The sequence below is a fragment of the Marmota monax genome, unplaced genomic scaffold (assembly GCF_021218885.2).
Source record: "Marmota monax isolate L192 unplaced genomic scaffold, Marmota_monax_Labrador192_F-V1.1 WCK01_AAM20220418_F8-fsc00122, whole genome shotgun sequence".
Taxonomy (NCBI): Eukaryota; Metazoa; Chordata; class Mammalia; order Rodentia; family Sciuridae; genus Marmota; species Marmota monax.
The window spans coordinates 520,541-592,629 of NW_026695223.1; the positions used below are offsets into that span (position 1 = coordinate 520,541).

Sequence of the window (72,089 nt, forward strand, 5' to 3'; positions counted from 1 at the left end):
CTTTGGGTCCCCCAGAGCTCAGCCTCATGAAGCCCAGCATCCTGTATTTGAAATCTGCTTCCACACCCTACTCTGTGACATAATTAGCCTGAGGCTGATGAAAACATATATTTCTTTCTCCTTCACAAGCAAGCAATTTCAAAGAGAAAGAGTGGGGGCCAAAATACAAATGTGATTTTTGGCAAAAAGATTGTGAAGTTGATTCATGGCATAGCCAAACTCTAAATATAATCTGTCAGGAAGCACAAGGCAATCTCTAACCCAAATAAACAACTGTGGTCATAAAAAAAAATAATTATCAACAAAGACCACCTTCCTTTTGTTCAAAACTTTCTAACTCATGTCTTTGATTCCCTTAGTAAAAATGGTAACCATCTCAGAAAATTCTATCAAATAAAATTGTTCCAGGGCAGAGATATTAGATTAAAAAAAAAAATGAAAAAGAAAAAAAAATAAAAGCACCAAATAAACTTCCCTAGTATTTAACCAGTTAGACCTTCTTTTGAAGTCAGACTCTCTGAGCCTTTTGAAATGAAGAAGTTTAAACTTTTATTGAACTCAGGGGCACTCAGCCACTGAGCCTCATCCCCAGCCCTATTTTGTATTTCATTTAGAGTCAGGGTCCCATTCAGTTGGTCAGCGCCTCACTGTTGCTGAGGTGGGCTTTGAACTTGCGATCCTCCTGCCTCGGCCTACTGAGCTGCTGGGATTATGGGCGTGCACTACCATGCCTGGCAAAAAAGAAGTTTAAACTTTTAAAAAGTAACCTAGTTGGGTGACACAGCCAAAACATTGTGCGTTCGGTTTGGTCATCCCCAGAGAGGGACTCCTCAGAGCCTCCAACCCAGCAATAAGTTCTGCGTGAATGGTCCAGCTGCCTCAGGCAACAGGTGGCAGTTGTCTGGGTTTTAATGGTGTCTTTATTGATTATTATCCTTGTGGGAAGAATCACTAATAAATAATAACCTGAAACAAGATGTACTACAGGATTTATGCAATGGTATATTCAAAAAGAAAAGGAAGGAATAAGAAAAAGATGAAAACCCAGTCAATGTCATGCCCTCTGTGCTTACTGGAGAACACAGCCTCCTTGGTGCCATGAAGCCCTGGAACCACAGTCCCATTCTGTGAGGCAAGCCAAACCCTAGTCATCCTCTCTGGAGGCACCATTAGGTCCCCCAGAGAGAGCTATGCTTCTGTCTCCTGTGGGCCCTCTTAGGGCAATCTTGTTGGAGAGCTCTGGAGCAGAACCCATTGGGGTGGGGACTTGTTGCTGCCCCTTAACAGAGCCTCCTTTCCTTCCACGTGGCACTCAGGGTCATTGGCTGGGGTGGGGTGTGGTAGGTGGGGGGCCATTCCTCTGCAAGGGCTGTTCACCTACTCTGGTCTTGGTGCTATTGCTCTTGGCCATATTTCTTCTTGTGTGTTGGCCTGTGTCACCTTACAACCCCGTAAACTAAAAGGTGGCAAAGGTCTAAACACAGGAACTTGGGCTCCTGACACTTGAATTTTGCATTCATAAAACACACACCACGAGCCCCACACCTCAGTGAGGCATGGGCGCTCACCCAGCCAGAGCAAGCCGCTCCTGTGGGCCACCCCAGTGTGTCTTCTCCAGCCTGGATTCTCTCTTTCCCTCCAGCACACATCAGGACGTTTAGCTACTTTATTTATGAGTGGATTTCCCCACTCTCCCACCAGGCAACACACCCTTTGGTGAGGAGTCCGTGAGTAGTGTTTCTTGTTCTGTCTACAATGCCCACCATGTATTCAGAACCCAATAGATATTTATTGTTAATTGAAGTTCACAAATTCTAGAACTCGCCGTTCCCCTCTGTTAAATCCACGAGAAGCTGAAATGGCCCAAGTTTGATTGTAGCTATATTCTTGGGGCATCTAGTAGATATTTTGGATCCCCGAACCTTAACTTTCTTGTCCCCTCTTTTCCCTGTACCTGGAGGCATCTGGAGCTCCCGTGGGCTGGTGTGGGTCTCAATTCGAGGAGGCTGCTTTGAAATGTCTGCAATGAGGTGGTGCTGGGGTAAAGCGTGAAGGACCTTGTGCCGCAGCTGCCACTGTGCATGGCCTTCACGCCCACACCCTGCTGGGCCCAGACAAGGCCTGCAGGAAGGAAGGCCCACACTGGCTAGCCTGCGGTGAGGGAGGACGCCCAGGTGAGAATCTCAACCCGAGTCCTCCTTTCGTGGAATACGGGGGATATGCTATGTGAAGTCACAATTTTTCCTCTCATATTTTGAAGTCACCAGCTTGGCACCCATCAGCAAATCCCTACTAGGCTGTGAATCCCTCTACGGAAATAAAGAAGAAACCTATAAGATGTGAGAGACTTTTCTTCTCTATCTCTTACAAAAGGCTTCTGTAGAAATGCAGGAGTTTATTATTTACAGTACCTAATCTTCCTAGATGGAAGGGAAAGGGTTTTTTTTTTTTTAAACTATTTTTTATTTCCTTTAAGAGTGTTTTTTAAAAAATAAAATCCTGGGTCCTTAGTGCTATTTCCTTGGTTTCTTACAGTTTTTTTTTTCTTTTCCTTTTAATATTCAGATATGTTTTCTTATCTCTAAGGGATGCTCCTGATGTCTCATCAGGAACATGTATCTATTATTGTTGCAGCAAAAGACCACCCCAGAAAGGTGGGGGGGCGTGCCTATAATCCCATGTTTTGGGAGGCTGAGGCAAGAGGATTGCAACAGCCTTAGCAACTTAGTGAGGCCCTAAGAAACTTAGCAAGACTGTCTCAAAATAAAAAAACACAAAGGGCTGGGGATGTGGCTCAGTGGTTAAGTGACCTGGTTAAGTGATTTTTTTCTATCATTAATGGGCCACTTCAAAAGTAAAGTATGCAGCAGTCTTCTGTGCTGACAAGCTTACAATAGAATCAAACTAATTTCACATATAATCTTGCTCAGTTTTGTGATTCAAAGTGATCATTTTATCCTGAAAAGAACACCCTAAAAGAGCTGGTGGTCATGAATTTGGAAAATGTGTATCTCCGAGGGGCGTATTGCCTGGTGGGAGAGTGGGGAATCTACTCATAAATAAAGTAGCTAAACGTCCTGATGTGTGCTGGAGGGAAAGAGAGAATCCAGGCTGGAGAAGACACACTGGGGTGGCCCACAGGAGCGGCTTGCTCTGGCTGGGTGAGCGCCCATGCCTCACTCAGGTGTGGGGCTCGTGGTGTTTGTTTTATGAATGCAAAGTTCAAGTGTCAGGAGCCCAAGTTCCTGTGTTTAGACCTTCTAATTTGCAGGGTTGTAATGGTGACACAGGCCAACACACAAGAAGAAAGATGGCCAAGAGCAATAGCACCAAGACCAGAGTAGGTGAACAGCCCTTGCAGAGGAATGGCCCCCCACCTACCACACCCCACCCCAGCCAATGACTCTGAGTGCCGAGTGGAAGGAATCCCCAGCACCCTCCCCCAAAACCAAACCAAAATAAACCCACCCCAAAACCTGGTGGCTTAAAAACCAGCAGTTTTCTTTGTTCACCGACTTGGCAGTTTGGACAGGGCTCAGCTCCTGCTGCTCTCGCTGGACGCACTCATGATGTTGTAGGGTCAGAGGAGGCAAGGCACCGAAGACAGCAGGAAACAGTTTTATTTGGCTGCAGCCAGGTTCAGAGGGCATGGCTTTTGCTGTAATCAATTAATCCCCTGAACCTGGAGTTCAGGGAGTTTCAGAGTTTTATACCCAGCATGTAAGGGGAGGAGCCCAGAAGTTCACACTCTGCAGAAGTTCACATTAAAGCAGCTTTTCCTTTCACTGTTCTGGGCAAGTTAACCCTTCAAGGACAGCACCTGAGAAGGGGAGAGCTTCTTCCCTCTCTTTCCTCCCCCTCCAGCTATTACCATGGAGCCCAACTGTTAACTTCTCTTATCTTAGAAATAAATGTAGACATCTCTGTGAAGCCCAGCTCAAGGCCCGAGGCCTTGTTTGCACATTTCTACAAACTACTACACTGGATACATGTTTGTGAAGAACTAGTAAGGGGCTGTCCAGCACCTGGAGTGCCAATTTCTTCCCGGCCAGTGGCCAAGTAAAACAAGGCAACACAAAAATAGGAAGTTTATCTACATTGAACTCTTTTGTAGAGACTCTTTTGCTGACAGTCCTAAAATCAGCCATGGTGAAGATTTCTGGAGAAGCCCAGGTAAGACTTTTCTGTGGAGAAAGGGGGCCCCACTCACATGGCAGTGACCTGGGGCTGTTGGCAGGGACACCTCCATTCTCCTGACTTATGACCCTAGATTTTTCATGCTGAGATCCAAGAGGCAAGCCCCAAGGAGGAAGCACTTGTCAAGCTTCTGCTTGTTTCACATTTGATGTCTCAGTTGTGGCCAAGCAAGTCCTTTGACTAAACTCAAGACTCAGTGTGGCGAAGGATTACACAAGGACGTGGGTGCTGGTAGGCAGGACTTACTGGGATCACTGTGTGGCATAAAGAGAGGCACATTATCTGGGCTTTTTATTTGCTTTCACTAAGCCATTACATTTGCTCATAACCTTGCTAATCACTCTATAAACAGGAGCAGGCCAATTCTACAGAGGATTTCTCTACCCGTGCCACCTAACATCTTTATCTGGAGTTGGCAAACTTTTTCTGTTAAGGGGCAGATAATAAAAATCTTGGGTTTCACAAACCACAGGCTCTACTCACTTGTTGTTCAAGAGCACTAGTAACCAGAGATAATATGTAAGTGAATGGGCAATAGCTGCATTCCAATAAAACTTTATTTATAAAACAGATTTGGCCTGTGGTCCTTAGCTTGCCAATTCTTTTTTTTTTTCTTTTGAGGGTGGGTACTGGGTATTGAACTCAGGGGCACTTGACCACTGAGTCACATCTCCAGCCCTATTCTGTATTTTATTTAGAGATAGGGTCTCACTGAGTTGCTTAGCACCTCACTTTTGCTGAGGCTGGCTTTGAACTCACAATCCTCCTGCCTCAGCCTCCTGAGCCACTGATTACAGGTATGTGCCACTGCGCCTCGCTAGTTTGTCAATTCTTGATTGTGATTTTCTAGATTGTCAAAAATATTGTATATTGTACTCAAGTATTGCGACTTCTCAAACTTGAAATTTAAATGCCATGAAACTTAAATGTCATTTTTGTGGATCCTGGGAAGAAACTGATCAGTGTATATTCATGTTTCATAACATTTTAAAATCTAATTGTTTAAAACCATAAACAAATCCATATAATCTTTTCTAAATATCTTTTTAAGAGTTTCAACAAAAGTTGTGTTCATAGAATAAAATGTAATGAGCTGGTTCAGTGAGTCAGAGGGACAATATAATACAGATGTGGAAAGCACAGACTCTGGAGCCAAGACTCTTTGGCTCTGCCACTGACTAGTTGTGTGACCATAGTAGACAAAGTTACCGAGGCTCTGAGTTTTTGTCTCCTCATTTGAAAATAGGATTGATGACAGCTCTACTTCATGAGGTTTTTATGGAGACCAAATGAGTTAGTCTACATAAAATACTTGAGAGTGTTGCCCAGATTATAGTAAATGTTATTAAAATGGTACAAGCATCAAAATGTCATAAAACTAACTTTAAAAGAAAATCAATAGACATATGATTGTTTACAGGTTCATGTATCAAGAACTTTTCATTGAAAAATCAACAAATTAACTTAGATCTGAGTACTTTCAAGTCTACTGAAATGCAACAAGCAAGCCACAGGGAGCCGTGGCATAGATTTGCCGCAGGGGACACACATAAACATATGGAACGTTATTAGATAGGAGGAGAATGTGCAGTGTCCAGTACACTTTCAGATTTGTTAGAAAAGATAAATTCTTTAAAAAATTTTTATTTTACTATGTAGTAGTAGCCTTAGAACTGGCATCCAGAGACTAGGAATTGTCTATGTATTATTTTCCATTGTATGACAAGATGCTTCTGCTATGAGTTGCCAGACACGTGACCCATTGTTCTGCCCTAACCACTTGTAAATAAGACCGTCCTTGCTGCTGCAGTGGCTGAATGCATAGAAGCTGCTAGGGTGGCCAGACAATGCTTGGTTTTGCTCTGCCATTTACAGCTGTGCTTTAGTATATGCCGCAGTGGCTCAAAGTGACCTACATTTGACCCCATGGTCAGCATTTCCTTCATGAACAGCATTTGTCTTCACCTCATTCATCTGAGTTTGCACTACCAGTAGTACTTATGAAGCTCTCTGCCCAGTGGCTGGGGACACTGACTACTCAGGTAGCCTAGTTCTAATAGGTCATCTTGGGTGGGATTTACTGAACCCAGCTGCTCCGACATTTTACGGTGTAAGAGTTCAGTAGCAGTTCAGGAAAACTACCATGAATATCTACCATGTGTCAGGTGCTATTCAAGTTGCTCAAAAAACATCTTCTGTAGCTATTTAAGTAAAAGCCTTAAGAGAAAACCCCCTGTGGCTGATTTGTGACCATCTGCTTAGCATCTGGGGAAGGAACTGGCTGAGTGACACCCACAAGGACAACAAAAACAGGAGGAAGTGGCCAGCTCACAGTGTGGAGAAAGGGGGACATTCCATTCCAGAGCACCTGGCACAAGGCTGCTGCTTCTGAGCCACAGGTGCAACCACTGCAAGGGTGTCCAGCCCCTCAGCAGACTCACAGCAGCACTCAGTCCCCTGGGGGGGCCTTCCTGCTGCTGCAGGATTGTCAGGCACACAACTTAGTGACTTCAAGAACCCACAATACTGTTAGGAGATGGGCTCATGACCTCTCCCAGGAATCTTTTGTCCCCCTTTGGAAATTCAGAGAAAGGACTTAGGTAGGGCTCAAGACTGAGGAATTCAGCTATGGAAATACTGCTACAACAACTGATGCACATTAGAGGAGAAAAAGGTTAAGATTCAGCCACTTCTGCTGCCACATATTGACGTCTTCCACATTCTCTCTCTCTAGGAAGCCATGCCTGATGATGTCCCCTTTATAGGCTTTCAGCTTTTTCTCTCCTTTGTTCTTGTACAGTGGTTCTTCTTCTTTAGTGTGCATCACAATCACCTGGAGAGCTTGTTCCAAAGGACTGTTGGGCCTAGCTCCAGAGTTTGATTCAGTAGCGTTTGCTGGGTTAAAAAATGTACATTTCTAGCAAGTTTCCAGGTTATGGTGATGCTGCTGGTTCACGACCAGTTTTGGAATAACCGATCTTACAGAAAGGAAAAATCAAAACCAAAAAAAAAAAAAAAAAAAAAAAAAAAAAAAAAAAAATATATATATATATATATATATATATATATATATATATATATATATATATATATATATATATGGCAGTCTGGTACACTGCTGTGTGAACATTCTGTGCTAGCTGTTCTCTAATCACAGAATTCCACTCTAGCTTGCTCCTTCCTTCAGACGTGTGCTTTTCATTCTCTTCAGTCTATGTAGAAAGGGGTTCTGTTCCCTTTAAAACACAAGTGAAGCGGGCTGGGGTTTTGGCTCAGTGGTAGAGCCTAGCACGTGCAAGATCCTGGATTTGATCCTCAGCACCACATGAAAATGAGTAAGTGTCCAACTATCACTAAAAAATATTTTTAAAAAACATAGTTAAGCATATTTAAACACCTTCTTTCTAGAACCCAATTAAAATGGGAATTTTTGAAACATTTTCTGTGATCATATCCTCGTAAAGACACATAGGCACCCTGTTTGTACGCTGGCCAACAACATGGATGTTCTAAGACAGCTTTTGCTGTATCTTTGGACTGGCACAGATTTTTTCTATCATTAATGGGCCACTTCAAAAATAAACTAAGCAGCAGTCTTCTGGTGCTGACAAGCTTACAATAGAATCAAATATTTCACATATAATCTTGCTGATTTCACATATAATCTTGCTCAGTTTGTGATTCAAAGTGATCATTTCATCCTAAAAAGAACACCCTAAAAGAGCTGGTGATCATGAATTTGGAAAATGTGTATCTCCAAAAAATGTGTAGGAACTTAAATGTGCAATTAATGTGTGGACGAGGCGGACTGTGACTGTTTTCTTCAAGTCCAATGACAAGTTTGATGTTGTCAGCTGTATCTAGTTCCCAGTTGGCCAAGAGGGTTGTTAAACATTTACAAATTACTGCAATGAGTGACTGGTGCAAAAAAAAAAAAAGTTCAATGACTAGGAATATTTTCTCCCACTTATTATTATTATTTTTTTTCTGGAAGTGGAATAAAATAATTTAGATTAAGAGTGGGATTTACTGAACCCAAGTCAATCAACCAACCCAACCTTGAGTCAATCAAGGTTCTGGTATAGTTGTAGAGAAGACTTGAAAAGGAAGGCAATAGTAACTGAGGGAGAAAAACACTGCTGACATTAGCTGTAGCACAATTCAAGTTTATTCCATTTGTTCTTGCAACACAAAACTGAAACACAGTATTATTTAGCATTCGGATGTACATGAACTAGGATACTTATGAGAAACCCAATTGTGTCAAAAGTATGACATTGTGGAAAAACGAACTCAAATATATCAAAATGCACAAAGCACTAGTCTTTCTCCATTACTGCTTAGAAAGATATGATTGTTTCTCCATTTACAAAATAGAATCAGGACAATTTAAATTTTTAAAATTTTGCATGCAAACACTGCAATTGCTTATTTATGTAGGAGGGCACTCTTACCAGCTTCTTCTATACACAATTGAGTATACAATATTGCATGGAAGAAAACAGCAGCTCAGTTGAAGTTTCAGGGAAAAAAAACCAAACAAACAGGTACATGTAGATTTAAAATCCATTATTTGGGGAAAGAAATCAGTGAATAAAGGGCCTACTCGTTTGCAGCTTCCACACACTGCACCTACCTACTACATTGCTGTGCCCAGCTGGGTTTAGAATGGTGAGCTGTGCAAAAAAGAACTACGTGGAGACTCAGGTGCTGTGTACAAACTCTAAGTCTATAAACACCAGTCTGCAGCTGCAGGGGGAATTTGTTAGTATCCTACTGTAAACAGGCAAACAACCTGTTTTTACTTGTTATAGTGCATACAAAATAACTGATTTAATACAAAACTACTGAACATGCAAGATTTTTTCTGAGATGTTAAATAGTACTTCAGTGGAGAACAAAACTTACTTAACCTTTTGCTAATGCACGTAGTACCAAAAAAACAGACATGGTTTTAGCTTTACTCAAAATATGAACATAAGTGTTGTGAATTTCTCTGCCAAGTGGTTCAGAAATACATTATAAATAACCTAGTTAAAAAAAAAAAGAAAGTGTAAACCATCTTGGTCAGTCTATTCTATTCTATGTTTATATGTTATTTTCTCAAGCAATTGCTTCATAATTATGGGGTTTACAAAATGGCTGAGAAAGAAGAGGGAAGGCGAGATAGCCTCTACTGCATTACAAGGAACATCAGGATAAACCGTACAAAGAAGCCCATAATGACTGCAGAAAGCAGACCAAATTTAGGAATGATGGGATGGTGCACTCTCTGCAACAGCCAACAACAATACAACACTTGCAAAGTAAAGGTGAAAATTGTGTGAAGGGCAAAATTCAAGCCTTAAAAATAGCATTACGCCAAGAGGTGAAACCACCCTTTGTATTATGCTGATAGTTATAGACTGACAGAGTGCCCTCCATTTCCAATCAGAATGTCCAACTTCTAATAGGCTGCATTAAGACAGCAGAATTTGCCAAATATAAAGTATTTTAAACCACCATTTTGTGATTGTTTTCTTGGACATAGGAAAATTACAGGGTTAGGCTAGTTGAAAGTGAAAAAGCCACAGGATAAAAAAAGGGTTCATGAACACACACACACACACATACACACACACACACACCAACCAACCAACCAGCAACTGATTAATAAAATTTGTTATTAGCCAGGAGCTGACTGTTCTTGATAATAGTTTAACCCTGCTGTAGAATGCTACATTGCCTTAAAAAAATCATTAGTTCTATATTATCCACAATCTGAATATAAGTCCCTAACCCACCCTCCCCCCTTTAAAAATTTGAGGTACATTCAATTATTGCATGACTCGGCTAAGGAAAGACCCTAATATTTTAGTAAGCCTATATGAATGGCAAGTCAAAGAAATCTCAATATTTTAAATGCAAGATATCAAATTTAAGGTTACATGTTTAATTTTACTGCTCATGAAATAAACATTTGGAGATGTGTCTTAAATTTTCTGCAATTCATAAGAATGCCATTTCAGGGCACTGTATTCTAAGAACACAGAATAGATTATTAAGTTGTTACACTTTATGCAATGCATGACTTACAAAAGAAAAGAAAGAAAAACACATTATGCAGGTGGGTTGGCATGTTCAGCAGAAGCCTGTCCACAACTCGGGGAACCTGGTAACAAGCATATCTCTGTAGGGATGGGGTTAAATTTGTCCAAATAGTAATCTAACCCCAGTGATAGCTTTGGTGCACTAAGTAATCAGCATCCAAGATGGGTCTGAGAGAGGCATTCCAAAGAATGTTCCTTGATTCTCTAAACATAACTGAGGTCAATTAATTCAAACAGCAAATGAAGAAAATCCATAGGTACTAAGAAAACCTTTCTCTCTTTATGTGATACTAACACGCTTATGGCTATGATTCTATTTTTAAACCCCCTTTTACTACCAGCAGGAGTTTGAAAGTGTTTCAATGTTACATAAATGTCTGACTCTACAGGAGAAAAAAAATACGCATACTGGAATGGTTTCTCCTTTAGATTTCTAAAATTTAAGATTTTATAAATAAAACTAGTCAGTTTTATCTAAAGAGACATGAAATCCTCATGAAAGGGGAGAGAAAATCCAAAGTTCAGTCATCCAGCAATTTAGGAGTGTGCCCCTCCTCACCTTAACTGAGCTTTCACATAAAGCTTAAAGTCACTGAGGGAAGATTTGGTTACCAACCACAGGCAGCGCTCTTAACTGTGCCGGGAAATCCCCAGGAGAGTGCATTCTTAAGGCAGAAGGCTGTAGCTAATTGCTTATCTCAGCACCCTAGGTTTACATCGCAGCAGCCACTACTGCTCACAGGTAGGGCTGCCAAATAAGAGTTGGCCTTTGTATAATCAGACCTTCAACACAATCTAATTAATGAATTAGCTAGGAAGCTGGAAAGGTCAAATGTTCCTGGTACATTGTGTCTTTGCTCTCCCTTGGGTATAAGCTGTGTATTTTATTAGAAATGGAAAAGAGGCTGGCTTGATCAGGAATCCTGGTAAAATCCTGATCCTGGCTTTTCCCCTCCTCCAAAACATTGTTTTTTTCTGGTAGTCTGATTTGTTATGAATTTCTCTCTCCCCTCACCCCTCTGAAAGTATTTAGCTGAAGAAGCTGGCAGATAGAGAGTGACAGACAGACAGGCAGCAGTGTGAGGCCACAGGAGAGTCATTCTTCCCAAGTTATCAGTCCGTCCATCCATCACTGGAGAAGAGCTCTGATTGCCTGGTTGTCAGTGGCTTCAAGGGCGGTCAGTCCATCTGGACCTTTCACTGTCTTATCAGCACCCTGGAAAAGAGAGGGAAGAGCCTTCAGCATTAAGTGAACCCATAACAGGGTAAAGAAAACACAAGAGTAGATTATGTGGCATAGGCTAATGTTTACACTGAGAATTTAAAAAATTCCCCTGCTGGAATTCACTGGATTACAGAAAAAGAAACAACAAAGAATTTGGTGAGGTTATGGATTAAATTGTAAAAATGCTATATTACTTTTTAGGCACCAGAAATAATAAGCTACAAACACAACTTGGCATTAACACAAGCAATGACTGGCTTTTGTTCATACTATTATTGCATATTTACCCCATTAAGCTTAAAAAATAATATCCCTCTGTGTGGTAGGAAACAAAAGAAAGACATTTTTGCTAAAGAAAGTACTCCTGTGATAAAATTATTTTTTTCTTCTCTGCAACATTTTTCTCTACAGTGGCTAAATGTTATGTATGTTAAGAACATATGTGATACTGATCATTTTACTTAGGAACACTTAGCAGTAAATGATTGGGATGTGGGCTGTAAGGAGGCTGCTCTCTAAACTAGGGAAATCTTCAGTGCAGACTCCCGACTGCTCTGAGTGCTTCACCTGCAGGTGCTGTCCCGTAGTGGCTCTACGTTCTTATCTGTCAGTCCTTTCTAGAATGAAAACTTCATGGGAACAGGAATCCTGTGTGACTCACCACTGCATCCCAGCACCTAGAAAAGTAAGTGCCTGGTCCATGGTAGGTAACACACTTGCTCCCAAGCTAGGTTTGAACCTTCTAGCTCCCAGAGACAATATCCTACCATCTGAGGGTTCTCTTCAAGGACCCCTGCCACAACCAATAGTTATTCACCAGGCTCAGCTCCGCCCAGCTCCCCTCGCCAATCTCTTGTTCTTCTGTCAGTTCCGAACCCTAAACATTTGTCTACATGTAATGTAAATGGTACCTTAGAGACCCACTCTAGTCAAACTTATCTGCCTCTTTTCCCATTAATTCATATGTGCTCCCATCCTACAGAATTTCTCACCAGTTCATGAACATTCCATGAGCCATGCCTTCATACACATGGGGCTCCATAAGGAATGTTTTATCCCATTTTCTCTGGCAAATCCATCCATCCAACCAAGAATCTGCTGAATGTTTGATGTGTACTTACTAAGTAAGGGACTAGAGAACCAAAGAAAACCCAGACAGAGTCTGTCAATCTGGCTGATGTGGGAGACTGACAAGTCAACATGGCACAGTGGGGTGAATACAGCAGCAGTATCATTCCCTGGGGGTGGTGGTGAAGTGGCTCATAAATCAGAAGAGGATGCTGTGGGAGGGCATGAGGGCTAAAGCCTTCCTGGATGAAGTAGTGCTTGGGCTGAGTCTTGGTGAGTAATAAGCTGATTAAGTATAAGAGGGAGACGAGGTGACAGATATCTGGGAAGTCTTAAATTATCACAAGGTCTTCCTCAATATCACTAAGTCTATATTTTCATTTTCTAATTGAAATTAATTGCTTCACGGAAGACATGAAACTCAGTCAAGTGGGAGAGAAATCAGTGAGAATTTCAATTCAATGTGGTAAGCTCCTGCAACAAAGGTTAAATAACAATAACTGGGACCACTGCATTAAAAAAAAATGATTTCTTACTCGTTTTGATGGCTGTTTTTTGTGACTAGCACTGGAAACTATAATTCTGCATTATTAAAGAGTTACATAATGTGGCAAGCCATCAGTTTATTTCCTTTCTTTTGATAATAGCACTCTGAGGATTCTTTTGTCCTCTGCAGTGTGACTCCTAGGATATAAATCAAGGAGCCATGTACTTTTCCCTTGTCCAGTGTTGAAGATTTGTATAAGTCAAACAGGATTTTCTCTTAATTTAGAATCTCAGGTGGAGAGACCAAAAGAAATTAGAGGTTATTTATCATTGTGGTGTCACCTGGATGACAAGCTGAAGAGTTCCTACTATTCAGAGCCCTGGTGTCACCCAGCTGCATTCTCTCTCAACCTGATCCTCCAGCTTTCCCTGTGATTTCATGACTAGTCAAAAATTCCTTTCCTACTTGTTGCAGTCAATTTCTGCTATTTGCAGCCAAAATATTTAGCTGATAAAATATTTAAAAAATTTTTAAAATCACCTTTCCTCCCAATTATAATATCCAATTATGAAATAAAACTCAGAATACACAGAAAAACAATATTCTTAATCCTGCAAGTCAGATGCAATTGATAATTCACATTTTAAATGAAATTAATAAAGTACTTAATATATTTAACAAAGTGGAATCAGTTCTAAAAAAAGACAATGAACTGGTTTTGTCAAATGGATAAGAGTATTACAAGAAAGTTTTTTTTTTTTGTACTTGATGCAGCTATATAGAACTTAAATATATTTGTTTATTTATCATTTCTCTGAAAAAACATTTTTAATTGTTTCAGTGATTACTGCCATAGCTTTAGGTGATATATTCATGCTGAGTTATTAGCTTTGGATTTTTCTCTCTGACTTCCTGCTATGTAGAAGAGGCTTCAGTTCACCACCATCATCTTCCTGGGACTCTTTTTTATGTCTGAAATGCCATTTTCTTTCTTCGTATTATTCTATCAATTTTGATAGTATCTTATCTCTCACACACTAATTTCATAAGGCACTTTCTCTTAATTTCCCGTCATACTCTCTAACTTGTCAGCATTTCTGTTTTTTAAGATTAACTATTCTGATTTGTAAAAACTGTTTTCTTATTGGTTTATTTTTATAGTTAAAAAAAAAAAGAACAATGTTTAAGTTATTTCTAGGTAAACACCATCTGCTGTGGCACTTAGCAGAATACTATGATTAGTTTTCTCTCTGTTGTTCCAATACTGCAACCTTCTGCTATCCTCACAAGCGACAGAACTGGGAGATAAATCCCTGAGTAGCAGCCTGAGTTTTTCACAGTACTGTTTATTTATTTACAAATAACAAATTTCTAAACATATATGTTAGTTCCAGGATAAACCATTATAATGTGTAGAACCTAGAACGCACTGGATTAAACTCAGTTTATTTCTCTTTCATCTCAGTCTAGTGCTAACTGCATCAATATCAGTAGAGTGGCTCTGTCACACAAGGTCATTTAAGGACTTGGGTTCCTTCTACCATTCCTTGAGTACCTCTGCATCCCTATGGCTGAAGCTGGCTTAACTCTATACCTGCTTCCAGCCCTCTATATCAGGAGTGGTGGGGTAAGTCCACAGCAACTGGCTTCACATTTTAGGTGATGATTTGCAAGTGGCACACATCATGAATGCACATCCCAGAGTAGCCCCCAAAGACACATTTATTGCAAGGGAAGGTGAGATAGAAGGACTAACCAGCTGCCATGTGTGCAACTAAGACCTGGGGTTCTCTTCCTAAATGATTGAGGAAGAAACAGATATGGCAGACAGCCTACAATCTGACTCTTACTGTTCTGAAAATAATTTGGAATAAGTCATCGATGTCCTCTTAATACCAAGATCAATCACTATCAGCAGTATTTGAACAGTGCAGCCCTCAGTCTCAAGACACTAGGTCCATATTCTGTCTACCCTGCCTTGCCTTCTCCCTGCACCAACTCTTTCAATTCACCCTCGCCCCCTCTTTCCTTGCTCTCTGGCTGTCCTATATATATTGCTATTTTTCATGGTTCTTCTATTTGGAACTCTTTGTGACTTGCTCAAGGTGTTTTTCATTAGTCTTCTCAGATATGTCAAACCTTTATCCTTATCCCTCAGATAGTCTAATTCCACTCTTAATGTGGAATTAGCTGCCTTGAAATTTAAGCTCATGTATACATATTGGCTTTGAGTTTTCATCTACTTTCAGTCCCATAAATACCTCAAATTCAACTTCTCCTAAAATGAATCTACAACTTTTCCCTAAAAACTCACTCCTTTTTCAGTAATCTCCATCATGGTGAAGAACACTACCACCTTCCAAGAACATGTAGACATTATGCTCTTGTTGATCTCCCGAGTTGTCCCACAAGACACCAAGTCACTTTTCTTAACACTGCCCATCTGTCTATGCTTCTCCATAGCTCTCTTAGTTTGGTCTTCATGTAAATATTCTGATGCAATAGCTTCCTTTCTCTTCTTTCTTTTCTTACATCATGCAACTCATACCCCACACATCTGTCTGGGTAATCTTTCTCAAACGAAAGCTGACCACACTGCTCACCTTCCTAAGCCTATGGGCACCCTTGCAAAATAGAACGAAGACAAATAACATGATACAAAAAGGCACATTTGCTCACTACCTACTTCTCTAATCATATTTAGTGCTAAATTCCTTCTATCCTACATTGAAGCGCCAGAAAAAAATTCTACCATACCCTACTGCATTGTGATCTTTTTTGTCCTGTGACTTTTCTCATTGTGGCTTCTATCTGGCCTATATTTAGAGCTTGATTCAGGTGATAAAGTTTTCTTAAGTAGGAAAAGCTGCTATGGCCAAATTAAAGTGGCCATAGCAAACAGCCTGGTCATCGTTCCAGAGAGTAAAACTTTTAAGGCAATATGAGTAATTTATTGATTTTCAGAAGTCCTACTTTTTGATATCAAGTATTATTTAATAGTATATGGTAGAATGTAGGAAATGTTAAAAAAATTTTAAGTCATCTTATATCTGCTCATGAATAGTTTACAACCTCGTTGGAAAGATAATCTGTACAGGCATGAAACAAGAAGAATATATCTCCTGCTTGTTACCTTTTTTTACTTTCCTCCTCAGATAGCCTAATTCCATTCTTAACAGGCACAACTAGGTCAAGAAAACTGAATTAGTAGCATTTTAGAATGAATTAGTAACATTTAAGAATGAAACTCTTAAACTTATATTAATAATGTGATGTTATTTTCACAAAGGGATTTTGTGGCAAAGATGCTGATTACAGTTATACCAATCAACTATTAGCATATGAACCAGTTTTGCTTCGATGCACATTAATATGGTAAAAATATACATGGACCTACCTATCTATACACCCACACGTGTGTGTGCGTGCATACACACAGAGTATTAGTGGACATTTCTCGTTAAAACTGTTTTACAACCTTAGAATATAACCCATTTCTTCAGAAAAAAATTTAGCGACCATAATTTAGAATAGTTAATTCATTTGTGGAGAGAAGGCAGTTTAAAATCAAACACAAACTGAATGCCTGAAAGGACGAAGACAGCAGCTGAGAATTAAAGCCAATTCAAGGGACATGTGAAAGGAAATGAATAGACTGTATTTATTTTGTTTGGTAGTAAATGTTTCATAAAGAGGTTGAAAAATGTAAATTTTTATTCTTCCCTTTATGACATACTTTTCCAGGCTAGTATTCCAGTGAATCTCATGTCATTTGAACTAGGAATTGAATCTAAAATTTTATAAAACTGTTGAAACAGCTTTCCAGGGTTTAAGCTCTATATTATATTCTGGAAGCATGCTAGAGTCCTCAGTTAGAAATTCCTACTTCAAATATGTATTGTTCTCAGTCCAAATAAAATCAGAAACAAAACCAAAGAGCAGGGAAAGTCTCCTGAAGAGGGTTACGCTAACAGCAGAAACATCTGACAGAATTTTGACATGACTTGTGTAAACCAAAAAAACAAAACAAAACAAAACCCCAAGCAAACAAACAAAATCCCTTAGACTGAATCACTGCTAAAGCTTAACAGTGGACTAGAGTTATGAATAACCACACAGTAAAACAGGCCCAGAGTGTATGATGTTGATAAGTCTTCAAGGAAAGGGTTAACCAAGTTTATTCTACGTAAGAGAACTGTACCTAATATCCTTAAGAAATTTTCTATCCAAAATAGCTAAAATGTTTTTATTCTTACAAAGGCATTTTTTTCTTTTCCACTGTATTTGTTACTACCTGAAATTAAATTACATTCAATCGAAAGTACATTTTGTATACTTGCTTATTCCATCTTCTCCTTTAAGAAAATGAGGTCTCCAAGAGGAGCAGACTTGTTTATGTTCTTCATCCATATATCCCCAGTATTTAAATGAATAGACTGTATTTATTTTGTTTGGTAGTAAATGTTTCATAAAGAGGCTAAAAAATGTAAATTTTTATTCTTCCCTTTAACCATCCGATTAACTCTTATTCAACTGTTACATTCTCTCTGAAGCCCTTTGGGAATTTCCCAGGCAGCTGGCTCCTCCTTTAAGTCCACAGCCTGTTATTGATCATACCAATATGCCCACTTTGACTCCTCCCTCCTTGTTTTGCTCTACTACAAAAGTTGAAGAGAAATGGAATTCCCACAAATGGGAATATACATGTGGCCACCTCACACAATTTTTGGCTTCTCTTATAGTGGGTTATTCTTTAACTCCTCCTTCTTTTCTGAAAAACAGACCCAAGGCATAGAAGTAAGGTAATCATCTAGTAACCTACGACCAGAGGGGATGGAAGGAGGCGTGAGGGTAGGATGATGATGCACACAGTGGAGCCAGTTGTACTACATATCTCAGACATCTCGATATGAGCCACTTTCTTGTTTAGATTGCTACAGTAGGGGCTTTTATTGTGGCTGAATTTCTCTTACAGCACTTATTAGAGTCTACAATTATCTGTAAACAAACTTCTCTTTCCCAAATTAGGCTGAACTCAATAAGGACAGGGTTCTTGTTATATTCATCTCTGTAACTTTAATAGCTGGATTAATGCCTGGTATTCAGCCAGGCTCAACAAGAATTTGTTTTAAAAAATTCATTTCTAGGTCACAGTGTAAATATATACTGAGTTACAAATATTACCCTTAGTGAATACACAACACACACACAAACACCACACAATTAAAAGGAACAAGTATCTCTTCTACCATCCTGAATATGTACCACCACTTCTCACTATATTAAAAAGAATACTGCAAGATATTTTCAATCAATTTATTGCATATTAAAACAGTCCTGAGAAACTGTGCTATGTTCATAAAGAATCTGTTACTGGACTGGGAGTATGGATCAGTGGAAGAGTGCTTGCCCAGCATGCATGAACCCCTGTGTTTGATACCTAGCAGTGCAAAAAAACCAAAACCAAAAACAAACAAACAAACAAACAACAAACCACCAAAAAACTTCAATAAAATGAAGCCACAAAACAATAAACCACCACCCAACTCCATTATTTCATGTTTGTGGGGTGTCTGTTTGCAATTCCACAGTGCTATTGATAGAATATTGAGAATCTGAAAACTTTCAACTGTTTGAATGTACACTTCTATGTTACAATTGCCAAAGAACTTACACAGTTCAATTTTGGCGACTACTAAAAATGAATTTGGCATTTAGTGACATTAAAAAAAAAATCCAAATACCCACAATTGTACATGTTGTATAACTGTATTTAGTGGTACAGGATCTCATAGCATATTTAATTTCATAATTAACTTACACAGTGATAGAGGAGACAAAATAGTGTTTCTGGATACCCCGGAGTATCTAATATAATACAAAATATGCAATGTGAACGCCATGTTCCACACATTTCAAAACTGCCATGTAGCAGGTGACCTTAACTACATATATATATATATATATCCCCCCCCCCCACAGCAGTCTCATAAAATAGGCACTGTTAACTCTATTTTATAGACAGGTTCTTTAGTTCAGAGATTAAGAAACTCGCTAAATGTCAGTCAGACCGACAGTGGGTTGTTGAAGGGAAGAATAAACATTTACATTTTCTAGCCTCTTTATGAGACATTTACTACCAAACAAAATTATAAGACTGACTCTAAATCCTGTGTTCTATGAAATCTTTAGTTGAAAATCATCTATAGCTTCTTGTTCCAAAAATGTGAGGAAGAGTCCCAGACTTAAGAATTTATTACCTTTAGATATTTGTACCTTATTTGTCTCTCTTCAGGAAAATGAATATCTTTGTAAAATGGAATAAATACACGAGATACCATCTCATCTGTGGAACACTTTGAGGATAGAGAATATCTGCAGACATTCAGTCCACAAGTCAATTCAACAAGCATTTACTGAATTTCTATTAAGTACCAGATGTAGTCTTTTTAAATAAAATTTTATTGACTCACAGTCACACTCATTCATTTACGTGTAGTTTAGAGCTGCTTTTGTGCTATGGTGGCTGCAACAGTAGCTGTGACAGACCACATGGCACAAAAAGCTCAAAACATTTACTATCTGCCCTTTACAGAAGACGTTTGTTGACCACTGTTTTAGGGTATTAAGGAGAAGGAACAGACTACTCCTATTTTCACAATCTATCTAGGACAGAGGAAAGGCTCATTTATGCAAATGTATGGCAAGTACTGTACTAAAAATAGAGGGACAGACCACCCACTACCTTCTTTGATGAACACTATTAATCCCACTGAGTTCGGATGTCAGTGACTTCCTGGTTATCAGGTTATAGGACTAAGCTTTAAATCCAGGCTTTGTAACTTCATGGTCAAGATCCTCCATTGCAGGATTCTGCCTAATGACTTGCTCCCTACACAATGGGTTAGGGTTAACTACAGCACTGGATGTGAACTTTACACTTGACAACAGCCAAGTGTTGCTATTGTCTGATCTCTTTCACTTACTTAAACAAAACAACAAAACAATTCTTGCAGCCTCAATTAACTCTTAGAGGTAGGTACTTCAAAAGTTTTCCAACTAACCACTGCAACTTACTCACTTAACGGAAACTAACAAATGAAACCCACACACACATATGAGCCACGAGACACATTTTACGTTTCAACTTCTTATTTGGACACAGTGACCACAGTTCATTTTCAGTTGCAGATAAAATGGTTGTGGATTTGTTCTTATGTTACTCACTGTAAAAAAAAATGATTTTAACATTTCTATTACAACCATATTTTAGCAAGAACAAAAAGATTATTTAGAGGTTTCAGAGAAAAACTCATCATAGAAATAGGAGGATGAAGTAAAGCATAAGTGAGTCTTCAAATGACTTCTAAGGACACTCAGTATTGACCTGTTGTAGTACTTCTGTTGTAGAACATCATAAATTTTAGATGGAAATTTGTCTATACTTGAAAAAATCTGTCTATACTTGAAATTTGTCTATACTTTATGAAAAGTTATTTTCATAAAGCTTATGTTTTTCAGGGAACCCCTGTTCCTGAAGAGGGTCTCCCCTTTTCTGAGAAGCACATCCATTCTGACTAGTTTTAGCATCTACTGAAAATTTATGATATACTGGGGGCTTTGCAACAAGTGGCTTATATCCACATTCTTTCAGTTATCTACTTTGCTTTAATGTAGTAGTTATAGGCAGGCTCTGAAGCCAAATTGACTGGATTTGAATTCTAACTCCCTTTCTGTTATGGTTTGATGAGATCCCCCAAAGTTCATGTGTGGAAAACTTAATCCCCAGTGCAACAGCTTGGGAGGGAGGGAGGACATATCAAGAGGTGATCAGGTCAGATGAGCTCTGCCCTCACGAATAGATCAATGCGGTTCCTGGGGAGTGAGTTAGTTATTGTTAAAGTGGATTTGTTATAAATATAAGTCCAATGTTGTCTCTTTTTTCCTTTTCCTCTTCTACTTTCTACCACAGGATGATGCTGCACAAAGGTCCTTGCCAGATACTGGTACCATGCCTTTGGACTCCCCAGTCTCCAGAGCCATGAGACAAATTTTTGTTCATTCTAAATTACCCAGTCTGAGGTATTCTGTTAAAACAGCAGAAAATAAACTAAGACACCTAGTCAAGCTGTGTGATCCTAACTGCTCTGTGCCTGTTTTCCCAATGACAAAATAGGGAACACAAATCATGCCTAATATGATTATTGTGATGATAAGGTGAGTTTATTTATATCAAGCACTTAAAGAAGACAACATTATGTTGGAAATATCATTTTATCGTGAGCTACCTTATACTTATCAACTCTATGTGGTAAGTACTGGTCCCCTGTTACAGAAAAAAAAGCTATGCTGTGACATTAAAGAACTTGCCAAAGTCACAGAGCTATTAAGAAGCTGAACTGAGCACTAAACTTAGGATTGTTTGGTACCATGACACACAAATGTGTCACTAACTGAGCTACATGAGTAAAAACAATGAGCTTACAATGGACACACTTGTGTATGAGGTATATAAAACCTATCAAAACAGTAACAATTGATTCTTCAGTTATTACAGAGTAAATTTTGTAGTAATCATTTGGGTAGGCCCTTTATGATGCAGTCTCATCTTAAGGCAATTCAGAAAGATACTGCAAGGCTCAGTAGTCCAAACCTTAACCATATTATATGGAACAGAACTTTGGTGGTTTGAAATAATAATAAATGTGTGCTTGAGAATACGTGAAGCTGCTTATATTTTATGGAAGCAGGGCAGTGAGTAAATTGAATAAAAATTGGCTCTACCAACAAGCACATCTATATGCATATGTTCAAAAGGACTGATTTTCAACACTTATATACATTTGATTCTTAAATACAGCAGCGAAATCTGTACTGTAACATACTTCATTGTGAATCAACAATACTGGTACTTGAGAGAGATATTCAAGTGGTTGCTTGATTTTAAAAAAAGAAAATATATTTATTGAAAACATCAACAATAATAGATAAAATGGTTTTCTGATTTCTAAGCAGACTGATTTTTTTTTTTTTTAATATCAGCAAATAAGAAATAGTTAACTTAAGAGTGGTCTAAAACAGGGCTGGCAATGTAGCTCTGTGGTAGGACACTTGCCTACTCTGTGCAAGACCCTGGGTTTGATCCCCAGCACTGCAAAATAACCAAACCAAACCAAACCAAGTGGTATAAAAGAGCTGTGAGTTACCAAAATTAGTGTTGCACAATAATCAGGGGTTATACATACATAGATTTTTTTCTTGTAAGGTCAGAGTGGACTTCCTAAGGAGATAAATTCTTTGACAGTGTGAAGCAGAGAAAGATGAAAACAAGAAAGCAAAGTTTCTCTTGGACTTCTTCCTCTCAGATATAGCTTAGTACATCAAATATCTCTAGTAACAGGATGACGATACGATGATATATAATAAAAAATTAAGTATGCTGTCAGTTTATTTTTGTAATCTAAGAATAAAACTAATTATAATGCTTAAAGTTCTCATTAAATTTTCAATTTATGGTATTTTGATTTTTGATGTTAAGATACAACATTCTCTGCCACTCTCCCTTCTTTATGTGGCACTGGGGATTGAGCCTAGATGTTCTCTATCACTGAGCTACACCTCTAGCCCTTTTCATTTTTTGAGACAGGGTCTCACTAAGCTGCTCAGGCTGGCCTTGAATCTGAGATCCTCCTGCCTCAGCCTCCTGAGCTGCTGGGATTACAGGTATGAGCCACTGTGCAAATGTAGTATCTTTAAAGGATTGACAATAGAAACACTGCTCCACAATCCCCTAGAGAGGATTATTTAGAAATGGTTTTCCCTAGGATTAGGAAGCAAGAATACTGGACTCCTTAAAAATCCTTTATTATCAATTATGTGTTATAAAGGATTACATAGAAGGAATTTTAGTAAGTACTAATATTATAGAAAGTTTAATATGCAATAAATATATTAATTCATACTAATATGTATATTATTAATATAAGAAATGTCCAACATGATAATGTACTGATACTTTAGGCAAACAATTATTTCTTATAGAATTGTTTTGTAAGCACAAAAGTAGACTAAAATGTCACATGTAACTTGAAAATAAATGAATTTTTGAATTTATGAAAGCCTATCAGATAATTATGGTTCAAGAATACTACTTTTATAAATAACGTGCTCATTGCATCTTGCTATGAACCAGGTATTTGTGATTTTAATCAGTTTAGAAATGAACGAACGACAAAAGTCCTAGAGCACTGTCCTATAAGCTTGTGCGTGACTGTATAAACTAATAAAACTATTTGAGAAATAAGTGCTTGCATAATTGAACTTGTATCACTTGGGAAGAACTGTTTTGTCATTGAGGGCTGAGGTTTTAAAATGATGCATAATATAAACTCTAAAACTATATATGAGTATCAGCAGTGGTTGGCTGGCAAACTATGGCTTGGATACTTGTTTTTATAAATGAAGTTTTACTGGAACAAAGCTGTGCCCATTTACTGATGTACTATCTATGGCAGCTCTGGAGCTGCTGTGGCAAAGTTATACCTGCCATACCAGGCATATGTGACTCTTCAAGAAAGTTTGGCTACCTCTGTACTAGAGGATATTTTTAAACTGTATTTTAAATATCCCCCCCCCCCAAAAAAAAAAAAAAACCCAACCCTTCCTGGTTAACATTTTTAAGGCAAAAAAGAGTACTTTATTCAACTAAGATAATTACAATTCTAAATGACACATGATTACACAGTCTGTTCTTGTTTTGATAAAAACAGGCTGAAGTGTACTGGGCTTGGCCTTTATTCTGACTGCTGTGCTCCTAAGTTCCACTTCTCTACCAAGGATGTCTGTTTTACACACCCAGTACAGCTTCTTTCTTATGCTCTCATTCTTCTGCTGCTGTTACACTTTTGAGGGTGCTACTTGAGATTCAATTTTAGTCTGTTTCACCTGCTTCTCCTTTTCCTTGTCTTTTCTCATCAGTTTTGTTATATTTCTCATATGCTTTGGATACTCATACACCAGGAGCTTTTGAGTGTCTGTCTTCTATCTTATATGTTATTATTCACCAATTCTTCAGTGCCAGTTAATTTTCATTTCATATTTTAATATTTGTTTTGATTTATTCAGGTATTAATTTCTTTTTATTATTCCTTCTTGTATCTGCTTCTTCCTGAAGTGCATCCAACTTATCATTCCATTTGGTGCTCAAGAGTACTGAGCTCCTCTGGGCCTGGAGAAGCCCTACAGAAGTCCTGGATCAGCTCCTACCTTTTGCTTTCTTGTGCATATTTAGAAATGTTTCTTTTTTGCCCCTGTCTTTGCCTGCTTTCTATCTTTCAAGGATTTGCTGTTTCTTGTCTAATGAATCCCCTCTTATGGTTCAAAGCAGATACTGATTCATTCACTTTAAAAACACTTTTTCTGTCACTGGGGACAAAAAAGGGGATAGTAGAACATGAGCTCAGACATCAATCTAGAAGAGGAATTCCTTCATCTGTTAATCTCTACATTTTTCTAATTTCCCAATTCAACAATTAAACATGATGCTGCATGAAATTTTACCTGCAAATATGTACAGGCTCGATTTCTTATAACTGCCCTAATTTTGAAAGGCAATCTCAAGTAGTAGAAAGAATATAGGTTATTGAATTATACATCTTAGAACAAATCTTGAGTTCATTATATTGTTTGGCCTTCAGGCAGTCAAATTTTTCAAACATATACAGTTTCCTTATCCATAAAGTGGAGATAATATACCTATGTACTTGAATTAACAGTAAATTATAAGTGGTATAGTATATCATTTACAGTTTGATTTAAAATATTCTAGCATTTTTTGTTTGTGTTTTGTGATCCTCTTCCATTAGTTGTGATCCTGCTGTTTCTAAATTGCTGTTTATTATTTTTTTTCTTTTGTGGAAAAGCAAGCTTTATTTCAAAGTAATCCAAGAAGAGAAGAGCCGTCAACGGGAAAATATTTACAAACTGGATGGGAGCACACAGATACTGTATCCATTTAGCAAAGGCTCAGTCAGAAGTCTCAGCATAAATTGCTGTTTATTATTCTGTCTTTTTTCCTATGCTAATAATGATATATATCAGCTGGATAATATATTAGCAATGTCAATGATTCTGGAAACCGTAAGAACTCAACTGTGACAAGAGGCAGAACTGGACTTAATACAAATATTAATTGTAACTTTTCTTTTAAAAAATATTTTTTAGTTGTAGCTGGACACAATACCTTTATTTTACTTATTTTTATGTGGTGCTGAGGATCGAACCCAGGGTCTCACATGTGCTAGGTGAATACTCTACTGCTGAGCCACAACCCTAGCCCTGATTATAACTTTTAAAAGATGGGGAATAGCCCTATTTTAGCAATTAAGGATTTTTCAAAGAGGACAATTGGTTTTTTTTTAAAAAAATTGGCTAACAAAACCATAGCATGTCCATTAAAGAAGATCACACAATCAATATCAAATTAATTAATTCTGAGAAAGCAGAACTAAAAATTTCTATGCTGCTTTCAAAAAGTTTAAAGAATTCATGTAAAACAAATAATGGTTCTAAAGGGTTACAGTCAATCTTCCATCAATAGAGCCTTTGCTGAATGTCTTTTATTTGCCTACAAAAACAAGGCTCAAACACAAACTTAAAGGACGATATAAGCAAAAGAAAAACCAAACTGCTTGAAAGTTATAATGATTTAGCAACACAGTACATACGTGTGTGTGTGTGTTTGAGAGAGAGAGAGAGAGAAAGAGAGAGACAGAGAGAGGGAGGGAGAGAGAACTTTTTAAAGATAACATATAAGGGCCTAATGTACATACAAATCAGCTGGACTTTCAGGAATTCTTTATTTTAGAAGATTCCATAACAATGAAAACTTACAACCACAAGGTTTCAATAAGCTAGAACACTGTGTTTGGAGACTAAGGTCTACAAAGCAATGATTTGGGCCCTCTCAAGCACAACAATAATTATGTTTACCTAGGAGGAAAAAGATGACTATCAGAAAAAGAGTATTTACTCTGATATAGATCCAGATACAGCTAAAAGGAAAGAGCATGCTTAGGGGTAATGCATGTAGTAAATAACTCTAAGTTAAAAGGACCCCACAGAAGTTTTTATTTTCAGAAAAAACCCTTGGGTGAGCAGAAAAGGTCAAAGGAAGAGGGGAAAGAGGAGCCATTCAGTTCTTTTAGTATATGCTCAGCTAGCAAATAGGCAGAGGCCATGAGAATTAAGTGACACTGAGGAGGAGCAGAGAGACAGACATCAGATCTTGGTCATGTGGCTTAAACCCAGGGTCACATTGGGCCTCAGCTGTACAGTTATGAGTCAATAAGCTCCCTTTAATTTGTCTGTCTATGCTGGGTTTAGGTATCTGCAATACAGATAGTCCTTACTAATATACTATTGGAATTATATCAGCCTTTCATGAATTATCAATCTGTACTTATAGCCCGATTGACTACTGGAAACATGTTTTTGATATAGTAAGCAAGAAATATTTCCCCAGGGATGAAGCTGGAAAACATAGTGACTGGAAATCTTTGTGAGCATACCCTATCACAGAAGCTGTTCCACCATAGTAGCAAAGAAAAACATTTCCATTTATTTTGTTTTTTTGGGGACCCATACCATTTGCAGCATGGTATATAGTACCTAAAAACTGCTGTTAATATATACCCAGAAAACAAAACAACAAAAACCACATATTTAAAGAAATCTAATAATTGTGTTTAACAGGAAGCTAAGTATAGAAAAAATTTTCTAGTTTTAGAGGACCTGAATAAATTGACTTAGAACCATATCTTTAAAAAGTTGTCAACACAATGTTAGAAATAAAAGTGCCACCTCTTTCCCAATTCTCTTCATACCTTATTGAAATTTAGTTAAAGGAACACAAAATCCTCTTTCAGTCTTAGTTATAATAAAAGCTACTATTTATTGAGCACTTATTTGGCGTCAGGCACTCTGGAAAATGCTTTATATACATTTACTCTTTTAATTTCTATTCTTCCTTACTTTTTTTTTTAGCAGGTTTTATTCTAAGATCCCAAATGAGTATATTATGAATAGCATTTTTCAGAGAATGGTCATAGAATGGCAAGCTTGGAATTAATATTGGTGTCTTATTTTATAAATATTTCTTACCTTCCAACATCTAATATAGCTAGAATGTCTGCTACTAATTGGTTACTTCCTAAGGATGGATTCTGGAAGTCCATTAATATTAATAGCAAACACAAAAAACGAAACAAAAAAACCATTGGAAATCTCCAGATTTACCACTATCTCAATCATATCAAGTAACGAGATGACTTAGAAGTGTCCTTACTTACAGCAAAATGCCTCTAATGATCTTGCTTAGTATGGACTATGGAAACTGAAACTTAATATCAAACCAGTGCTACTCAAAGTGTGGTCTGTGATCCAGTGCCAGGCCATAAACTGTTACTCATCCATGACATTTTCTACATCCCTAAGTATAATGTGCTTATTTCAGCTAACTGTTTTATAAGATTTTCTTGAGGAAGAGACTAGTCCAAACTCCTTTCCCACATGTCCACCAGGAACTGATAACAGTTTGTGGACCAGTTATTTTGAGTAAAACCATTGTAGATCTCAATTTTAGATACTACCTCAAGTTTTCTATCCTGTAGGCATATGAAATTAAGTAAATTAACAATTAAATACTTAGCTTAAATAGTTGCACAGTAATGGGGGAAAATTGAATAAAAATGAGCAAATAACCTCACCTTTGAGAGAAGCAATTTCACACAGGAAACATGACCCTCATAGACAGCAGACAGAAGAGGGGTGATATGATGTTTATCTGGAGCCTATGAAATGACAAATAAAGAGAGAACCTTATCCTCTTTTCATTTCTTCCTTCTTTCTACATCTGAGGCAGGGAATTCTTGAGAATATTCATAATTAATAAACAGTCATTTGCTTCCACAGAATAAGTTTTTAGTCTCTTAGAATGGTAACAAGTAGCCTTGGAAGTTTGCATAGTGGAAGGAGTGGGCTCTTACCTCAGCTCAAATCTTACATCTGCCACTTACTGTGTGTGATTAGTTACTTAGCCTCTGTGAGCCTAAGTTTCCTACTACTGTAGAAATGCCAATGTGATCCAGGAAGGAAGAGATGGATAGACCATAGCACTTTCCCTGAAATGTGAAAATCTCATCTTACTTGCTGTTATGGTTACTTAAACAACTTTCTTAAAGTCTGAAATGCAGAAGTTATAACAGGCTAGAGTCCAGAGATGACTGCTTCTGTCTGATTACTTCATTACTGACCTTTGCCCCACAATCCCGTTTAAATGTAGACTATGACTACAGAGTCCTATGTTCCACTACATGACAGCATTTGCTACGTATAGACAGTGCTAACTCCTCAAGATTTAGAACTTAAAAAGCAATAGCCAAGGGGGAAACATGAATCCTTAGTTTATTAGCTTAAAAAAGTCAGTTTGTTTGGCTTACTTTTTAAAAATTCCAACTATATTTTGAAGTTACAGGAAATTTGGCATAATTTCAGCTGTATTATTAGAAGAGGTTTCTGTGGGTAACTATTTTACAAATCTATAGAAAACAATTACCCAAATTATATGTAAAAATTTTTCCTAGAACGATATACGTTATATATGTTATGTATTAATGTATACTCTTTACATACATTAATATCTGCTCCTTTCAGCAGCAGAAATTCCAGGATTTCAAGCTGTCCACAATCTGCTGCATAATGAAGAGGCTTCCTTCCACCTTCTAGTGTCCGATTGACGTCTTCTCCCTTATAAGAGAAGCCAAATGAAAACGTTTATTCTGACAGAAGATCGAAGAAAGAAAATGAAGAACAATTTTACTTTCTTAAATTTAGGCTTAAGTTTCATGAAACAATTATCTTTATTACAAAGTGAAATAAAAACCCAAAATGAAATTTTGCATGTTAACATACAGAATTGTAGTAATTCAAATCATGATTAGTTAAACTGAAAACAATACACAATTAATAATACTAAATGTAATGAAATATATTACTGTGCCCCATCATCTCTAAGGAATTAAAAAAATATAATGTCAATGGGACCACAAAAGAAGTTCAGGTATTGAGATTCTGTACATTTCATATAATATGCCCTTTAATTCTATAAAGAAAGCAATGCTATTTTTTGATGGAGGCAGCTATCATTATCACAAGTATTAGCTATTAGGAATTCAACAAAATAAAATTCATTCATTCTTTCAACTTTTACTAAAGTCCCATTGGACAGCAGACACTGAACTTGGTGCTGGAAAGACAAGGGTGAGCAAAATCAAACATGGCTTCCAACTGCATAGAGCTCACCTTAACATCAAGTGCGTGTGTAGGAGATATTAATAAAATAACCATACAATGAAATATATAATTTCAAAATGTAAGTGCTATTAAAAAAAAGAAACCCAGGACTATACAAATACTTATCAGAAGACCATGACTTAATCTTAGTGATGGATGAGATATAGGGTCAGAAAATGAACTTAAGCCCTCAAAAAGTAGTTTCCATTCATTGAGGATTAAGAGATTTTTACAACAATGATAATTAATATTTTCTACTGACCAGCTACTATGTATTTAGTACTGTGCTATATGCATTATTTTCTAATCTTCAAACTAACCTAATAGGATAGGGAACTTCTAATACATGAAAAATCTAAAGCTGAAAAGAGGTGACTCCGTAATGGTAGAGTTCTACACTCTTTCTCTTTCTATACCACCATGCTGCTTCAAAACTCAGTATTTGTTCCTTCTCTTTTAAGAAGAGTTCAGATTTTATACAATAGGTGGCATAATCTTATGGAACACTATTGTATATACAGTCTGTCTTTGATAGGTCAGTTAAGTATTACCTACCTGTCCCTGGAATGCAGAATTCCCTAATGGAGTGTTTAGTATTTTTTTAAATGAGAGATCTTTTTAAAATGAATGCTATGGTCCTTCTTTTCCTACCTTTCTCCTTTTGTATGTTCCTTCTCCCCTGTCTCCTCCTCAAAAGTCCTTACTCAGGATGTAACTTGGCAAAGAAGAATCATGTATTATTTATTGGTGATAACATTGTATAAAATAGTACTAAAATTATAAATTGCAGCATAGCAATGAGTTCAAATGTAAAATCAACCAATTAGGGGCAAAGCAAACAAAAAAGGTGGTAATACTTATCTGGAACTTTACAAAGTACAGGAAAATAGATGACACAACAAAAAAGGAAGGAGGTCAAGCCAAGTATGGTGGCACATGCCTATAATTTCAGAGACTCAGGAGGCTGAGTCAGAGGATTCCAAGTTCGAGGTTAGCTTCAGCAACTTGTGAGGCCCTACGCAACTTAGCAAGACCCGGTCTTAAAATTAAAAAAAAAAAAAAAATGCTGGGGATGTAGCTCAGTGGGGGCGGTTTGGAAAATATAAAATCAACTTGCTTTCTTACTCTACATATTTTCTAAAAAGTTAATGGGTACACCAACCAAATGCATTAAACTCTCAATGTTAAAAACTCATCTCAAAACAATAAATGATAACAAATCTCAAGATTAAATAAATACATAATGCATCCTCTTGAAATAATTTAAATGTTTTAAAGAATAGTTCTTTATTACTTGTTAAAATCCATAGTAGGGAGATCCTGACCAAAGTGAATGATTACCATTTGTAATCTAACATATCAGTTACCTCAGACATGTTCTGAGGGGGATATTTTCTATGAGAAATTATTACAAAGCACAATTCAATGACAGAGAATGCAGAAAAGAAAATTTTCTTGCAGGAAAAGAAACTGTTTACAGAAATAAAACAGATGTAAATCTTGTTTAGGAATGGTAACTATAAAATAAAACTAAATCATAGATTTTATCTGTAAAAAATTGTTATCCTAAAGCTATTCAAGATTCTGGAAATATATATTCCAATTACAAGTTCATTTTAATTTTTATTACTTACCACTATCACAAAGAACTAATGGGATGAAAAAAAAAAAAGTGAACCAGAAAAAAATTTAAGTGCAAATGTAATGCATAACTTGACAAATATTTTTAACTAATAAAATATCTGAAGTATTTACCTTTCTGACCAACAAAAAAATGTTTAAAATGGAACTTGTGATAGTTAAGGCCTCAAACCTTATCTTGAAATAACTTAAAGGATTTTTTCCCTCAAAATAACTGTTAAAGTCATTTAAATTATGGAAAATTTGATTTTTTAGTTTTATAAAGCTGATTTACTAGGTAAATGCACACTTAATTTTTATGATATATTATGACAATAAATGTGAATAGGTTAATTTCTTCTTTGGAAGAGAAATTTTCTCTATTTTTAATTGAAATCATGGTATTTAAGAAAAGGTTTTATTTGTGGTATAAAATAAAAATTTTAATAATTAAATGCATATATTTATATTAAGAAAGACTACCAAAATTAAGAAACTTCTTTCAAAACATTAAGGTGGTATCTCAAGTTTGCAGAAAAAAACCTGATATGATCAGAAAGTAGCTTCATTTATAAGACATGAATTCATGGCTCCATAGATGGAATTTATTCTTAAAATCTTATGAAGCTGGGAAATATCAAGTATCTTGATTCAATGCTTATGTCCAAAAAGCTATATTTATAAATAAACCTGTAATGTGAGAGAAAGGGATAAAAAAGGGGCAAGGTGGGGGGGCAGACAACAGAGGAGAAAGAAGATAAAAATTCAGTCTCTTAAATTTCAAGGTATAATGTTACAAATCTATTGAGTGAGAAGAGTGTTAAGGTTTCTTAAGATTGTTTTTCTGTAACCATGATACAGAATGATAACCTGAATATATTTTTTTCATACCCTGTATTTCTGACATAATTGCTTCACTGTTTTTGGTACCCTGTATTTTTAGAAAACAACCTAAAGGCAAGTTCATTTATTGTCTTGAAACAAATATTATTCTACCAATAGGATGACAAATTTTTTTAAAAAAGACTTCATAAAAATTTTAGCAAGATATGGCTTGCTCCTCACTTGTTTACTAATTTTGCAAATAAGTATATACCCTCTGTACTGAAAAAATATACATATATACCCTCAAAACTGAAAAGAGTCATCTTTTCAGTTTTGAAAATTTCAATTTCTATCTATTAGTTTAAATGTATATGTTCTTCCCATTTTTTGCTGGTTCAATCACAATGTTCTACTATAGTACCTCATCTTCAATTTTTTTCATCTATAAATTTTCTTTGTAGTTCTAAAATATTTCAATGCAAAAAGAGAATAGGAATACTCTTTTGGATCAGAGTTCAAATCTTGTCCTTCTACTACATCAGCTGTAGGACTTCAGGCAAATTACTTAATTTCCATTTTCCTGACTACAAAATGGGAATAAAGCCTACCTGCTCAGTTGTCAAGAATTAAATTATAATTATGTACACTGTACCTGGAATAGAGTGTTCTCAAAGAGAAGGCATTCTGTTCCCATTATCTGTATTTTCCTCTTTCCACATTCTCCCCCCCACACCCCCGCCCAGGGGGAAAAATATTTACTAGGAGTAATCAGTTGTAAATAACAAAATCTTTAAAATAATGGTTAATAGGATAATAATGTAATGTGCAGAAGTGAAAGCTATATTTATATATAAATTCAAGTCACTTAAACTGTCATTGTTAATATTTAGTGTAATTGAGTATTTCAGATGAGATGTAACATTTAAGATAAGACTATAGAGAATCAAAAAGACAAATAAAACAATATGTTATGAATTGAAAAAACTGAAAATATTTAATCATTATTAGAATTGTCCTATAATATTAAATTGCATTATAAATGAAAAGCTGGAAGAGAGAGGAAAACATTTTTTACTCTTAATCCTACCACTCTTAAAATAGACATTGGTATTATTTTGGTATGCATCCTTCCAAATTTTCCCCAAGCACAGGTATTCTTATTGAATTCTGAATTTGATGTTCTTTAGTGCTGATTCTCTTTCATATTGAAATCAAATATGAATTTATCTTGGCTCTTTCTGTTCTTTTTATATAGCTGTAAGTTTTCAATAAAATGTATAGTTAGTTGCTTTCTAAGTTTTGTCCATAATTCATGTATTAAATAAGGAAAATAATTTATTCAGAATCCATAACAATCTTGCTGTTTTCCTGCATACTTTTTAAAATTTTTTTTTATTTTTTATTTTTCAGTGGACACAATATCTTTATTTTATTTTTATGTGGTGTTGAGGACTGAACCCAGTGCCCCGCGCATGCCAGGCAAGCGCACTACCGCTTGAGCCACATCCCCAGCCCTTCCTGCATACTCTTAATGAACTTCCAAAGAAAACTCATCCTCAGAAGTACTTTTCTAGTGTATTCCAGGTACTGTAGATGTTCAAATGATATCTGCTGAATGAATTATGCACCAAACAGTGAAAACTGTGCTAACTATCCTCCTCTTTCACTGTTGGGAGCTAGAAATCAAGTCAGTTCACAGAACTGGTACCAGGCTTGGGGAAAAGATTCTGGAATATTTTTGGTAAACATTTTGGCAATTGAAAAGATTTTGTAGAATTTCCTTTCTATAACTAAATTTTTTTTTTTTTTTTTTTTGTGGCACTGGGGATTGAACCCACACCCTCAGAATTTCCTTTTAGTTTATGAATAAATTAGTTCCTATTTGTATATTTACAAACAATGACCCCTAATTTTCAGAATAATTCTAGATCTCATTTACAATCTAGGTTCTGCACTTTCCTTTTAGATCGCTTCATTCAAGTTCTTTCTCTTCTACCGAATCTACACATGACTCTCCATTCCTCACTTTTCTTTACGATTCATCTTTCAACCTAAGGATTTCTGAATTGGATTTTTTGAAATGCTCATCCCCAAAATACTTTTTACATTTTGTCATACATTTAAATTTTAGATCTCAAAAAGCTGAAGAAGTAAAATTTAGTTTATTAGACAAATTAGTTTTTCTAATTTCAATATTTTGAAGGGGTGAACAATCTGACTAGTGGGCCACATTTAGATTACTGCCTGTTTTGTAAATACAGTTTTACTGGAATACTAGCAACATGCTCATGTTTATATTTACTAGCGTGTCCTTTACAAAACCATTTGCCAAACCCTGCCTTGGCTTCTCTTATGAACTTTTACTTAGGAAATGATCTACACAGACAACACCACAAACAGAAAATTTCTACTGCACAGTTGCAATGTGTAGGCATTACTTTGTGAATTTACATTTACTATCTCTTAAAACTACAAAATATATGAATTGGATACTATTATGCTTGATAAAATTAAATATCTTGGTCAAGATTAATAAGTGGGTAAGGTCAGGAATAAAACTCTTTTCCTCTGACATGCAGGGCGAAAAGTAAGCAATTTACAGAGAGCTTTAAAATAACAAATAATAAAGAGGGGCCTGTGCTTTTATGTTGTTATAAGTAATGTGGCATTAAGCATATTTTTCACTAATATCAAGAAAAAATGCACTAATGATTCTTACTCTTCATAGACAATAGCACAAAATCTATCTTTACTTTTAGACTGTGTGGTTTTAAAATCTCTTAATTGAAATTCTAAAATGATGGTGTGTACAATAATGTAGAAAAGTTGGACAGAGTTCACTGAGTTTAAAACAACAAAGAATTTGAAAACTTAGAACTATTTCTAAGAGAGGAAATGAAAGAACATCATTTATACTAAGAACATCTGTTACAAAGAGGTATATGGTAAAGCAACTTTGGAAACAACAAAGGACTAATTTCTGCAAATACCAACCCAACCCAGATTTAACTAAACTATAAGGCTGATAACAAGCAATGTGATAATTATTTGGAATATAAAAATAATTTTTATCTTCAGAAAAATCCATGGTATATCAGGAAGACTGGCAGGTAAAAATAAATAATTTATTTTTTATTTAATTGCAAGCAACAGAAACCAATTCAGACTAATTAAAAGAAGTGTAATGCATTAAAACATACTAAAAGTAGCTCCCAGAATTGCTGGGAAAGCTGAAGAAATGAGCAAGAAATAAAGAGACATAAAAGTAAGAAACAAAAACCTGTCATAGAAAGAACTACCTGGGCATAGAAGAGATTTCACAACTGGCATTCCACTACTGTTTTTGAATATCAGATGTTTTATTGCTGCCATACATCTTTTACTGTGCCTGAGTCTTTGTACTTGGCTCCAGACATAAGCATTCAAATGGTCATATTTGGGTTATGAGCCCATTTCCTGTGTTGGCAGGAGAAAGCAATTTATTTGTTCTTCTTGGCTGTGTTGTGGTGGGAGCCAGGTCCTACATCTCATCAAGATTCATAGTAGAGAACTCAAGGACAGGATGGGGCTTCAATTGTTGGGAAGCCATTTATCTTATCCCACAAGACAAATGCTCTCCTATGAACACTGAATCTTAAATCATGACTTGCAGATTATTTTTTAGGGGAGAGTCACTGAGTTGTCAAGAAGCAATAAATGGTAATAATTGATCCTATACCTATAGTTTTTTAACCAATCATTAAGACAAAACTCTTTTGGAAAGCTCTAAACTTGAAGATACATTCCACAGAGCAAGTCACTGTTTTTCATATTCAAGTCACTGACTTCTCAGATCAGGAGCTCATAAACTCTGAAGTTTATATACCTCTACAATAAAGAATAAGCAGTTAAAAAGATCTGTATTATATGCCACAATGGCGTAAATGAGGGATTAACTGCAAGAGAGGTTATGAAATGATATGCAAAACCAAATAGCCATGAACAAAACCTTTAAAAACAAGCAGTGCTATGGTTTGGATGTGGTTTGTTCCCCACAGGTACATGTGCTGAAAGCTTGGTTCTCAATGTGGTGTTGTGGGAGCTAACAGAACCTTTAAGAGGCAGGGCTTAGAGGGAGGGCCTTGGATCAACTGAGGGTGCTGCCCTTGGGAAGGCATTAAAGTGGTTCTCTGACAGGGTTATTAAAAAAGCTATAATAATATGCCATGATGTGACAGCCAAGAAGACACTCACCAGAACTCAGTCAATGCCAGCTCCATGCCCTTGAACTTCCAGAACTGTGAACTAAATAAGCCTCTTTTCTTAATATTAAGTTAGTGTGTTTCAGGTATTTCATTATAGCAATGAAAAAGTTGACTGATACAAGCAGATGGAGTGGAGCAAAAAATAATATTCCAAGAGAGAGTAAATAAAGCACTTCATTAGAAAACAATAGTGTGGTGGAAAGAAAATACCCATTTCAAGATCAGGAAAAGTGAAATAAAGTCCCAACCTCAATTAGCAGTATGACTCTGGTCAAGGTCTTTAACATCCAATTTTTCCCTATCTATAAGTTAATTAAGACTACATTTTAAGTAGTCTTGCTCCTAAACAAACTTACAGTTATTATCATTAATAGCTAACATACCTTGCCACTTACCATTATAGGCAGAATGGTATATAATTTCATAAACTATATTCCTATTTTATGCTTTACTTCAAAATAAGTAACATGGACACAATATCCATGTCACAAGACTGTCACAGAACAATGACAGATATATCTTCAAAAGTTGTCAAGATATGTGCATGTGCATACATATGCGTGTGTGTGTGTGTATACACACACACACACAAAGATGATCCACTATAAGGTTGTTCAATTGCAAAAATAAACTGGAACCAAAATATTTATCATAAAGAATTAGTGAAATAAATTATGACATACCCATAAAATGGAATATTGTACCCCATTTCAAAAAAGGGTAATCAATAAATTTCAATATACTTCTTTAAGATAAATTAAGTAATTTAAATAAAACAAAGTGCAGGTATGGCTATAAAATCTAAATGGAGAAAATGGATGAGTAAGTAATTTTTAATGTTTTTCCAAAATTAATTACCTTGTTCACAGGGTCTGTTGATAGGAGGTCCTTTCTGTCCTAACTGTTGCATTTTCTAATTTGTACTGGAATTAATAGATTCTATGTCTTAAAGTTAGTAGAAGTTATCTAGATGTAGAATTATGGGCTAATTTTTGTTTTCTGTACCCTTTTCTGTCTCTAAGACACTTAGTAAGTTTTCCATATTAAAGGAAGAAATCACAAGTAGGAGGAATATGCAATGAAACTTTTTTTATACTATTCAATAGTTTTTACTCAGTCACCAGCCCCGCTATAGGAAAAGTAGTACAAAGTGATAAATGTTAACAACTGAGTCAAAAAAACAAACAAAACACCAGGAAGCAACCTAAAGCCAATCAAAAGACAGACTGAATCAAGTTCTCTTCTAAATTGGCTATTATATTAGGAAAGTGAAAAATGATCCAAATAAGTCTAGAAATTTGTAAAGATTAGAGTTGATACCTTTCTCAGGTTCAAGAGATCCTATTCTCTCACATGGTGCACAATTGTTGCTTTTTAAACCTATCAGAGAGCCAAAGGCAGATGTAATTAGAATGGGGGATGGAGAGGGAAAGGAAACCACAGAGAAAGGGAAGTTAGAGACCTGATGTATAGTATTTCACAGCAAGTGAAACAGAAGTACACGTAAACAAGAGAGTACATATATCAGACCTGCTAGAGATTTTAAGGCGCTACTCATCACCTGAAGCATTCACCTGAAAAAGTGTTGGATCTTCATATCAGAGAGCTTATCTTTAAGCAGTCTCAATGGATCATTATGATCCCCCCCAATTCTTTAATATTTAATATTTTTATATACAATATAGTGTGCCCCGAGAAGGTGAAGGGTGAAGTGGCTAATAACAAGGAGTTCTGAAGCTCCTTCGGCACCCATGGAACTGGGTTCAAGTCTCAGTTTCACCACCCAAAAACTTTAATGACTTTGGGCAAGTTATTAAATCTTTGCCTCAGTTCTTCATCTCTAAAATGGTGTTAACTTATTAATTACATTCATGGGTCTACGTGAAAAGTAAATGAAATAATACATAAAATGCAACACAAATGCTCAAATTTAAACTGCTCTGAATAGAAATCTCAGTAATTAGTTACTAGTTTTGTCCTAAGGCCAAGAGTCACAATTTTAACCTTTTCTGGACTGTGTAAGATTACAATTAGGAACCTAAATTATAAAGTAAAATTATGACTGTAAGTACAGAAAAAGTTCTCACAACCTATCAATCATTCTATTTATAGACACACCTTGAGCAAAGACAGCTTTTGGTGAAAATTTAAGTTTACAGAAATGACTGTCTGTGTACTAATTATTTCCAAATTGTTACACTTAAAATTTTTTTAAAAAGCTATTTTCTATGTCTTCAGAGTCAGAACTAATTTGTCCTGCCTCTTGCAAGCCCCTCTCCTATTTTTCTTAAAGTGCTTATAAACTGTTTCAAGAAAAGAAACTAGATAATTTATTTCAAAGCAGACCAGTGTGGTTAATTAAACAAGAGTGTGTGTGTGTGCGTATAGGTTTTCAACTCAGAAATCCTTGAGTCTGAATCGCAGTTAGGCTACTTAGGGTGTGACCTTGTCAAATTACTTCTCTAAGCTTTGATTTCCTCATTCTTAAAATGGTAATATTGAAACCCTATGGTATAAGCAAATGAAAACAAGTAAAATATCTTTCAGAGTGCTTTTTACAACATAAATTAACCAGTCAATGGTAATTACTATTACATAGTTTATTGAAATCATTGTGAAGAATGAAAAGAATTCCCAAGAATATAAACTTTTATTGTGTGAAGTTTTATGACACCATATGGGAGATTCAAAGATGAAAAAAAGTACAGCATCTACCATCCAGATTCTCAGAGCTTAATGAAAGATATATATATAAGCAAAATCACAGCAAAATGTTAAGTGAAACAGTAAAAACATCAGAGCTCCATTTGAAGTTGAAATGTTTTTCTGGAAGAGGTAATATGCTAAGAAGATAAATAAATTCACTAGCTTTGGGGCTAGGGACTGAGGTGGAGCCAACTTGGTCAAGGAGAATGAAGAGTACATGGAAAGTAATCCTGCTTTCTGTAAGAACTACTATGGTAAGTTCTGGAGCACAGGGCAGGCCTGGGTCAGATCATACTGGCCTAATATGCCAAGCCAAGGAGGAGTTCGCCCTTTTTTAAATTAGCAGTGGGAATCACGAGGATATCTTAAGAGAAGGAGGTTGAATAAAAAAGATAACATGCTTAGTTTCACACTATAAAGAAATTCTTCCAGGTAAACTATAAGTTGACCAGGAAGGAGATGTGGGGAGGGGAGACCATACCCAAGGAAAATACTGTTCAGGTTGGAAAGCAGCAAATGACCTAAAATAGCAGTGCTAAGAATGGAGAGTGAGGTGCAGATGAGAGAGACGAAGAAGGTAGTCTTGACAATCCTCAGAAATTAGAGAAATCTTCTAATTTCTAGTTTAGGTGAATGGCTGGTTTATGAGGTCACAAGTCAAAAAGGAGACAACAGGAATAGAAAGTTTTCGAGAGGAAAAAAGCTCATTTGGAATATGAACAGAGGTATCCAATAGGCAACCTGGCATTCAGGTAGTGCCAAAATTAATTCCAGCGGGAGAAATTAACATTAAGTCGGAAATAGAAGACAGGGGCGAAAATGCCGTCACCCAGATGCAGCACGTAGATCAAAAACTGGGCTGTGAGTATCCACTATGGCTGCTCAGGCTATTTTTACTTTCTGTCTTTCTCTTGTTTTCCAATTGGACTACCAAATTTTATGTGAGATGTTACTTGTAATTTGCATATTACTTTAAAAAGCCTGAGTGTGTTTTCACATAAGTCTACTAAATATAGATGTTTAACTTCCCTGAGCACTGAGCTCAACTTTTTTAGCTACTAGGCCCAGCTAGGTCTAGTAGTGTTTGGTGTCCAATAAAAGTAGATAAATTAACTAAACATGGCCTTTAGGTCATCTGAGAAGGCAAAACACAGTGTTCAAAAACTTTAAATTGCTTCAGATGTCATTTTAATGTTATAGATAAACATTTAAGATAGCAAAATATACATTTTTCTCTACACTCTGTTTTTTTCATTTGGAAACATGCAATTTTCAGTGGTTTTGGAACTCTAAAGTCAAGAGTTCAAAAGCTCACTCAACATCAACAATTAAGACTATATTTCAAGTTTCTGTAGAAAAGTCAGAAGCAGATAGGGAAGTATAATTACTGAATTTTCAAAGTATTATATAAAAAAAAGGAAACATACTAAAATGCTACTTAGTTCGTTCTCATATGTTAACAGTGCAAAAGATCTTACAAGAGTATTTTAAAGTCACTACTCATAATGAAAACTAGCCCAGTCTGAGTGTTTCTTTAATACTTTATACCCACTTAGATAAAGGTATATTCTATAAACCAAGAAAATAATGAATGTTCACAAATTGGTAGATGAAAAAGGTGAGTTGATGATTAAATACAGAAGGTGGTTGCCGAGTAGAAGATGCCATGCAATAAGAACTTGAGTGTGAATTGACACAATAAGGCAGTTCAGTCAGTATAAAACCAGAATGTTAAGTTTTTAAAATTAATTTTCCTTATTTACAAAGTAAAAGATATTAAGACCTACACTTCTCAATGAACAACACTAAGAAAGCAAAAAGCTCAATGATCTGTTCATAGGATTAAATTAAAGTCAAACCTTTATGGATAAACCAGTTCTCAATGCTTTTTTACATTTATTTGAATGTCTATCCTCCCTCTCATGCACACCTCTTTTATTAAGATAGCAGGCAGTTTAAGTGGTAATGTGGGTGGGGGGAGGTCAAGCTGAACACAACAACCTAACTTTAAAAATGACCTGGAAATAAGTTAGATCCATCCACTTTTATTGTCACATATTTACATTAAAGTTTTTGTGCGATACCATTCTTAGTGCACAATTTATCTGCCTGAATATGGATCTTGGGGATGTCCTACTAGAAAGCTTGTATTATATGCTGTCACAATTATGTTTGGATCGTGACTGTATGAACCAGTTCTGGAGTCAGCAATTTAGTTCTGGTTTTATCATACATGATCTCTATAATTCAGGATTCCTTTCGTAAGTACCCTTTAACTCAGTAATTTTATCTGTAAAATGGGGCTAATAGGCTTATTTCACAAGACTCACAAGGAAGATGTAAAGTGAATCAGGAAGACACTACATAAACTGAGTTATTTTCTGTAGCTGTAAATTCAGTTAGTACTTACCAACTTTCTGTATTTCAAATACCCTAGATTCCACCCTGACAGGAAACCAAAGTACTACAGTGTCCCACCACTGGCAAATTTTTCATAGACTGAAGTGCTCCAAGTAATTTCTTTTTTTAACCTTACTTTGAAACAGGCAATAATTCAGGTTTCAGCCTGCCACTAGGTATGAAAGCAGTAAATAGAAAGCAGGTTATTCTAAAAATCCATTGCAAATAACAATTAAGCAGATCAAATACATGCAAAAAGTCTAAACTGTGATACAGTTAAACAGATGAAAAACCATCAGCATTTGCCTTGCACAATCAGGCAAGTTTTATGAAACTCCGTTTTGCTTACTTCCTAACACAGACCACTAAAGTAGTATATCAGTGGTCATACTAATGAAACTTAGGCCTGGTTCTCACACTTTTAAAGTTGATCAGGTCCCAGTGGCGCACCCCTGTAATCCAGCAGATGGAGAGGTTGAGGTAGGAGGTTCTTGAGTTCAAAGCCAGCCTCAGCAACTTGGCCAGGCCTTAAGAAACAGCCAGACCCTGTTTTAGTTTCAGAAGAATAAAATTTTAAGAAAGAAGGGGGTGGGGGACTGGGGGATGTGACTCAGAGGTTAAGCGCCCCTGGCTTCAATCCCCTGTACCCAAATAAAGTTGAACAAGATACTTTTTCCTGTTTGTCATAAAATTACACTTTTGTTTTGGAAGATGGTTAACAAATTATCATCCACCAATCACATTAAGTTCTTTTATAATTACAAAATGCGCAGTTTCAGGATCCAAAGGCAGGTTAGCTTGGAACTTAAAATTTTAAGTTCACCACTCCACCACAACGTGTATTCAGTTTGACATCTTGGGCTTCGCTTTGACTTTGGCTTTCATAATCATGATCTTACCCCCAAAATATACTGTGACTAAACTGCATGACTATTACACAAGTAAGCACTTCAGACGAATCAAGGAGGAAGATAGAGTAACCAAAGTTAACGTGCTTGTTGAAAAACTATTCAGATTTCCTCCACACTCCAGATGCCAACTGATGACCTTACCACCTGAAAGCACGTGGGGGGGGGGGGGAGAAGAGGAAAAAAGCCACACCCAAAGTTAAGACTTCACAGTGAAGTGATACCAAGTCTCAGAATTTTAACTATTGCTATTTTCAGTACTCCTTTTCACGGTCAATGAGTTCTTTAAATTCCTATCAGGCCCAAAGTCAAAGAAAAGGTTCCTATGACCCCAATTACCTAGGTTACTTCATTCAGTAATGGGCACGTCCAAGATGGAGAATTACTTCATTCAAAGAAAGATTTGAGTAACGCTGGTGTAGAAGAGGGCCCTGTTCAAATGATGAGTGCTCAGCGGAGGCTCAGAGCCAGTTGCCACCTCCCCTCCTCCAAGGCGTTATGAAGACAAGAGACTGACCGTACCAACGCAGCAGTCACCTGGCACAGGCCACTAAGTTACCCAGACCCTTGTCTCCGCCTGGACGCTCCCCGGCGACACTGCCGCCCCCGCCAGCGCAGCGCTCATAGGCTTCCTCAACCTCATGTCCACCCCGCTTACCTTGGCCACATAGTCCTTCACCTCATCCAAGTCTCCGTTTTTCAGGGCCCACATGAACTCCTTGTCGCACATCACTGCAGCGGGGAGGGCCGCTTGACCGGGCAGAAGACGAGGGAGGCGGTGGCGGCAGCAAGCGGATACCGCCGCACGAGAAGGAGACGGGCCGCCCGAAGCCGGAGAGGAGGAGAAGAGAAGGCGAGTGAGGCTGCCAGGCGGGCGAGGCAGTTGGCCGCGGCCACCGTTGGGGCGGGAGAAAGTTCTTTTGCGGCCACCGGGCCCAGCAGAGGAGGTTCCGCCTCGCCGAGAAGAAACAGGAGCGTTTACACTTCCGGTTCACTCCCAGCTAGGACCCTCCCCGAACTTCCTCTTCCTCTTCCCCACGGCGGAACGCCCCGCTCCGGACCCCGCCCCTACAGGCGGTGGCGCGATTGCCCCTTGTGCGCAGGCGCAGTGGCCACGCGGGCCGAAGCCGGTGCCGAGGGAGGAGCAGGGGCGATTAGGCGGGGCCGAAGGCTGAGTGTAGCGGATCCTGCCCAAGTCAGGCCAGGCAGGGATGAGGCCTAGGAGTTAAGAGGATTTGGGGTGGAATTAGGACGTTTCTGCACCACCGTAAATAGGCAAAGTTTTATTATTATTATTATTATTATTATTATTATTATTATTATTATTTTGGTGAGAAAGGGGGCAAATACAAGATCTTGGAGGACATCTTGCTCACCTAAAAAATGTCCAGAAGTGTTTGATTTGGATTGCTTGCCTTTTTTCTTGCCTTTCTTTTTGCCTCAAGCCAATTTTAAAACACACACACACACACACACACACTCACACTCACACAACTGTATCACGAGACAGGTTTACTCTGCCTTGTGGCATCAAATTGAATTCCCAGTCCTGTACGTCATTTGCTGGTCAGGAGATTTGTTAGTTCGTTCATTCCCTCTTTCCCTCTTCTCTCTCCCATTCATTCTTCCTTCCCTTCTTCCTCCTTCCATTCCTCCTTCTTTTTCTCCACTAGATAGCATTATTTGGGTTCCGACTACGTGCCAGACTCTGGTAGGCACCAAGAAGATAGGATAGAATAAAGTATTCCAGCCTTCAAGGAAACTTCAACACAAGATAGCCATGTGAATTTAGTGTGTTAATACTATGTATACTGTTCTGTAAAGGGAAAAGCTTAAGTGTGTGATGGGGGAAAAAAATTCATGTTCTTGCCCATCAAATGACATCCAGAATTAGAAATTAGGTTTAATGACACAAGGTAGAGCAAACCTGTCTTGTACACTTTGTGTTATTGTTTTCTTAATAGTCTCGTGCTTCTGGATCTTTCTTATGAAGCCAGTTCTATTCTTTCTAGGGTTGGCTGTAATGCCTTAGGGCACATCCACCAGGTGAATTGTACCTCATAACCCTAATGATCAAGACATGCATGCATGAACATAGAGAGATACAATAAAACTCTCATTAGAGCTTTTATATATATGTATAAAACTTATTACAACTCCCTAAACAAATAAATCAGGCTACTATACCACTATTGCCACTTAATAAAGAGGTTAAAAATACTCTCTGGGGCCAGATTGCTTAGATTTTGAACATGGGATCCACTGTTGCTAATTTTGTGTCATCTCAGGCAAGTTTCTTTGCTTTAGTTTTCCATGTGTGCTAGATAGAGAAAACAGTGGTGCTCAATAAGTATATTTTTGCTGTCATTTAGTCATAGCAAAGATTTCAAATCCAGAAAAATTTTCTAAATACTTAACAGCTATGCATTTTGTTATTCCATTTATTTTGCTTTCTAATAGTTGGAAATATGAATCCACATACCTGATGATGATACATTTCTAAAAGCAAATCTTAAGGAGGAACTTCTTAGGTAAACCCTGGAGTCCTCTTCTCCTCCCTGGCTCACACTTCCACCTGTGTGATCTCTGTGTTGTTGCAATGACCACTCTTGACGTCTCTAACCCAGACTTCTCATATGTGGTCTTTTCTTATATTTACCTTCTTACCTATTCAAATGTCTTGAACTTAAAATAGGCTTGGGATCTCCTGTAGATTCTAAACCTGCTTCTCTCTATATGCTTTCTGTTTTGGTAAATGGCACCACCTCTACGTTGTCATTAAAACTGGAAATATGGTAGTCCTAATAGCTTCTGTTGTTCCCAACTTTTCCACCAGTAAATGCTTTGAATTGTATCTTAAACTAGTTCATTTCTGGTACCTTCAGTACTGACCATTCCCCCCCAATTGCCACCCAAGCCACTATCATCTCTGCATTCATAGCCTTCCCACTGGTCTCCTCATTTTAATTTGTCCTTTTCCAGGTAATTCTTCACATAGAGAGCTGCCATATTAAAACATAAATATGTGCTTCTTGCCCAAAGACCTTTCAATTTCTTCCTATTGCACTTGGTTAAAATATTAATTATTTGCTATGGCCTTTAGGGGCCTCTGTGATGTGTCCCTATTTTATGAAATTTTCTCCCACCCTGCATTGATGCTTCTATTCTCATATATCTTGTCTTCTGTCAGTCTCAGGAAAAATCAGGCACATTTTACCTTAGGGCATTTATGCCCATTGTTTCCTGTCTAAAATATTCATTTAATTCTCACTCACTCCTTCAAGTCTCAGTGAAAATGCTTCCTCTTCAGAGAGGACTCCTGAGACCACCCACCTAAGGTAGGTCCCTCCATTCTTTCTGTCATATAGCCAGTTTTCATCCCCCAACATGGTACTTATCACAAATGTTTTCATTATTTTTAATATCTGTTTTTATAGGTATTCATGATGTTCCACAAATATTTCCTTTTGCCTGCAATTCTGTATGCAAGAGAGAATTGCTCTTCCTGGCTTCTTTGTTGTTGAGTAACATCATGTAACTAATTTTGCCTGTTAGTTATGAGCAGAAGTAATATGAGTCACTTCCAGGCTTGCTAATGCAAGACCCTTCAGAGTATGTTTCTTCCTTCAGCTACAGCAACCAGCAATATTCAAGATAGTAGATACATAGTCAGTCTGGGTCCTAAGTGAGCTCTCTAAGGATGCTCCACCAGACCATGATGGATATGAAACTTTTATTGTTTTAAGAGATTTTGGCAATTATTTCCAGGTGAGCCAATTTGACTCATAGAAATTATTGCCCAGATGGGGATATTACTAGAATAAAAAATGTAAATAAACTGCCTTGGCTTAGGAGCCAGGTAGCACAAAACAAAGAGAGTAATAGGAGGAGGCATAAGGATGGTGATTCACATTTCCAGGTGTTAAACATTTGGTGAAACTCCGGTGCTAGCATGGCGAAGCATGGGAGGCAAATAATGTGCTCCATAAACTTGAAGCTGTAGTGGAAGAGGCTAGAAATGGAAAGCTGGCGTCATGTGTTGGTAACTATTGATTACATAAAATAACACAGGAAGAGATCTGTCTGGGAAATAATTGTCCAGCTTGCAGGTAGAAATGAAAATGATTGTAAAGCCTCCAGAAATTTGGAGACTTGCCCAAGTGGAAGATGCAAGTGATTCTCATCCTCAATCAATAAAAAAATAAAACTGAGCAACAATTGGTGATTAGAACTCAGGCTTGTGGCAAGGACCAAATCCTGGATTAAGGTGGTGTTCAGTGAAACTCTTCAGTTTGACAAAATGGTATAGTTTTTCCCATGTTAAAGCCTGATAGGCTGAAGGTACCTATGAGAAAAAAATAAATGAGAAAGTAGGATCTTAACAATTATAGTGGCTAAGGTTATGACTCCTGGAGCTGATTTGGATCAAATGTAGAAGAAACTGACTAAATTTTTGAGAGCAATGCCAAAATCAGTCATATTTATAGGAACTGTAAATAGTTTTGAAAAAACCCTGGACCTCTTTAGATAGGAAGCAACCCAAGAAAACTGCTCACACTCCCAGAAGAACATGTTCTCCAGTGCCTACTTGAGACAAGGACGAGTAGGATTGTGGAAAAGAAGTGCCCTTCTATAAAGTGTAGCTGAGGACCTCCAGAAGCCGTATGCGGTGGAGGACTGTACCATGGATCAGAATTGTGGCTTAATCAAGGAACGTGTCCTGCCCTGGAGGAGCGGATCCTGCACTATCTGCCTGGGCAGGATTCCAGAATTGCGATAGACTAATGATTGCTGCCATTCTTCCTCTTTTTAAATGGGGGTGGTGATTATGGTTATCATGTTCCTGCTCTACTGTTATATGGTAGGTAGAAGGGAGGGATATTTCATTTATTTAGTTTATGTGTTTTCAGATCAAGAAAAGACCAACTACTATGAGGCCCTAACTTTGAGATTTATACTGTGATAGTAAAGAACTTTTCTGGTTATTTCCCTGGAAGATGGTATGTATATGTTGTACACATGGGAAGAAGGGTAAGCCCATTGTATGAGGATCAGAGGGCAAAAGTCACCATTAGGACACATTCTGGCCCCTTAGTGTTTGAGTGGGGATATATGACTAGTTCTGACAAATGAGTTATGAACAAAACATTTAAACTTTGACTGCCATTATGAGTCTGCAGTGCCTTCTTTTCTGGTAGAGTTGTAGCCCTCAGCCTGGGTTGTAGAGTAACTGGCAAGCAGATTCCCTTACCACCTGTGCTAGGCATGTAGCATCATTTAGAAATAAATGTTTTTTGTTTAACACCACTGAAATTTCAGGGTTTGTATTTTATGGTGAAATAACCTAGCCTGTCTTGGATAATATAATTATTTATCATCTGCCTCTTGCATTAGGAAGAAGAAAGTTATAGTCCGCTTGGCTGACTACTTGGTATTTATACAAATATGTGGTATTTAGATGAAGATCACAGGCTGGGTGGCTAAAACAGCAAGCATTTATTTTTTATAGTTTTGGAGGCCCAGAAGACCACAATCAAGGTGTCAGGGAGCTAGTACGGTTGGGTTTTGGTGAATGCCCATTTCTTGATTTTTTTTTCCCATAGTGGGGAGAGAGAGGAATAGAGAGGATGGGGAGAGAAATGGGGGGGTGAAGAGGGAGAGAGAATGGGAAAGGAGGGGAGACAGAGGATGGGAAGGAGAAAGATCTTTTGTTTTTATAAGGACACCAATGCTATCATGAGAATTCCATCCTTCTGACATAATTACCTCTCGGAGCCCTACCTCCACATACCATCATATTGGGGATTAGGATTTCAAAATGTGAATTTTGGGGAGATGCAATCATGCAGTTTATAACACAGTTTTAATGAGGACCAGAATTTTTTATCTTGCTATGAGTTATATACAAGGTATTTATCATTACACCTGGCTCACAGTAGATGTTCAATAAATATTTCTTGAATTACTGAAAGGATGCATTTTCTTAGCAGAATTAAGGACTTTAATTAAATTCATGCCTGAGTGGACAATCACCTTACTTTGCATGGTGGGAGGGAAAGAGAACACTGAAAACAGGATCTAAAGATTCTTCCAAAAGAAAGAATTTTAAGCTTTACTTCAAAACACAAAAAGAAGAATGATCATAAAGATGATCATGAGAGTTTTAACTGGAGTTGTGTTATTTCCATATTACAAAATTAAAATATGAATGCATGCTTGTTTTAAAAAATTTTTAAAAACTTCATTGTGTATAGAGTAAAAAGTGAAAACGTACTTTACTGCAGTTCCTAATCTCCTCCATACAGGGTCACATAGATAAACACCAACATTGTTCAGCAGAACTGGTAAACTATGGTGCATACTTCTGATTTGAGATAGGAAAAGCATGGTAAGGGGTTTTATATGTGTCTTATGTATACATATATACAGGATATATACATATATGTATGGATATATACAGGATATATATAGTAATGAATCAAGTATTGATCATGGCGTTCTCTGAATTGTGGAATCATGGTGATTTCTTGCTTTCTTCCTTACACTTTTCTGAATTTCCTAGTTTTCTATAAACAAATTCTAATTTTCCAACTAGGTGGAGCAGAACTTGTGTCCAACGCAGTTGAGGGAGTTTCAAGCCATTACAATAAAAAAAAAGTTCTAAAGGTAGAGGAAAATAAAGAGCATTGATGGCACAGGTCTACTAGATAGTCAATGTAGTAATATGCATTTACAATAAATAATCAATTCAATAAATTTTATTAAGTGCCCAACACTCTTTTGGGGGTCAAGAAGAAAGTGTTGACTAAGGATAAGATCTCTCTTATCATGGAGGTAAGTATTCTAGTCGGGGAGCTACTTAATAAACAAGTAAATTAATAAAGTAATTTAGATAATATTAAGTGCTATGAAGAAACTAAAGAGAGTGTGGTCAGAACAAATGTTGGTGGGGGCAATGTTAGCAAGAGGGACGGTCAAAGGCAACCTGTCAGAGATGGGAACTGTTGAGTTGAGACTTGAATGAGGAGGAGTAAGTCACTCAGCCTTCTGCTGGCAGCACCCTCCAGGTAGAAGGAACAGCAATGACAAAGGTCCCAGCAGGCGTGGGCCTGGGAGAACCGCAGGTTGGGTGGATTTGGCTGGTAGAAACATGTAAGCAAAGAGTCCAGGCAAGTTCTGACCATGGTGTGGACCTGCTGAGTGTGTTGTAGGGATTTTCACAGGAAGAAAACGTATGTCTGTTATGGTTTAGATGTGGTGTTCCCCAAAAGCTCAGGTGTAAGACAATACAAGAAGGTTTGGAGGTAAATTGATTGGGTTATAGCCTTAACTTAATCAGCAGATTAATCCCTAATAGGATGAACTGAGAGATAACTAGAGGGCAGTGGGGTGTGGCTGGAGGAAGTGGTTCTTTGGGGGCGTGGCTATGGGGTATACATAGCTATGAGTTGGTCTCTCTATTTTCTGATCACCATGTGAGCTGCTTCCCTGTGCCACACTCTTCCACCATGATGTCCTGCCTCACCTCGAGTCTCAAGGAATGAAGCAGGCCTTCTATGGTCTAAGACCTCTGAAACTGTGAGCCCTCAAATAAACTTTTCCTCCCTTAAAATTATTCTGGTTAGATCTTTTAGTCACAGCAGCAAAAAAGCTGACTTAAACAATGACCTATAAAAAACTACTGACGAACTTTTCAAATGTGGTAAGGATAGCTGCAGTGCTCAAATGGCATTGAAACCACACAGAAAGACTACAGGAGTCCAAAATTCAGTTTCCCATTTCTCTTTCAATTACGTAGATTATTATGTAGATACAGTGTCATGAGTGGCTCAAACCCTGATAGTTAAACAATTTCAAGATGAGGAAACAAGTGAACTGTTAAAGACAAAACATTATCCACTGGAAAGCAAGTAGTTTTTCCTTTTGTTAATCCACACCTCTGTGAAATCTGGTACCAGGTATCGCTATTCACCTTTGCCAGTTTCTGAATTTGAAGGCACATTCCTAGACTGCGATGAATTATTTCTAAAATGTTGATTTTGCCCTTCTAATCTATAACTGAAAAGGCAAATGTTGGGCTGCCACAGGTAACATTTAGGGATTTCTAAAATGGACCCTTAGGAACTATGTCAGAGTCGATAAAACAAGAGACAAAGATTTAGCTGGCAAAGTCTACCACATTTAGTTCAATTTGTGGTACAAACTCTTAAAAAGAAGAACTAAAATCTCATCAGACTATTATTAAACAACAATCTGCTTTCCTGAGCATGTGTCAGTAAATTGCATGTGTTGATTATGGTCTCAGTGTAAAATCTGATCAGAAGCATCAGGGATAACTTCCAAAAACGTGCTTATAGCTGGAGGGAAATGGATTTTTTATTCAAGTTACACACATCAAAATGTCTGCATCTGTAACATTTTTGCCATAATAATCTTAAAATGTTGATTTTTATTTACTTACTAAAGAATACGAATGGGGTGAGGGAATCATATTCTATATAATCTATAGACAGGTTACTAGGAAACAGAGACAAATAAACACTAATGTGTGTAATGGGGTAATTAACACTGTAATCCACTTGTTCCAAATAGACTAATTCATTGCACAGTCTCTGAAGCAGTGTTTCATGCTGCTGACTCTGGAAAGTAACCCAGGGGAACAAAACAAAGTGATGAGAAGAGGGGGTCTCCACAGCTCTGTGCTTCACCAACAGTCAATTCATTAATACCTTCCAATACTCAAAGCTGAAGAATTGTAGTTGCACTTAATGCCACTCATTTCTGCCTAGCTTTCCATCTGTGGTTTATTTTCCCATCTGATGCTGAAAGATAAAGGTAATTGTAGGAATAAGCCTTTTCTCAAGAAAGCTTCAAATGTTTAGATCCTGCAATGAACTCCTATGAATAAGACTTTGAGTTTCACTAGATAGTGAAAAAGTTTGAATATTTCTGCAAGCTTTAGAGAAGTTTATTCAGGGAAAAACCAGACAACAATTCAAACTTCCATGAGTGGTGTTTTTTTTTTTAATTTATTTTTTTTATTGGTTGTTCAAAACATTATAAAGCTATTGACATATCATATTTCATACAATAGATTCAAGTTGGTTATGAACTCCCAATTTTACCCCAAATACAGATTGCAGAATCACATCGGTTACACATCCACATTTTTACATAATGCCCTATTAGTAACTGTTGTATTCTGCTACCTTTCCTATCCTCTACTATCCCCCCCCTCCCCTCCCATCTTCTCTCACTACCCCATCCACTGTAATTCATTTCTCTCCTTGTTTATTTTCCCATTCCCCTCACAACCTCTTATATGTAATTTTGTATAACAATGAGGGTCTCCCTCCATTACCATGCAATTTCCCTTTCTCTCCCTTTCCATCCCACCTCATGTATCTGTTTAATGTTAATCTTTTCTTCCTGCTCTTCCTCCCTGCTCTGTTCTTAGTTGCTCTCATTATATCAAAGAAGACATTTGGTATTTGTTTTTTAGGGATTGGCTAGCTTCACTAAGCATAATCTGCTCTAGTGCCATCCATTTCCCTGCAAATTCTATGATTTTGTCATTTTTTAGTGCTGCGTAATACTCCATGGTGTATAAATGCCACTTTTTTTTATCCATTCATCTATTGAAGGGCATCTGGGTTGGTTCCACAGTCTAGCAATTGTGAATTGTGCTGCTATGAACATCGATGTAGCAGTATCCCTGTAGTACGCTCTTTTAAGGTCTTCAGGGAATAGTCCAAGAAGGGCAATAGCTGGGTCAAATGGTGGTTCCATTCCCAGCTTTCCCAGGAATCTCCATACTGCTTTCCAGATTGGCCGCACCAGTTTGCAGTCCCACCAGCAATGTACAAGAGTACCCTTTTCCCCACATCCTCTCCAGCACTTGTTGTTGTTTGACTTCATAATGGCTGCCAATCTTACTGGAGTGAGATGGTATCTTAGGGTGGTTTTGATTTGCATTTCTCTGACTGCTAGAGATGGTGAGCATTTTTTCATGTACTTGTTGCATGAGTCGTGTTTTTATAAAACAGACTATCCAGTCATCAATAAAAATGTCTTCTAAATGTTAAGACTAACAAAAATATGTATCAATGTGTACAACACATTAATGTTCATTGTATATGGTTTGGAGCACACTGTTTCTGTTTTAAAGATTTCACAAGTTTCTTCTTTTTTGTTTGTTCTTATTTGATTTATTTGTTGTAAAATTTTGTTCAACCACACATCATAAGATTGTTCTTTTGAGAAAATACTATATTTAATGATGACTCATTTTATATTTCATTTCTAGGCACTGTATAGAAAATATTCTGAAACACCTATATTTTTTTCTGATAAATTTAGGAATAGGTCACCTGCAGTATAAGCCCTTCTCCACCCTTCTAGATATGACTGTGCAGACATACTGTCTATGGGGTAGGTCAAGTAAATACACTTGTCACAATATGCTGATTTTGAAGTTAAAAGCAAATGCTTAAACATGTGACATCCTTGTTATGGAGGCCTTGGTAGATGAACCAAAGGGGAATAGGGTGTTTAGAAGACATTTAGAAGACATTTTTATTGAAAGGAGCTGGGGAGGAAAAGAATAATGGTAAAAACAAACATTCTTTTGTTTTATTGATGACAGATACTTTTCCCCATTATTTCATCTGTACAACAAACCTACTCTGTGAAGTTGCTTTTGCTAGTATGTCATTTTGCAGATGTGGAAAGAAGCAGGGAGAGGTTCTGTACTTCCCAAGCCACTTGGATTTAGGTGAAGAAATTGAAGGTCCATCCTGGCTTTAAGACTATATACTGTACAGAAAAAAATGGCACAGACTGAGTTGTTACATTCCCAGGTTTCAATGCACATGAAAGAGTAAAAGTGTTCTGAGTTTTCAGAATAAGAGATCAGTGGTGCCCTCATCTGCACAGTTCAGGACTGAGGATGGGAGGTCTTGGGTGGCCACTCAGAATCTTGCTTCTTTAAAGACTCAGGAGCCAGAAGAGACCTCTTTAGATCAAGAAGGGGAGGAGTCCTGGAGTGAAGAAGGAAAACTAGAAGGGTTTCTCAACCACAGTATTATTGACATTGGGGCAGGATAACTTCTTGTGGTGAGGAGCTGTCCTGTGTCTTGTAGGATATGTAGCAATAGCAATATCCTCAATCTTTACTCCAGGGATGCTGTGGCATTGCCTCTTCTCAATGTGTCAACCAAAAATGTCTTCAGATATTGTCAGATGTCCCCACAGGGGCCAAATCACCCCTTGTTAAGCACCATCGTTTAAAGTGAATCAAACTGAATTAAGTAATGAAGATTGTATGCTTCAACTTTACTTAGCTGCACATAGATAGTAGTTGTTTCAGCATCTGTGGGAAATTGGTTTTAGGACCCCCTGCAGATGCCAAAATGCGTACATACTCAAGTCCCTATGCAAAAAGTCATAGAATTTACATATGCCATAGGCACATCTTCTGCATCTCTGGATAACTACTTGTAAGATCTAATGCAATGTAAATGCTATGTAAATAGTTGTTAAATGGCGTTGTTTAGGGACTAATGACAAGAAAAAAGTCTGTAATGTTCAGTACAGACAAAAATTCTCTCTAAATATTTTAAGGCAGGAGTTGTTTGGATTTGTGGATGTGGAAACTGCAGATATGGAGGGAAGACTGTATTATTTAAAGCAATATGATCAATTGGTTAAATACATACATACTGGGCAATCTATAGATGCATATGGTCAAGAAAGAGTATGAGGGGAAATTTATGGTCTCCAGGAAAAAGACTTTGGAGAAAAATTTCAGAGTCTTGAATACTGGCAATAGAATATTACAATAGAATAAAACAAATTTCTTGAATCCAGTTTTACAACAAATATACTTGTTACTAGGCATGTAAAATGGTACAGGCCTTTTGGAGAAGAATCATTTGGTCTTGAACCTGGTGTCAGGGGCTCCTTCTATAGTGTGTGGAGGAGCTGTTATTTCATATGAATGCAGCAAAAGCAATCAGCGATCAGATTCATTTGCATGAGTAGTTTACAGAAGATTGTAATTTTTTTTCCATACCAGGGATCAAACTCAAGGGTGCTTAACCACTGAATCATGTCCCCAGCTCTTTTTATTTTTTATTTTGAGATACTGTTTCACTAAGTTGGTTAGGGCCTCGCTAAATTGCTGAGGCTGGCTTTGAACTTGTGATCCTCCTGCCTCAGCCTCCTACGTCACTAGGATGACAGGTGTGTGCCACCGTGCCAGGCAAGACTGTAACTTCTGTCCTGCTAACAAATTATTTCCTTCTTGGCTTGCACATTTAGATAAAGCAAGCTGCCATGAGATGAGCTGCTATGTTGGAGTTGCAAGGAACTGAAGGCAGCTTCTAGCCAACAGCCAGCTAGGAATGGAGGACTTCATTCCTATCAACAACCACATAAGCTTGTAAGTGGATTCTTCCCCAGTGAAGCTTACAGGTGAGACCCCCAGTCCTGGCCAAAACATTGGTCCTAGAACTGTGAGACCCAGTGAAGCTGAGCATCCAGCTAAGCCTTGCCCAGGACTCCTGACACACAGAAACTGAGAGGTAAGAAATGAGTGGTGTTTATAGCTGCTAAATGTGTAGCAATTTGTTATGCAGAAATACATAATCTACATAATAACTTCTATGTGTCTCACTCTTTTTCTAGGTAGATCAGGTCCTTGCCCTAATGGGACTTACACAAGGCATCATCACAATAACTTCAGGCAGTTATTAGTGTTCTGAGGGGATTCAAATATGGTGATGATCCACAAGTATCCAATCTGCAACTCCCATCAATACAAGGGAATTTAAAATTTAATTAAAAAATTAAATAAGATTAAAAAATTCAGCTCCCCAGCCAAAGAAGGCACATTTTGAGAGTTCACTAGCCGCTTGTGTCTTGGCTTGTGGTTCTTGTGTGAACAGCTGTGGGAGGCCAACCTTACGGGTGACTGAGTTACACTCCCCAGCTGAGTGCTGAGGCGCTCAGTCACAGAAATGGGTGTGTCTTGCTACAGCCCCATGGGTGAAGCTATGCTTACCTGTTCCTTTGTAATATATTCCCTCGCCCTGTTTAGGATAGAATCTTCCATGGAAGTGCCTTGTGTGTGTCCCCTCCTCTTACTGCGCCCTTGGGTGTGGCCTACCCAGGTGTCAGTCAATCTGCTGATAGTGGACATCATGAAGATAGACTCAGCCCCCTGGAACCTGACCCCTTGCCTCATTTGAATAGCTTCTTCTCAATAAAAGGGGTCAGCGCGTGCTCTCACTCTCTCTTTCTGCAGACCCTTAAGGTCAGAGGAGCTGTCACAGCGACCCCAAAGAAAAAGGTATTTGTGTCTCTTGTGTGGTTATTTTGTGCAACCCAGTAACCCATTTTAACTAGAGTGACCCCTGAGCCTTTTAGTCGCGAGAACAGAAACCTGGCAAACAGCACTGATTATAGGACATTTCTGTCATCATAGGAAGTTCTGTTGGACAGTGCCACTGCACGGGGTTATGGGAGTTGAGGGGATTTTGTATAATGAGCAGTTCAGGAACTTCTCTGAGGGAGAAGTATTTCAAAGCAAAAGCTTAAGGAGAAACAAAGCCCTACCTGCCATGATCTAGGAATGTGGAAACTCTTGGCATGTTTGAAGACCTGTGTGATCCAAGTTGAGGTTGGAGGGTATCAGCAAAGGGGCTGGCAGTGTCCGGGCCAAGGTTTTGGACAGTATTCTATGTGCAGTGGGAAAGCCCCCGGAGGTTTTAAGCAGGGGAGTAACATGATGTGACCTACATTTATGTGCTCAACAGATCACTTTGGCTGATGTGTGATGCATTGATTGTTGGGGCTAACCATCACCAACAATTGTTTTTTGAGGAAATCGATGATTTAGTAGTTGAACCAGTAGGTGATGTAGCCAAATGGTAAAGCATACTCTCTAGTAGTGGTTGTGGGCAGGGGCTGTTGAGATAGAGAGGTAGGTGGATAAAGGATCTATTTTAGATGTATTGTTGATGATACTTGATAAATTGGATAAAGAAAGGGAGGGATCAAGGCATGTATGTACAATTTTGATTTAAACAAAATGTTGGATGGTGGAAGGGATAGGGAAGAAGTTTTCAGGGAACAAGTGAAGGGTTTTCTTCCAGTCATATCAAATTGGAGGTGCCCAGTGAGATAGGAACTGGGAGTCATTGTAGTGTAAATGCTACTGAAAGCCCTGGGACTAAGGAATGTCGCCAGGATTCAGTCCCCAGAGTCACCAACAATGGAAGAGTTAGAAGAAAATAAAAGAATATTTCTCCCTTGCCCCTCTTTCTTCTAAAAAAGAGTTAGGTTCACAGTAACAGGATAAATTTCTAAACTGGAGATTTATCAGACTCTTGTACAAGCAATTTCTGGTATTCAAACCTAAAACCAGGGTCTGGAGATAGTGGTAGGAGGGAGAGGACTCAGACTATAAGCAAGCTCCAAATTGTTTACAATGGAGGCCTAGAAAGTTCACCTCTCCAAATTCACCATGTGTCTTGTCATGCATGGCTTACCAGGCTCTAACCATGGTGGTCTTTCAGGTTCCTAAACTTGCTAATCTTTCCTACTGTAGGACCTTTGCCCATCCTCTTTCCTCTGGATGCTTCTTTTTATTTCTCTTTTGTGAGCATTTTACCTATAGTAAGTCTTTAATTTTTTTTATTTTGTGATTTTTCTATTGTTTCTTTTATAGTTATCATAACAATTTATATTATTTTATATTCTAGCTGCCTTTCCCAGTAGAACATAATCCTTATAAATGAAGAAATTAAATTATGTGATTTTTGCCCTATGTTAAAGGGTACTTGTTGGCTAAATATCTTCAGTGTTCAGGGACCAATATTCTTATGTGAATGACATATGAGTGTGAAGGCATTTTAAGTAGTTTAAGAGATTTTAATCTTGTTTAAACCACTCCTTTCTATGGTGTGTATATTTTACTTTCCATTTGACAGATCAGAGGACAAAGTCTGAGAGAGGCTGAGTCACTTGGTAAAGCTCTTACAGCTATGAGAAGTAGAGGCTGCATTTGAATCACTTGAAGCCAGAGACATTTATTCTAAGTTGTATGTCCCGGAAGGGAACAGGACTGTGGGGGCCACAGGGGAAGAGGAAGCTGGAGTAATATGCCAGAGAGAACCCCACTGCCACCCACATATCAGGAGTCCACGAGGCCGGACAGTGCTGCAATGCTGACGCCTGAGATGTGGGTTGTGTTATTTAACAAAGCTGTTCAGAAAGAAGACGGGAAAGAGTGGGAAGCAGGCCTTTTCTTGGAGACGAGGCCTAGTGGCATCTGTCTAGCGAGTCAGGACTAATTCATCGACTGAACTGAACTGACTCTTTTCTGTCCACCTGGGAAAAACAGAGGCACTGCCGAAATCTAGTAGATAGGCCTGAGATTTTTAGGGGGAGTAGTTGTCTCTTATGCATTTATCTTACGTTGATAATTATACATTTGTGAGCTTTTTTGATGAATGCTTTTCTCTTTGTAGCTTCCACGAAGGCTGTTTCTTCATTGCTTGCTCTGCTCAGTGCTGTTTTATAATGCCTAGCATAACAGCCCTAGCAGAGGTCAGTCAATATTTAATGAATGAATAATAAGCAAATGATAGTAATAGTGATAGAAAGCACATGGGGCATATGCTATGTGCCAATCACTCCAAATACTTGACACCTGCTAATTCAATTGCTACTCATAATAACTCCATGAGATGGGCACCATGATTTTCCATATTTTATAGATGTGGAAATAGGCACAGAGGTGCTAAATAAATCAACCAAGATCATACAGCTCTAGTGAGTGAGTGGCAATGTAGAGAGTGGAGTGTTGTTCTAGAGAACAGGCTTTCACTCCTTGGCTACTCCACCTCTGAATGAATTAATGCATACACAGACCATTGCTCTAAGACCACCCGACATCCCTGCTTTTAGATAAAGAACATTCTGAGCCTATTTTTAAACCCATAGTTTTCTTTTGAGGATGAAGATTGCTGATATCCTGTCTGCTAAGCCTTTCCAAAGCTCAGTGAAGGGAGGTGTTTGGTTTGCAGGGAGATGGACATACATGGTGAACAGCTGGGGTGCAGCTAGAGTAGTATAAGGACTGGCAGGAGAGGGCAAAGCAATAATAGCAGACTTTGGAGTAAGGAAATTCCAAAATTATAGTTTAGTATTAGTGTAAAGGAAGAGGAGATGAAGTGGGATCCCACACACGGTGTCAGACATGTAGGGCAGGAAAGGTATAAACTAACCAGTATTTCTTAAACATAAACTTTTTTTTTCAGATATAAAGAAAAAAAGATACAGGATGAAAGATATTCAATTTTAAGTTGGCATTGATTTGAATACATCTTCATTTTGTTTTTGGATTATAAAAAAGAAAACGTTGAATTAAAACACATTTAAAAATATAATAATAGAGTACATCTAGTAGTATACAAAATAATGCAAAATGTGATTGATAATCTTATTTCAATAATAGACTGTTGTCTTCACTGTGGTATATGGAGCAATGATAGAGTTTAAGGTCCAATGGTTCTAAAAATTAATTTTCTTTTTTTTCTATGCCTATGCTTCCATTTCCCAATCTATTACTGATATTGAGAGATTTACCTAAGCCCATTTAAAATAATATAAGTTAGTCCTCCGAATTGCTCTGAAACTTAAACTGAAAACAAATATTTCTTAGAAAGCAATTACATACTTTGTGCTTATTACCCGCTCTGCATACATTATAAAAATCAACTGTTGTGTGTTAGAGAGGTTAATCTGAAATCAGACTGAGCTAAATGTATTGTTCTCTGTACTTGTTAGAACAGGTGAAGTGGTATAGCAATATGGTTTAAGCAGTTTTATTGTCTGTTTGGCAAACCATGAGAATTAACTTTTAAAAATTCCTTCGCTATTGAGTTATGGTTGTTACTTAGCTATAAAAAGATGGAAATATGAAAATATTCTAGAAGGCTGCATCTTATCACAAAATCATATAAATAAATAGAAAGCATGACAATAAGAAGAACTTTGCCCAACATTTTTCACATGTATTATTCTTTTTTAAAAAAATATTTTATTTTAGTTGTAGTTAAACACAATACCTTTATTTTATTTTTATGTGGTGCTGAGGATCGAACCCAGGGCCTTGCCCATGGTAGACAAGCACTCTACTGCTGAGCCACAACCCCAGCCCCTCGTGTATTATTCTTATTTAATACTTAGAACAACTTTAGGAAGCTGATGACATCATTATTTTCACTCTAGAACTGAGGGAATAGAGTTTTTTGGGGAAATACCCACAAAAGTAGCTGGTGAAACTGAATTAGAACCCAATTTTCTGACTTTTAACTCTGTACATGAAGCTGCTTCTGTGCAGGAAGCAGATGAATTTGGATTTCAACATAGAATTTAAGGAGATTTTTAGGATTTTTGCAAACACATGTTTATAAGGTGACTGAAGATATTTGGTTTGGTGTTCAGAACCATGTTGAAAGTGGAAGAGTCCCTCTCAGCCCAGGAACCCTCCAGGTGTAGTAATAATCAGGACCCTCTCTTCCTAATGATTAGCACACTTTGTGAAGTACAGTGCTCTGTATAAACTCTGGAGGAAGACCTGGGGGCAAATTCCAGTTCTGCCATCTCGTATCTAAGAGAATTGGACAAATGAAATCACTTCTCTTAAAACTCTGTTTCCTCACCTGCAGGATGTGTTTGAAAAAGAACCTATGTGAAAAGATTTGTTCTGAAGGCCAAAGGGAGTAGTATATGGAAAGTACCCAACAGATTGCATTAGCATAGCTTTAGCTATTGCCTTAATGCTCTGTGCCTACAGAGAAAGTAAATGTGTGCAGTATTTTAAAGGTTTAGCATTAAGACAGGATCTCAGTACATGGAACATGACTAAATTCAAGTTGGCACAAGTGTTAATAATACGTTTTATTTATTTATTTATTTTTAATTTTATTTAAATTTTCACTTATAAATTTTCTGTAAATACTATATCAAACATATTGTCCTGTTGTTCCCAGAAGTCAATTTACTTTTGACCTGGTGAATATAGTCACTATGTCTCTGAAACAATCCCTTGATACTCTCACAACAGATGACCCTGTGACTCATTTCTGGGTGGAAAGATGCAGAAGATCATCAAGGGAGGTTGTTAGGAGCTGGAGTTTAACTCTGAGCATCTGCCAATCTTGACTTTCTGGTTTCCAATCTAGGGCTATTTTGAGTGACTTAGCTGAGCTGCTTAAAGTGTCATCAAGAGTTTCAGCTGGATTGAGGGCAATGGATTAGTTTTTACCATGGTTAATTGGTTAAAACTAATTTTAGGAACTGGACATTATGTGGAAATAGTTAAATGGGTACTTTTAAAAATCATGCATTTGCATAAACACATCCACATATTATGTATTAATTGAGGTAATTGGCATTGTTGACTCTTTGGTAGGTTTCTTTCTTTCTTTTTTTTTTTTTAAAGAGAGAGTGAGAGAGAATTTTAATATTTATTTTTTAGTTATCAGCAGACACAACATCTTTGTGTTGTATGTGGTGCTGAGGATCGAACCCAGGCCGCACGCATGCCAGGCTAGCGTGCTACCGCTTGAGCCACATCCCCAGCCCTGGTAGGTTTCTTGACATGCTTTTTATTTGTACCCAAAGGGGCACTTGTGCTTCGTGGCAATGGTGAATCTCCAAGAAAGCACTGAATCTCTTAAGTATTTGATCCATTTGGATCCGGTTAACCTGAGCCCAGTACATGGAACTTTGTGAGGGGGAGGGTTATTTGGAACTTCTGAGTTGGTTTGTATTGCTTCTATATGTACGAAATGTTTAGATTTTCTTAGATTTGCGTTTTTTAAATACACTCATTCTTTAAATTAGTGAACTGGCTAAGTTGAAAAATCCTTCCTCAGACCGAAATGGCTTTGAGAAGCAGTTTCTTTTTGTTGCTCAGGGGTAAAATGCTCCTTATTTTCTCATTCATAGATAAAGTTTGTTTTCAGAGAAATGGACATATTTTCCTTTGTGTCTTTGTACATGTTGCTGTACCCATGCTTGCCAGATTCATCTGTAATAACTCTGTATTTGAGTTATGGCATTTCATTGTGGATATGAAGAGAAATCGTGGATAGCATTTGTCAAATGGGTGGAAAATTTAAGAATGTTTAGCTTAGCATGGAGAACTGGGGTTGCTCTTCAATAATTGTAACATAGCTAACTGTATAGATCCATACAACAAATTAGAAATGATGAGAAAGTTATCTCTGGACCTGATGTAAGACTTTTATAATGGCAAGAACTTCTGGAGGGAGTGGGTTCCTCTGAGGGTGGGAGGCAATCAGCTCTGCCACTCCTTAGAGGATGTCCTCTTAGGGATGCTGCTGAAGTAGCTTTCACTGTGGGGAGAAGTTGAATTGATTGACTTCACAAGATTCGTCTTAACTCCAAGATGCTTATGATTTCATAATCTTTAGGAACTGAGGTTGGCCGAAAAAAAAAAAAAGTGCCCTGAGAACTCACCTGGACAAGCCCTGTATCCTCTCTGAGTTCTAGGCATCTAATCTGCAAAATGAGAAGGGATGGGCACTAGACCAATAACTACACTCAGGACTGAAAGATCTGAAGTAGCCACTATGTTTTACTTCCTGACTATGTACAGACATTAATGTTTTAATGACTCATAAAATAGTACTAATATTTTCATTCATTCACACTTAAAATTTTACATAAGTGGATAATCCAAGTTTCAAGAATAGTATTGCCCCATAAGCCACAATGACATAGTTTTCATTTGAAAGAAACACAAAAATGTGATCTGAAAAGTTCTGATGTTTCTGGAATTTCCTCTTATACTGCCATTGCCCTAGATGTTTTTAGTCTCTGCATTTTGAATATTGGTACTAATTCCCTCACTGCTATTAGAATAATAGGTTCTAAGCCTACAAATTTGAAACTGTTGTCACAGGAAACTTCTACCTCTAGATTAGTCATTTCTTCTCAGAATCCAGCATGGACTAGATCTCAGGACAGACTATTGAAGACTCTTCTAGTTGAAGGAACAAATACATTTTTTTTTTGGAGCACAAAGATCAGAGCCAAATGTAATGTGTACTCAAAGCCTTTTTCAAAATTCTTGCTTTCCCACAACCAAAATCACCCAGCCCCCAAATGAATGCTCTAGTAATAACAGCTTTTACTTAGAAAACAATGATTATTTCTAGCGGAGGGATACTACATTCTAAGTTCCATGAGAACAAAGGATTCCTTATTGTATCCCCAGAAAAATAACACAGAGTTTGGCAGCTAGGAGGAACTTAATGACATTTTAGTGAATGAATAAATGAATGAACAACCCAGGGGATAATGTGTTGAAACTTTTCCCATCTATACTTCTAATGATGAGAGAGCCCCCTGCTGGAAGAATGGATATTATGTACATTGTATATAGTAGCTACTTTCTGTAGGCTGTGACAAAATTTCAATTAATCTCTTATTTAGACAGATCACATCTTAACACACAGGGTATTGTAAACACTCTGTGAAGAATAACTGGATATAACAGAGCTAGTTGGATGTGTGTGTTGTAGATTAAACAGTGATATAGATCAAAACTGAACCTCATATATAAAAAATTCTGAATGATATTACAAGCCTATAACTTGTAATAATATTATACAAGTATATATATTATAAATAATTATGGATATATTTAATTGAAATTCCCTATTAGTTCTTTAAGTTGTTAGTAGATGACCCATCTTGAGCACCAAACTATGAATATGTAATATGACTAATCCAAGCAGCACTAAGAATAGCCACCAAATAAAATTTATGAGTTAATCTGATATATTCATTGATATGTACACATATGTATTCACACAGCAGAAAATAATCTTTTTATGCAAATGAAAAATGATTTGAGTGTTACTTGGTACTACTTTTTACAGAGTCAGGACAAAATGTTAGTTTTTCTTCCCATTAGTTTTTCAATAACACACTTTTCACCAGTGCCCATTAGTACATACGCACAAACACACATTCTCAGCCTGGAACTAACTCCTTCATTCTTATAATTTCTTGTGCACCTGTCTTCTATGTTTCTGTCTAGGTCCTCACTTCCACTTAGGGGTCTGTAATCAACATCTGTGTTTCTTGATGCTACCCTGCTCTGGGGATGCTTGAGGGCTGATTAAAAGGATCCTGGGCTAAGGGCGTGGGGATGACCACGATTTGGGGGCAGGTTAGGGATGATAGTGGAAGTGTGCCAGGCAGGAGCTTGTATCATGAGGTAAGGGTGAGAACTCTGCAAGATGATGCACTGGATCTTGATAACTTGGACACTTGGGTCTTACTGAGGATACAGAAGCACTTAGGGTGAATGGAGAGGGTGACATTCCCCAGGAAATGAAGGAAATAGTACAGGGTTGGAAGGTATCTGGAAGTAGGAGTCAGCCAACCAGGAGAGCTTCAGGCCCCTGAAGCTCAATTGGGAACACCTCCTCTCTAATAAATAACCCACAGTAAGAGGTCTTCAACAATCCCACGTGGCAACTCCAGGGGTTTTCAAACCTGACTGTATATTGGAATTCCTTGGGCCTGGGCTGTAGCTCAGTGGTAGAGTGCTTGTCCAGCATGGGGGCCGGGTGTGGGTTCCATCCCCAGCACACTCACGCCTTTCTCTTCTTAACTCTTATATAAAAGTTTAAAATACGAATGAGATGAGCTCTGGATCATTTTTACTATGTAAACCCAACCAGCGAAAATGGGCACGGCCAAGTGTCTCCTCATCACGTATTGGGAGTGGGAAGGAGGGCCGCAAACATGTAGGGCAGGAAAGGTGAAGGTCTGCAAGACAGGGACCAAGGAAAGAAAGACGAAGGGGAGGCGGGGGGGTCCCCAAAGCAAACCTCCACTGCTTCACAGCTCAAAGTCACCAGTCCACCAAGAGCGCCTGCACAAGCCCAGGAGGCAGCAGGCTGTTGGTCTGCATAGCATCCTCAACATCTGGTTTTCCTTTGCTCATTTCAAGAAAACTGTGGGTGCCTTTGGTGGAGGACAGGAAGGGTTGAATAGAGGCAGTGAGAGAGAGTTTAGCTTTAGCGCAGAGGACAAGTATTGTTTCACTACAATACTGGGTAGAATTTAGAGGACAAATGAGGCAATATTACTTGGAATTTGAAAGACAAATTAGAAGGAACTTATTTATATTTCAACAGTGTTGTCTTCCTACCAAAAATCTAAGATTGTCTGTTTTTTTTTTTTTTGATGTTATGTCACTACATATGTTGCATATGGAACTCTTATGTTTTAAGTTACACATAGGATCTATTAATTTTTTTAAATAAAGGTTTATTTGTTTCAGTATTTTTCTGTATTTTTTGATATCTTTAGTAATTCTCACTTTTAATTAGCTTTTAAGTTCATTCTTTGGGGCTCTCTGTATACAGTCACATCATTTGCAAATATGTATTCCCTTCTTTTCTAAATTTATACTTTTTGTTTAGTTGTTTTATCTTTGTAATACATTTAACATCTGCTAAAACTGTTCTTTTTCAATTACTCTATTTTCAAAAGGATCTTAGCTATTTTAACTAATTATACTCTCCTTCCCATCCCGTTGGGATTTCTATAGAAACTAGAGGTGAGTAATAATAATGATTTTGTATGATTTTAAATTTTCCATAGCAAGAGAATTGTCTTGTATTAAAAATATCTTCTTTTTTTTTTCTGCATAAAAATGCATTTAAAAGGCTGGAGTTGTGGCTCATTGGTAGAGTGCACGCCTAGCATGTGTGAGACCCTGGGTTCAAGATCCTCGGCACCACATAAAAATAAATAGATATATGAGGCTGGGGATGTGGCTCAAGCGGTAGCATGCTCGCCTGGCATGCATGGGGCGCTGGGTTTGATCCTCAGGACATAAAAATAAAATAAAGATATTGTGTCCACCGAAAACTAAAAAATAAATATTAAAAAAATAGATATAATGGAGGTATTGTGTCCAACTACAATGAAAAAATAAATATTGAAAAAAAAAATGCATTTAAAGACCTCTTTATGTTCTAAGATACCAAGACCTCTGGATATTGCAAATGGTCTTTCCCACTTTGGTTTTTGACTTCTTGTGATGTGTTTTTCCATGTGAGAATGAGGAGTGGGGAGGAGTGTTCTAGTCAAAAGCAGCAGCAAGTACAAAGGCTGCAGAGGGGAAGTAGGAGTCCTAACAGTGAGGAATTTGTGGGCTGCTGTGAAGAGTTTAGATTTTATTACACTTTCAAAGGAAAGCCATTGGAAGACTGTAAGCAGAGGAGTGAAAAGAAGAGATTTGTGCTTTAAGATGATCTCTCTGGCTGTTGTAGAGAAAATGGAATGTGTGGTGGGAATACAACCAAAGTGGGAGCAGGGAGACCTGTCACAAGGCAGCTCCAGTGGTCCAGCTGAGAACTGATGGAGGCTTGCAGTGGCCAGGAATAGAGGGTAGAGAAGAACAAGAAGAACTCAGCTGTGACTTAATCAAACTGGGTGTTTGGCGGTGCCATTTTCTGAGTTGAAGAGCGATAGGTTATGGGGCAGGGATAATACAGAATTCTATTTTGGACGCGTTAGTTTGAGATGTCTACTGGACATACAGATGGAGATATCAGTAAGGCAATTGGATGTAAGAAAGGATCCTGGGAGGGCTATCAGGGCAGGCTGTTTTAATTAAAGTTTATCTAAATGAACCGCATAGATCAAGAGTTTAGATGAAGAGAAATTCTCCAACTTTCAAATATCAGGTTTAAGGGAAATAGATGGCAAAGGTTGAGAGTGAAGGAGAGACAGGGTATTAAACGATGGCATTAGAAGTTATAAGGAAAAAGTGGGAAGAGAGAGTATTGAGTTGGCTGCTTTTAAGAAGTTTGATAAAATAAGAACAAGAAAGTTTTATTTATATCATTAAAAATTTTCAGTATGTGTGTAGATGTTATCCAGTGCCAGAATAATAGTAATGGTTAAAAGTATTTTAATTAAATCCAGAAGTGAGGAAATGATGACCCCTCTCATCATTGCTATTAAATTTTGTTCTGAAAGGATTAGCCAATGAAATTATGCAAAGGAAAAAAATTGCAGTTTCTAAAGATGAAAAATCCTTTTCAGTTATTTTTATTTTACTCATTAAATTTATATGTTAATCTAAATGGAATTGACATCTTTAAACTTGCCCAAGAATAGAATGTATTTCTTTTTTTTTTTTTAGAATTTTAATATTTATTTTTTAGTTATCGGGGGATACAACATCTTTGTTTTTTTTTTTTTTGTATGTGGTGCTGAGGATCGAACCCGGGCCGCACACATGCCAGGCAAGCACGGTACCGCTTGAGCCACATCCCCAGCCCCTTGAATGTATTTCTTTATTTTCTGAAGTCATCTTATATGGCCCTCAAAAGAAGTGACATTTTTTTCCAGGAAGGGTCTGCTGAGTTTTAGTTAAATTTATTCCTAGATATTAAAACAAACATTTTTTTGTTACTATAACCATCTAACATGTATATGTTTATTTAGAATATTATCTTTAGGATATATAACATATGTATTTATTTAAATGAGTATGAACAGAAAGATTAAACTGGAAATTTAATCCATTAATATAGTCAGTCCACCATACTGAATACTCAACAGTTTAGAATAGATTTTGGTGGATTACTGATGCTTTTCAAACATGAGATCTTATATAATTTGTTTCTGCATTTCCAATTTCTACTATTTTTTTTTTTTTTCATTTTGTAAGCCTAGCAGGAAGGTGAGACTGGGTTCAAATCCAGATTTTTGCACTTTTTACCTCTATGACCTCAGGCATATTACTTAACTACTCTGTGTTTTACTTTTCTATATCTATATTATGGGGATAAGGGCCGTGTGTGGTGGTGCATGCCTGTGATCCTAGTGACCTGGGAGGCTGAGGCAGGAAGATCATAAGTTTGAGGCTAGCCTCAGTAATTTAGCAAAACTGTAAGCAAGATTAACCTGTCTCAAAATAAAAAATAAAAAAAGGCCTGGGGGTATAGCTCAGTGGTATTGCCCAGTATTCTCCCTTCCCAGAAGGGGTTGTAATGTACTTATTTCATAGGGCTGTTGGGGGCATAAAATGAGACAATGTGTATAACACATTTTTAATAGTGCCTGGAAAAAGGATTCAGTAAATTTGAACTATTGTCATGATTATTAATGGTATTGCCTAAAATTTATGTGAAATTCTTGCTAGTTAATCTAGTGGACATCATGGACTTGTTCCTTTCTGAATTTAGTGAATGTACCAACACTTTACCTTTTAATATCATTAGCTTTTGGAAATACATATAGGTCAATTTTAATTTATATTTTGTCATACTCTTGGATGTCATTCATTTAAGTTTCTAAAGATAGGCTAAACCAGACAAAATTGCAAATATTTAACTATATTTGACCTATAAAAATGATGGCATATATTGAAATCTAATATCTTTATGAAGGTGAATGAAGTATTCTCCTATAATTCTTTTAATTTACTCTGTATTTATGATGTCTGTGGCCTTTTCCAAAATATCCAATTTTATTTATTTGTGCTTTATTTTCTCCCTTTTTAAATTATCTATTTTAATGGTTTGTTTTGTTCTAAAAATAGTTCTTCAATATATTTAGAGCTTCTATCATTCTTTTCTAATTAATTTTGCTATTATCTTTATTAATTTCTTCTCTAATTTCTTGGTTTCAGTGTATAGTGCTTTTTCAGTTTCCCAAATTAGAAGATTCAATTAATACATTTTGGTCTTCTTTTGGTTTAGTAATTAGCTTTGATTTTTTCTCTGAATCTTGATTTAATCATTTAATATTTTTATTACAACTATTTTCTACTGGTCTAGTTGAGATGTTTGCTTTCACTTCTTGTTTACCCAAGAGTTGTTTGAGAGTTTAAATACCTATACACGATGTTTTAAAAATCTTTTTTTATTGTTGCCATTTATTTCTAGTTTTCATTTCACTACGATTAGAAAATGTTAAAAGAAAGTGTCTACATTTTAGAATTGAGATTTTCTTTGTGACCTAACATGTGATATATTTTTATATAAATCCAGGGGCACTTAAATAAGAGGAGTCAGAGGCTTTGGATTTAGCATGTAGAATCCCTGCATATATCAGTTAGATCTGCCTGATTGTTTATGCCAGTTATTCACATATGGAGTGGAGATACTGTGTGGGCGATGTTTAAATCTGTCTCTGGCCCTACTCACCATGCCCGAGCTCTTTGGGTGAATTTGCTCTGCTTTTTTTTCTTTGTGTCTATTAGTGGAGTCTTTGTTTTTACCTCTTCTATAGTCATGCAATGTTGACCTTAATTCTTTGTTTATGAAGCTCATTGGGCACAAAGAAGGAAAATACTTGGAAATACTGGGCGTGTCCTGACATCCTGTCCTCTGTAAGGAGAGTATGAAGATGGTTTTGCTCCATGAACCTCTGGACAGAGAGTCTGAACATCAAGGGAAGCCAGTCTCAAAATAAAAAATAAAAACCCGTCTCAAAATAAAAAATAATAAAAGGCCTGGGGATGTAGCTCAGTGGTAAAATGTCCAGTTCTCTCCCGACCCAGAAGGGGGTTGTAATGTAGTTATTTCATAGGGCTGTTGGAGGCATAAAATGAGACAATGTGTATAACACATTTGTAATAGTGCCTGGTGAGGACAAGTACCGTCATCAGAAGGCTCTGATCATATGGAAAATCCTGAGTAAAACTTGAATAGGGGTTTTAATTTCATGAACTTTGACATTAAATTGCATTCTAATTTAAAGTTCCCTTTAGATTTAATTTCTTCAATAACATCTTGTTCTCTCTCCTTTTAATAAATCCTTAATTCCAGAACAACTGAGCTGCTGCAGCTCTTCAAATAATTCCCTCCAAAATCCTATGGGAAATGTTTTTAATAAACTTCAAAAAGCATAGTTCTGTGTTTTTTTTTTTAACCTCAGGTGTCTGAACGGTTCCTATGAGCTTTCTGCTGGTCTGTTTAGTCTAATTCAATACAAAAAAGGAAATCAATTATGTAAACCCTTTCCTAAAAGAGTGCAAAACAGATGTTTGATTTAAAATACATGCAGACATGAAAACATTTGATGAATGTTTTGATATTTTAATACAACAATAATAAGCACATTAAAATAGGATTTGACATAGTATGTATTTTGACAGTGTTAAATATTAATATTACAGTTGGCTGCTGTTTCTCCATACCCAAACCAATTACTGAATTTGTTTCAAGTTTATAAACAATGGTGGGATTAAATATTGTCCTCTCCTGGATCTTTGACTTAATAAGTTAATTCTCTTGGAAGAATGCATACATAGTAGGAGACAGTGAACACAGCATGCCAAGAGACGATCAATAGTGAGATTTGAAATCTTCAGAATATTGTTATAAACCATTTCATTAAACCACAGAATTAAAATTATATTGAGAACCTCAATAACAAATGCATTTATGTTATGATTGTTGGAAAACTTAACAGCTTCTCTCATGGAAAAAACAAATGAGAGGAGAGACCAATTTAACTTGACTAGAAATGCAGTCATGATAGCTTCATTTCTAAGTGATCACATGTGTGTCAAAATCTCCCTGAAGGCCAAGGTGGGGGGCAGTAGAAATGGGACCAAGGATTGAAGTTTTAATAAACAAACTCAAGTGAAGGAAAGAAAACCGAAGGTGTCCAGAAACTCTGTCCTTTTTACTTTTTGGTTTGGTTCCAGTGTGTGATATAACTCACTGTTCTAAGTAACTTAGGTCTACTCAGAGTTGATGTCATGGAATGGACCTGCTTGATTTCATAAGAAAACTCAGGAATATTTCCAGTCCTCCAGCAATGATGTAGGATTGTAGTCTCTCTTCTTTTCCCACATCCAGGTGAACCTGTGATGCTGATAAGGTTGGAATTTGCCCAAGTTGTTTGGATTTAAGAGAAGTTTTATCTCAGTGGAATCCCCCATCAATCTGCAGAAGCACCAAATGCTATTGCTATTGGCTCAGTGCAACTCCTGATTACAGAAAGTCCAAAGTATAATTTCTAATATTGGGGGTTGGGGTTATATATCATCCTTCCCATACAGGGAACATTTCCTCATACCTAAATACTGCTTAGAAAATAGTCATGAAAATACAATAGAAACTTACTTTTACCAGATGCAACATCTTTGTAGTTCTTACCAGGGATATACAAAAAGTGCTGGTTGAAATCTTAGAGTTACTTACCTGGGCTTGAGCAGAGCCTAAAAATTACATCAATACCCCTGATATTGATTTAAATTATCTTGTTAAAATATTGATTAAATAGGATAAATATAGAACTGGATATGAAGATTTTGTACCTGTGGCTCTTACATAATTACAATCCAAATCAAATTTATAAACTAAATATCTAGAGCCTATAAAACAGATAGAATCCATATCTACAACACTTACCTAATATTGGCATATCAAAAACTATATCAGTTTTCCTTGTGTGAGTATGGTAGCTCTTTGTGGTTATTACCATTCAGGATGGGTCCCATCATGATCACTGTCCATCCTGCAACAAGGCTCAGAAATAATTCCATGTTGCCAGCCAGAAAGAATAGGGAATAGGCTTTATTGGGGAAACTTAAAAAGGAAGAATTTGCAAGAAGAAAAGCAGATGGTAGTCCTTGGAGGGAGGTGTGTTGGGGCTAGCAAAATTGGCTGGCCATGTTGTGCATGTCTATTTTAATGAAGTTTCTTTGCCCTTAATCATTTACCTTTTCAGAGTCTATATACAAGAAAGTGGCCATAGCAGAAATAAGACACAGTAATTAAACCTTAGAATATCTGGATTTGGATCTAGTATTAAAAGAGTTATCGAAAATCAGCTACCTAAGGATGCTGGGGACCTGTTGGGGCTTGGGGTGGCACAGGCCTTCCTGCTAGGAGAAACTGGTCACCAAACTGGGTTTGGTTCAGTTGGAGCTGGCTGGTAACTTGTAACCCAGGTAACCTCTAGTGAACTTCTAGGACCATTTTTAGACTATGTTATTTGCCACACCCAAAGTACAGATTCATGGAGTTTGATATGCTTAAGTCATGACAAGTCATGTGATGATTCAATTCTTTCATTATTTTTATCCATTTGAACTGTTGTAAAACGTCTGTTTCTATAGCATGTCTATAGACCTTACTTGAGGAATAGCCTTGATGTCTTTGCCTAGACATTATAACTTATTCGAGAACCAAATGCAGATGTAGGCCCTAAAGTGGTGAAGCAGTATTCATTTATAAGGTGAAAACGTAGTCTTCCATATTGTTCTGAGCATGCTCATTTTTCTATTTTCTGTTATCATAAAAACAAAAATGTAACAATGTTTGAAATTCATATTCAGTCCCCTCTGGCTTGAGAAATAATGGGGAAAAACAACTGAGGAAACAATGAATAGAACAACAATCTTGTACTTTTATCTTTGATTTACCAATTTAGTATATAGTCTTGGGAAAGTCATTGAGTTTCTTAAGTCATTGGGCCTCAGATTCTGTATTTGTAAAGTAGGAATGACATTCATTTATTTGACAGACATTAACCATCTAGGTATGGTTCTAAGTGCTGGGGAAATTCCTGTCACATGCCTTCACGACACATTGTAGAGAAGGTGGGGAATGGAGAGAGAAAATGTGTGTGTGAACAAAGTAATTTCACATAGTGATAAGTGGTATGAAGGATAAAGGGGCAAACAAGTAGGAAGTGACTGAGGGTAAAGGCACAGTTGGTTCTTTAGCCAGGGAAGTCAGGAAAAAAGCTCTCAGGGGATATATGACACTGGAGTGGAGACCCAACAATGAGAAAAAGTCAGACATGAGGGGTCTATGGACTAAGATCTCTGAAACCATAAACTTCAAATAATTTTTCTCCCCTAAAATTGTTCTG

At 37.3% G+C, this 72,089-nt stretch overlaps 1 protein-coding gene across 1 annotated transcript; it reads right to left on the reverse strand.

Annotated features, from left to right (window-relative positions):
- Positions 1–8,347: 8,347 nt before the first annotated feature.
- On the reverse strand, positions 8,348–43,125 carry Mtpn (myotrophin). The gene is made up of 4 exons (XM_046434133.2): positions 42,778–43,125; positions 28,757–28,870; positions 27,832–27,915; positions 8,348–11,502 (listed from the first exon to the last, which is right to left on the reverse strand). The coding sequence occupies exons 1-4, from the start codon at positions 42,847–42,849 to the stop codon at positions 11,416–11,418; spliced, it is 357 nt and encodes a 118-aa protein (XP_046290089.1). The 5' UTR covers positions 42,850–43,125; the 3' UTR covers positions 8,348–11,415.
- Positions 43,126–72,089: the final 28,964 nt, after the last annotated feature.

Coding starts and splice junctions, on each gene's coding strand:
- Mtpn (XM_046434133.2), bottom strand. CDS start 42,849: ATGTGCGACAAGGAGTTCATGTGGGCCCTGAAAAACGGAGACTTGGAT. Junction 28,871..42,777: donor TGAAGGACTATGTGGCCAAG/GTAAGCGGGGTG, acceptor TTCTCTTATAAG/GGAGAAGACGTCAATCGGAC. Junction 27,916..28,756: donor TGAAAGGAGCAGATATTAAT/GTATGTAAAGAG, acceptor GTCATTTCATAG/GCTCCAGATAAACATCATAT.